The sequence below is a fragment of the Dromiciops gliroides genome, chromosome 6, assembly GCF_019393635.1.
Source record: "Dromiciops gliroides isolate mDroGli1 chromosome 6, mDroGli1.pri, whole genome shotgun sequence".
NCBI lineage: Eukaryota > Metazoa > Chordata > Mammalia > Microbiotheria > Microbiotheriidae > Dromiciops > Dromiciops gliroides.
The window spans coordinates 144,927,661-144,999,749 of NC_057866.1; positions in this window are offsets into that span (position 1 = coordinate 144,927,661).

The window sequence follows — 72,089 nt, forward strand, 5'->3', positions numbered from 1 at the left end:
TTACTGTTCCGTCAAGGAAACATTTTGTTTCTTGAGGAACAACAGGGGGGACTGTAACGATTGGAATGACGCCACCTGCTGGATACTTACTGTAGAAGAGTTCTGCCCGTGAAGCGAAGGTCTTTGAGGGCAAGACCAGGAGTCAGGAAGTGACGCGGGCTAGTGGGAGGAGGAAGGAAGAGACTGGCGCTCAGTCTCGCGGCTCTTTCCTTTGGACTCTGGTGGAGAGCGGAGCTAGAAATGTGCTCTCCCTTTAATAGATAGGAATCTAGGCCTTTCTCTCTCTTTACCAAATTCTTATTCTCCTTAATAAATGCTTAAAAGTCTAACTCTTGCTAAAGCTTATAATTGATTGGCGACCACTCATTAGATATTTTAGACAGTTTAGCTAGAATTTTAGCCCTTAACACCTCAACCTTATCTACATTTCTAATAATCTTATACATTACTTTCTATCACAAGCTCTATCTAACCAAATTGGCCTGCTTGCTGTTCCTCACACATAACAGTGGGGGCCTTTGCACTGATTATCTTAGGATACATGTCTTCCTTCAAGATTTAACTCAAGGATCAGCTTCTCCAAGAAGACAGAAGACCTTTTTCTGTTCTCTTAACTGTTAGTGGGATTTCCTCTAAGGTTAACTTGAATTTATTCTATATTTATCTTATATGTATATATTTATATACATGTTGTCCCCTCCAGAATTGACAACTGTTGAAAGTGCATAGTGCTTTTCTTTATTTTAGCATAAATATGACATCTACTGAATAATTAGAAAGATATAGTCAGTTTGCCTTAATTATACAAGAGAATCTTAATATCCCTCATAAATGGACAGATACAATTATTCATGGTACAAATTGAAATCCCAAAATACTTTTGAGAATCCAATAAATAAACTGTACTACAGTGATGTTATCTTATGAAATTAAAATATGTATAATGAAGAGAAAATATTTTTATAAGTTGCTGACTCCCAATCATTATATTATGCTGTATCTTTCCCCCAAATCTCTTTAGCATAAACTGTCTTTTAACTTTATAATTTAACTATCTGCTTTTATGTTTGATTATTTCATTTGGAATTTTAGCTGCTACTATTTTAGACTCATTTTATTTTAACTTAAATAGCATCTTGTAAAGTATATATGTTTAATTCAAACCATTTTATAGCACCTACCAACCATAGCATCATTCTCTTGATGGTGATGTAAATATTGTACCAAAATTATATAACACAAAAAATAGATTCATTGATTAAGAGGAAAAAAGAAGTATAGTTCACAGTCTCATTTTTATAGATGAAGAAAATGAGATGTTGAGAAGATTAGAGATTTAGCAAAGGTCACACAGATAATGAATGATAAAACTAGGCATCAAATCTTAGTACATAACTCCAAAAGTTGCATGTTTTCCTAGGCATAATGGTTCTTCTCCCTGCTTTCATGGATTTCAAAATGAAGTAGTAAGATATATTACATAGAGAAATCCTGTAAAGAGAATGAAAAGTGTAAAGAATATAAATGAGGGGCAACTAGGTGGTTTTGTGGATAGAGTACCCACCCTGAATTCAGGTTCTCCTGATTTCAAATTCTGCCTCACACACTTGACATTTACTAGCTGTGTGACCCTAGGCAAGTCACTTAACCCCAATTACCTCAGAAAACAAACAAACAAAAAGGACATAAATGAGTTCTGAGGGTATATAGAAATTCAAGTAATAGAATGCATAGGCAATAGTATGAGAAGACATGAAAACAGCTAAGATTAGTATGTGTGTATGTGTATGGGCAAACACATATTTGAGTGCCTATATGCATGCATACTTAAGTATGTGAAGGTAACCTATCTTCAGCACATACCGAGATCACTTAAGATGGAGGCATGTATGTGGGAGACAGCTGGGACCTGCTTCTGATAGAAGACATTCTATTTTCACCTACTAATTGGATGCAAGTGGTCTGTTTCCATTTTCTTTGTAGACAGAACAACTTCGAAACTGACTAAGGCACAGTTGTTGTCTAGAAGGGAAAATCCTATACATATAAGGTATGGGCATCATGCTTTAAGCTGTTGAGGAGAGAAAGTTAATCCTTTGGCATGCAAGAAATGATCCTGGGTTTTTTTGTTTTGTTTTGTTTTGTTTTGGTTTGGTTTGGTTTTGGTTTTGGTTTGTTTTGGTTTTTTGCAGGACAATGGGGGTTAAGTGACTTGCCCAGTGTCATACAAATAGTGTCAAGTGTCTGAGGCTGGATTTGAACTCAGGTCCTCCTGAATCCAAGGCCAGTGCTTTATCCACTGTACCACCTATCATGGGTTATCCACTGCCCCCGGATCATAGGTTTTTAATCTGTTTATTTTGCCTTTTCTGATTCTAGTTGCAAGTGGTAGAATCCTTTGACTTGGATTTTTGAGCCATGGAAACCTTGGAGACAGAATTCTAGACCAAATATTTCTGACAGCCCAGTAGTAGGACCCTGAGAAGCCAGGGAAGATTGGAATTGGAATTTGGTGGGATGATGCTTTATAGGAATATAGTTAAAACAAGGTCCAGGTCACCAACTGTCGATTATATATGTGTGTATATGTATATCTGCATGTGTATGAATATATGTATATATAAAATAGATTATAAATATATAATCTATCTATCTATATATAAAATCAACAGTGTGGATATATATATATATATATATATATACACACACATACATACATATATATTAATTCCTATAAGGAATGCACACATGTATACATACATAAATGTATATATAATAACTAATATAATTTTCAATAATTTATCTATGCAAATCTATTTCAAATATAAATCATCACTAGCAGATATAATACTTATTTCAAAACAAAATATCCATCCTACTATCTCTAGTATGTCTTTCTCATTGTAAACTTAATACCCCTCCAGAAAAACTCTGAGATAGATAGGGATTATCCCCTTCCCTTCAAGTGTTGGAAAGGGTACTTTTTGTGTCTGTTTTTTGCTATATTTTTGAAGTAAATATTCCTTTTGAAAAGCTAATGTGATTTTAAGTGGCAAAATGAAACTGAAATTGGGGAAGCAGAATTTTAGGGTATCTGAGACAATATTAAAGAAGAGACATTCTAAACCATGTTAAAGATAACTTAAGAATACTGCAGGGTGTGTGAAATGTATGATACCTGCTGCCTAAGCAGTGAGGAACAGAGGAGTCACAGTTACATGTCTATATACAGGTTTGCATATATATATATATATATATGTGTGTGTGTGTGTATGTAGGTATATACATGAATAAATATACATATATTTATATATGTATATATGTGTATGTATGTATAGTACAACTCCAACTCATGCAACTTCCGAGCATCTATATGCTACTGAAACAAAGAGGGCTGCACTGGCTCGGTCATGTGCACCACATGCAAGACGGGTGCATTCCTAATGACCTACTCTAATGGCAAGTTAGCCTCAGGCCAAAGACCTGCTGGATGCCCCCAGCTTTGCTACAGAGATGTATGCGAGAGAGACTTCAGGGCTCTGGGAATAGACACCAGCAGCTGGGAGGAGATGGCCAAGGACCGCGCCTGATGGAGTTCAGTACTCTGGAGCAGTTTGCTCACAGCTGAGGTGGGCCTCCAAGCTCTGGAGGAAGAAAAATGAATGAGACGCAGGAACCGACAGGCAACAGAGAGCACAGTTTTCAGAGGTCCTCATTGAGGCAGGAGCTGCGGTTCCCGTATGGGACTGCACAGCCACACTGTGGCCTGTGGCTCTTCAAGGCGCTGATCCATGGTTGTCTGCGACTGGTGGAAGCCTACTACTACTATGTATAGTACACATTGGCCAGTTTCATTAGTTAGGAATGTATGAGATATTATTAAGAGGAATGATATGCAATAGTAAAAAAATGCTGGAGGGTGATGATACCAATTTAATATCAGAGAAGCTTGACTTTTTCTTACCAAATTATAGTTACTACACTGAAAGTATGTGGAACAGTTTAATTCTGAAAGAGGAAGAAATGTACTTAATATTTTTGTATAAAGAAAAATAGTGAGAGCAACTGGTAAAGATTGTTATTGGTGTGTGTGTGTGCACGTATGTGTGTAATGGATAAGCAGTTTGTCACATACAAGGAAAATAAAATAACTTTGGTTTAATAAAAACTGAGAATAATGTATCAAATATATTATTTTCATACAAGAATTAGGAACTTTGAATTAGAAAATGAAGTATGAAATAAATACAAAGACTTAAAACACCTTATAATGGATGCATGGGGATTTCTTATTTCAATATGAACAGTTTGATGGATTAAGGGGGCAAAAACTTTATTATTAATTTTTTATTATATTCATTTAAAATAACTTGTTGAAAGTTATACAATGTGAATATAAAGAAACACAGTTTTAATAACATCAAAAATGATAAAAAGATCATTTTGTAAACATATTAATAGTTTGAATTGCAAGACATAATGGTCTCAGTTCATTAATATATAAGTTTTCAGAATAAAGAAGGCAAAACTCACAAAAAGAAAAATCATATAACTGAAGACTGAAGGATTAGTCACATTGATAATAATTTATTCTTTGCTTTCGATATACCTTGAACTTTGGTAAGCACTGTGCTACAAAGAAAAATAAAACCATGCTTTCTTTCTTTTTTTTTTTTTAGTGAGGCAATTGGGGTTAAGTGACTTGCCCAGGGTCACACAGCTAGTAAGTGTCAAGTGTCTGAGGCCAGATTTGAACTCAGGTACTCTTGAATCCAAGGCCAGTGCTTTATCCACTGCGCCACCTAGCTGCCCCCAAAACCATGCTTTCTTTCAGGACCTGAGCATAGGTTGATGGAGAAGAAAATATGTAAATGATCATATTTTTTAAAATTATATTATATAATGGAAATGCTTGTTTTACTCCATACTTTAAAAACAAAATAAAAATTTTAAATATGACAATTTACAATCATGATTTTATATATGTGTATATTTTTATGCATATAAATGATATATAAATTTAGAGATCATTTCAAAGGAAAGGCACTAGCAATCAAAGGGTACAGGAAAGTTTTCTTGCTGAAAGTGGGATATTGAAACTAGAAAATAGACAAGAGGCAGAGTCAAGGATAAAGAGAACTTTGCAGGCATGAGGAACATCCAGTGAAAAAAGCAGAATATTCAAGGCATGGAGTCTCTTGGATAAGAAACAGTAGGAAAGTCTGTGTTACTGGACTATGGAGTAATGTGGAAGAGAGTAAGATGTAACAAGTTTGGAAAGTTAGGATGTTTCTAGGTCTTTAAAATCCAAATGGGGAGACATTCTATTTCATCATGGAGATAACTAGTAGATAACCACTGGAATCTATCGAATAGCTGAATGGGTTTGACATGTTCAGACCTGATCTTGAATAAGATATTTATGATAGTTTAGTGGTAAAAACTGGAGTTTTTAAACACTGGAGTGGCAAAAGCCACAAGGCAGAAATTAAGCAGAAATTCTTTTATAGAGGATACATGATCATTTGTTCCCTCATAAGGAAAAAGTGAATCACTGAGTACCAGAAGTTTTTTATAGAAATGATTACCTGCATTGGAAAAAGCAATGATTCCAGAATTGAAGAAATTCTATTCAAATCATGTGTCTAATAGTTACTGCCTATGTTATCTTATGTATATTAGTGGGGCTCAATTTCCTTATTTAAGAAGGGGGATTGGCTTAGATGAAGTCCCATCTGTCTTTAGATGTACGAACTTATGATTTTTTTTTAATTGGGGAAGTCTAAGTATATTCACAGTCGTATATATGGGAAGGAACCAATAAAAAGGGAGAGATTGAAAATTAATAAGTGGAAAAGGAGTTTAGATAGTTCCTATTAGATAACCAAAACTTTCTCAGTTTTAGTAGGAGGCCAAGGTATCTCTTATATAATGATTACTACTACTATTTACTATGTAAAAATGGAAGTTGGAATCTTAAAGGAAAGTTGTTTGGGATAGTGATGGAAATTAAGTCAATAAGAATCAAGTTGTCAAAGAAATGAAGTATCAGTAAGGGAGTGCCTAAAGTTAAGCAGAGTAAATGGCAGGTAAAATATGTTTTAGGATAGGTATTTCTCTCATCACAAGTCTTAAACCAGAGAAATCATTTTGTTGGGGGTGTCCTAGGACTGAGGATGAAGAAGGTAGGAACATCAAAATAATAAAGTAATCATTCTAAACTGGTATCTAGTTAATAATTATGACAAAAGATCAGAAGGCCAAATTTGTGTTTCAAGGCAAATGAAGACAGAATAGAATGGATAGGAAGACTATGAGCCTTATACTATAGCTGTGATCATGTTTATCCTGGGCACAATATCTCAAATAATTATTTCCTTATATGTACAGCATTCAGAAATACAAAACAAAGACAGAAACACCCTGAATTAAACTTTGTTTCCTTTACAATCCATAGAAAGCCATGGACTATCTGCTACAAAACAGTCTATAGGCTTCATTGATATCCAAGTCATAGCATCAGAATATGAGAAAGGACTCTAGCCTTATGGATGGATAGTTTTCAGATGGTTTATGGAAATACATGGACAAGAGGGTAGGCAGAATGATTTGCCATTCTGTGCCATGAGAGGAACACCTTCAACAGTGATATTCAACCCCATTGGAATACAAGAGTCTTTGCAGGAGAAAATCTTCTATGCAAAAAGCCTTCCTTGATTTAAGTTAAAGCATAAGGTCAATTAACTGAGAAATTCTGTTCTTGCACTAATTTGCTATTATACTTCAATATGTCACAATCTTTCTGATAGCAAGGCCATTTAGAGTGCTCTGAACAAACTAGCAGCCAGCATGTGAGCATCATAGTGTACCTTCTGGTTTTCATCTTGCCCTGACTGATGCCCTGGGCATCAGGTTTGTCACAAATCTTTGCCTTGAATTAGTGTTGGAAGCAAGTGGGAATGAGACACAGTAATGACCTATCTGGCAGAGATTATAGAAAGAATAAATCCTCATAACACTATTTAACATACACGTTAACAATGTGACAATAATAGCTTTGCTTTACCAATACATAAAATTGGTGCCGGAGGGGAAAGAGAGAAATAAAGGTGTTTCTGAACAACCATCTGTCATTCTCCTTTCTCTGCTTTCCTGAGGCTTGTTGGGGCAGAAGGAACACAGCTTTATCCAAAATCATATTTAGCTAAACAAAAAATCCTCACAAATCTAATGCTGAAATAGGTATCAACAAAATAAAAAATATTATTGCACAGGGAAAAGCATCTCAAATTTGTTTTTCCCCTTTTCATGTTATTTTGTTTATTTTAAGTTAAATCTGTGGCAAACATCAAAGAAAAGAATGCTAAAATTTGAAATGAAATTGTAATTCGGTGTTTCAAACAAGCCTTACTCTTATTAATGTGGAATCTCTTCCAGTGGTGTAGTGCAGACCAGAATCTATCCATATCTCCTTTTCCATGTATGTGAAGCAAGACTTCCTGATTCCAGCTGCTCTCCAGAGGAGGGAGACTTGAAGTCAAATGAGGATTGCTGAAGGAAGTGGCAGATGTTGTTTATGCCTGGTGAAAAGAAAGAACAAGAAGTATGGGATAAATATCTTTAAATACTTGATGTTTTATCAAGTGAAAAGTGGTTTATAATGGTTTTGTTTGGCCCCAAAGGACAGAACTAGAATCAATAGTTGGAATAATTATCTCAGGAGGTGATAGAGTCCCCTCATTGGAGATATTTGATGAAATCATGGAAAAAACAATTGCCAGGTCATTTGTATTGGGGTTCTTTTTTTTAAGGTGTGGTTGCACTAGATGGCTTGAAGCTGCACCCATTACAATCATATGTGATCACAATTAATGCTTTGATTCTTCAATTAAATAAGCATTAACTAAGTATCTCTTTTACCCCAGGCATCTTTCTAGGTATTGTATATACTAAGACAAAATGGAATAGTCACCATCCTCAAGGAACTTTCTTGTTAACAGAGCAGAGAAAAGCAACACATTCACATGTAAGTAATATAGAGAACATAAATAGTTTGAGTTTGAATTACCTACAGTATATTCAAGTCAATATGTAAAATGCTCTGTTGTGATGAAGGAGGAAAGGAGCACTTGAAAGTCCAGTTTCTTAAGATTAAGACTAGATATGGGGGCAGCTAGGTGGTGCAGTGGATAAAGCACCGGCCCTGGATTCAGGAGTTCCTGAATTCAAAAACAGCCTCAGACACTTGACACTTACTAGCTGTGTGACCCTGGGCAAGTCACTTAACCCCATTGCCCCGTAAAAAAATTAAAAAAAAAAAACTAGATATGAAAATCTTGGAGAAATCTGCATACAGAACATAATTAAATACAAAGGAATTAAGGAAGTCACCAAGTTAAAAAAAAATAGAGAGAGAAAGACATGCCAGCCCAGGACAGAGCATTAAGCTATACATATAATTAAGCTACAAAAAAAAATGGATGATAATCATGAGTGAGTGATCATATAGCTAAGAGGAGAGCCAGGATGAAATACTATCATGGAGTCACAGAGAGGAGAAGAAATCTAGGAGGAGAGGTTAGTCAACAAGGTCAAATACTACAGAGTATATCATATGAGATGCAGTCCTCAACTAAGATAGGGTCTGTTATAGGAAGTCAAAGAAGAGAAAGGAATGTTTTGAGCAGCAATGTGGGGAGTGAAATCGAGAATCAATTAGAGAAAAGGAAGATGATGGTCTTTCTGCAATGAGGCCCAGTGAGATTTTATAATATTTATCTGTAGTGGAACCAGTTAACAGTTTAGTTACTTGTTCATTCTATTCATCAGCAAATGAATAAGAGTGGAAGAGACAGATGTTTGGAGTAATCCATGTTCTATGTTTGAGGTTTTTCAAGCAATAATAGGAAAAAGGGGAAGAGATTTATTGTTGCTCAGTTTCAAAAGTTCATTAGGGGTCAATCAAGATTGGGAAGGTGTAAAAATATAGTAAGGGTAATGACATAGTAAAATATTAAGGGGTAGAGGGATTTATTGTAGAATTATAAAAATATGTGTATATTGTATAAGGCTATATATTAATACATATACATCTATAGGTGTGTGTATATGTGTGTTTGTGTATGTATGCACATATGTATACATGTATACATAAATATGTGCATGGGCTTATAAATACACATACATGTATAGGAATATATCAGTTATGATTGTGGATGAAAACAAATTCTTTTTTAGATAATTTTATCTCATTCTTTGGAAATGTTGTCCTTGTCTCTCACCCATCTCTCTCAGTCTAACATTATAACTGCACCTAAACTCACTTAAGGTAATGGCTCTTATTGATAGTGCCATTTTAACTATCACTTCAAAATGCTTGCTATTAATAGTATCACGGGCTGAAAGAAATGATAGTGGTCTTCTAGCCCAACCACCTTCTAGAAATGAGGTGAATAGAAGGAAGTGATTTGCCCAAGGTAATATAAGTTGTATCAAATCTCTGATTTTCAGTTTCTAAATGTACTTATTTATGGTGCTAGAAACAAAAGGGGGAATTGACAGTGTTTATGAATTTTAAATCTTGAGAACACATGTATGCACATGAACTCACACACACAGCCTCCCACTCAAAGTTCTGTTTTTTTGTCATTTCTGAGCATGCCAGCCCATTGGCAGAGCTAGAATGACTGACTCCCCATTGGGTCCAATTAACACTCCATTTGACATCTCTACCCACTTTTCTGTGTTCACAGGTTGCTAACATCCTCCCAAGGATGTTACAATCTAAAACCTCTGCTTTGTAATTTTACCAAAATCCAAAAGTTTGTCATTTTTAAATTTATTGATACATCAGTCACTTTCCAACAACTGCTCAAAAAAGCCCTTATAAGGTATATTTACTAAAAACAGTATAGTAAGTTCTTAAGAGAAAGGTGCATTCTTTTACATTGATCATTAGCTCCTAACATTCCAGCTGATCTTAGTTTATTGCCTTTCCATTTTGACTTTACTTACATTGTTGTTGACATTTTATATATTGTTCTTTTTGGCTCTGCTTTTTTTACTCTGCCTTCAACAAGCATCCATCAAGTACTTACTATTGGATAGGCACTGTATTGACCCCCCCCCCCTCCAAGTTTCTCTGAATTCTTGAAATGATTTATTCCTGGTACTTTAATTATATAGTAATAAAATGGAAGAAAAACAAGACTGAATAATACTCAAATATCACAGAATTTGAGAGTTGAAAGGGAGGTTAGAGGCCATTAGGAAAACTAATACTGCATGACATCCCCAATCTAACATACATAACAAATGACAGTTTATCCAATTCTTGAATATATTCTAGGAGGAAACCAGTTCCCCTGTAGACAGCCCATTCCATATTTTAATAGCTATAATAGATTACAAATTTTCATGATATAAAGTCTAAGTTATCTTCTTTGTAATCTCTATCTATTTCTATTGTTTCTGCCCCTTGGGCCATATAGAATGATTCTAATCCCTCCTACTTATAGCCTCCCTTCAAATAGTTAAAAATAGCTAACATGTTCTGCCTCAAGCTTCTTTCCTCCCGGCTAAAATACCCTTAGTTACTTTAATGGAGCCTCCTATGATATGGACTCTAAGAACTTCATCATCCTGGTTGCCTAATTTAACTGGGGTGACCCACACTGAACATAATGCTCCGAATGAGGCAGAAAACAAAGGCACTACTACCTCCCTACTCTTAGAAGCTTTGACATTGTAATAGATCTGTGTCAGGACCAGCACTTACCTGATACAACTTCTTCCCTCCCATCTACAAAACAAAGATTTACCTAAAAGAAGACAAAGCTACCTCTGTGTCCTGATACACCAACTATCAATTTGATGATTATAATATCTACATGGAAGTCACTTATTAAAAAACAACAACAATAACAACAGTGTAGGGACAAGGACAGATTACTGGGGTATTCCACTGGAGATTTCATGCCCTGTTGTCATGAAAGAATTGGGAACTATGCTTTTAGGGTGGCTGACAATTCTGAATCAGAATACAGGGAGGATGTACATCAGAATTTCACAGGATGAGAAGATATGGATGGGTTATATAACTTGTACAATAGAGGAAGTAATTGTGTCTATATTAAGGTACATTAATTTAAAAGAAATAGCAGAAAGTGAAAAACAATCTTCTATAAAACTAAAAAATCATTTATCTATGGAATTTAATTAATGTAGGCATTTACTTATTGAATAAGAATTCTATATTTTCCTAGATTCTCCTTTCACATACCTTTCTCACCTTGCTTTCTTCGTTTCCTTTTTTTTCCTTTTTTGGCAAGCCAATTGGGATTAAGTGACTTGCCTAGGGTCACACAGCTAGTAAGTGTTTTGTGTCTAAGGCTGGATTTGAACTCAAGTCCTCCTGAATCCAGGGCTGGTGCTTTATCCACTGTGCCACCTAGCTGTCCCTAGTTTCTTCATTTCTACAATTTAGAGATGATGCTAGATAATCTCATATACCTTTTAATATATTCATGAACTATCCTAATTATACTGAAATTTTTAAAATCCTCAAACTTCAAATTCAAATAAAATGTCTAATTATAATAGTAACTAAATTATAAAGTAGAAATATTTTCCTTGTTCCTGTCAATCCTTATAAAAATAGTGCTGGTCCAGATTTCTATTCTTGTGCCTATTCCAATATGACTTCTAAACTGCAGTAAACTGCAGTGTAGTCAGTGCTGGCCTGGGATTCAGGAAGGTCTTAGCTTCAGATTCAACCCCTGGTACTGACTAAATACTGGGACTTTGACAAGTTGTTTGTCTCTTAATGTGTCAGTTTCTCATCTGAATAAACAAATGGACTAATGCCTGTAATACATACCTCTGAAAATCATATTATGCATATGAAACATGTAAAGCACATTGCAAACTTGAAAGGAGTATATAAATATCAGTTGTTATTCTGAGAAATGTTGTTTAGGTCAGAAGAAGAAATAGCAGGGCTAAATTAGAATTGGGTTTCTTCAATACTCAATATAGGTTGCTTTGTACTTTCCTTTCCTTTCTTTTTTTTTACCCTCTTTAACCAGTAGATTTTATGGTTGAGGAAGTTCCGCTGAAAATATTTAAACTTTGGAAATGAATCCTAATTATCATAATTTCACACAGATTTTCCCCTGCAAATGTTGTTCAGTGTTCCCTCTATTTCACTAAAACTGGAAGGAGAATGAAGCCAAATTAATTTGCAAACATTTAACAGCTGTTGGAGATTTTGTCAGTCTTTCTTTAGCTTTCAGTTACACGTTAGTGTTCCTTTGGATTAGGCTTTCTTGTTCTTAATGTGTGTAATCCATGTCTGTATTAAAAGGATACTTGACCATATTTGCTGTAAATAGTATTGCCATCCAGTGACATGAAGACAACTGCAAAATCAGCTTATAATTAGTCGGCTTCCTTTTATCTGAGGGACTTGTACTAAGCCAGACAGTGCTAAGGATAATAACAGCAATGACTTCAATTAAATTGAACACACTAGCTCCAGCATAGTGAAATTGTGGATTCTGATCTATTGTCAGTTAGATTAAAATATGCATAATTATACTTGGTTTTGAATTAACTTTTTTTGGAGGGGAAAGGGAGAGAGAGAGAGAGAGAGAGAGAGATAGATGCTGCTATTATGGGGGGTGGGGGGGGATCTGAATTCTAACATCCAGCAAATGAAATCCATTTAGCAAGTTCTTTAATCCCTTTTTAGAAGAGCTTCCAGATGGACAGGCAAGCATTAACAGCAACTATTGTAGGAAATTAAAACAAGAAAATCCCTCTTCTCCAGGGTGGTTTCTGTTTTGATTTGCTCAGATTTTTATCTCTTCTCTACTGTAGATTCCATATAAAAATGGGAAATATGCTTCAGCACATATGTTGTTTGAACCTAGAAATGACTTAGTATTCCATTTGCATTGACATAATACAGATAAATCTCTTTCCATGGCTAAAGCAAATTCCTCTTATGGGTATTGCATGTAATATCTATTACCTATTTTCAATTTTGTTTTGATTCAGCATGGTATAGTAGAAAGAATATTGAAATTAAAGTTAAAGGACTTGGATTTAAACTGCAACTCTTGGACTTCTTCCCTATATGACCTTCTACAAATTTCTCAAACTTTTGGGGCCTTAATTCCCTTACCTGAAAAGTAAATAACTTGCAGTAGATGACTTCTAGGATGTTTTCAAGTTCTTAATATATAATCTTATGATGCACTTAAACATTATTATAGAATTTAGTGGGCTGAATACCCACCCATATTAATTATATACCTACCACAATTATTGCTCTATAATAGTTGATATGGTTTGATATAAAAGATATAAATTTAAGGATTTGGATGTTTCAAACTAAGAAACACATTTTAACTGTTCTTAGTAACACGGTATAAAGTATAGTGGATAGTGTTATAGTACTGGAATATGGGAGATATAGATTTAAGTCTTCACTTTGACACATAATTAGTTCAATAGCAATTTGGCCAAATTATTTAAACTCTCAGTGCCCCTAGCAGTGCTATAAGGTATTAATGCTTTGTCTCATTGGAGGAAGGTTATCAAATGAGAAAATATCCCAACCCCAATAATGAAGCGACTAGTTGACCCAAACATTAAAATGAAACAATAAATCAAAATAAGAAGAAACAAGGGGGAGCTAAGAATATAACTTGGAGAAACATGTGTGTTTGAGTTTGTGAAATGAGACAAGAGTATGTAAAATGCACATTGATGGTAATATGTCTGGTATTGTTTTCATGAAAGGTTTCATGAAGAAAATAATTTTGAAAAAAGACTGAACTCTGATGGTGGTTATGGACTGAAGGAAAGAAAATTGAGCTTCTCCCTCATACCGTACCCAAGGGGCAGGGAAATGCACAAATGAGAAAAATAAGATACAAGTAACTGAGCTCATTCTCTGTGCTTGAAACATGACAAAGAGAATAAATGAAGAATATAAAACAAAAACACTGGAAAACAAATTTCAGAACTACACAAAGGAATTCTTAGTGGGTTAGAAAGATTCCAGAGTAGGTTGTTTGTTTGTTTATTTAATGATAATCAATGGGTCTGACAGGTTTGGCTTGAGCTAGAAGTCTGAATCAAGCAGTTGGTCAAGACACTGAATAAAAACTATACTAAAAAATAATAGGGATTTTGCAAAAAAAAAATGTGTAAATACACGGAACCATCTTTTAAAATATATGTGCATATAGCAAAATATTTTTAAAAAGATGAATTTGCCATATATTTAGTTTATTTCAGAGTTGATTAACACAATGAAGAAAACTCATTTAATAATATCACCTCAAGTTTTATCATGCGCTAGTATCTCAAACTGGAATTAGACCTAATTATCTGGTGAGATTTTAGTGCTAAACCTCTAAATTTGTCTGTCCCCATGTGAGGCTCTTAGCACTTCATAAGAAGCATTTTGGAATAAGCAGGATACCTAGGCTGGAGGTACCATACATTTGGCCCCCACTGAGCAATTTGCTATTTAATTGTGTTTTCTGGATTTGTTTTTTAATTAGAAGGGAAAATAAACAAAAAAAAAAAACAAAAAAAAAAATGGAAGAAAATGCTCCTGATTAAAGTTCTCTAAAATTGGTGAAACTTTTAGACTGGGCAGAGGTGGGAAATGTCACAGCATTTGTTAATTGTGTATTTCTCTATTTAACTATGACTGTCAATTCAATTCCAGGGATTCTTCCACCCTGAACTGATTTATTCATAAAAAATGGTATAAGTAAATGGGATTTTAGCATATGAAGATATATTTTAAATATCCTCAGAGAGCTCAAGCTTAATGGAACTCTGTAGTGAATTCCTTTGTAATACAAATAATTACTCTCATATTTGTTTGTTTAATTTGAGATTTTGTTACATTGGGCTTTCTTATAGCAAGTTTTACCTCATAAAATAATATGATATGGTAGTCAAAAGTACCTTTGATGTTATTTAGTTTTAGTCCTTCATTTTATAGATGGGAAACTGATCTCAAAGAGCCAGACTGACTTGTTACACTTATATAAATAATAGCATGAGAACTTAGCTATATGAACAAGACATTACTTTGTTGCTCTTGTATTCCAGTTGTTGCCTTCAAAGACTGAGAAGTGTTAATAGCTTGGGATCTTCAGTATTGGAAAAAAGTATCCACATAAAGCTCATAAATGATGTTGAATCACTATGTTCTAGCAAGTGGGTGGGGGTGGTCTGGGGTGTGGTGGAGACATATCAACTACTATTTCTTATTATCCAGGAAGACCAGAGTTGGAAGGGAGTAAAGAGGTCACACAGCCCCATCTGGTTTAGAGATCTCCTCATAGTAGATGGTCTTCCAGGCTCTGTTAAAAAGACTTTTAGCAGTGAATAGCTTACTCTTTCTAAAGGCAGTCCATTTGTTATAACTATCTCTAGTTAATTAACAATAGTTTTTTGGGTATTTTTGTCATAAGAAAGAATGGAGATGGAGACAAGCTGATGATAAAGAGAGCATATCGGTGACAGATGAATAACCTACATAGTATAATGCTAACAAGAAGCAGACTCCAACACTTTGGGCAGAGACTGTCTAAGGAGTAACTATACAATGATGTAAACAAGAAACTCAAAGAGAAGGTATCCATGGTCATGATCTGTGTCATTGAAAAGAGTATCTATGGGGTAGGTAGGTGGCACAGTGCATAAAGCACTGGCCCTGGATTCAGAAGGACCTGAGTTCACATCTGGAATCAGTCACTTGATACTTACTAGCTGTGTGACTTTGAGCAAGTCACTTAACCATCATTGCCCCACCAAAAAAAAAAAAGAGTAATTACATGAAGGATGTAATGGATTCACTAGTGCATTGGAAGTTCCCTTTAAAAATTTTCAAATCATTAGTTGTGTTACTCAATACTACCTACATCTTGTAAAAATTAAAAATATTCACAATGAATATTTCATCACTTTCTACATTTATTTTCCTGGTATATATTAAAACAAAGAATCAATAACATTTTCAAGAATATATTTAAATACATTCACCATTATATTGAAGATAAGTAGCAAATAAATGCTTTTTGAATAGATATTAAACCAATTTAGGATACTTGATAAAAGATTCAAGTTTTAAATTATTCGATTTAATTGATAATTTGTAAATTCATGTTATATATTCTACTGGGTGCCAGGAATGCAAATACAAAATGATGCCCTTGTTAAAATCTAGTAAAAGTGAAAGCATAATGTACAAAGGTAATTATAATATATATTTAAAAGAAAGCCAAATAGAATTCTTAATGAAATTTCAGAATGAAATATCACTTCTTGATGGTGCAATTTGGGAGGGCTTCATATAAGTGGTGTTACCTTATGCAGGCCTTGAAGAAAAAAAGAAAGATTTCAATAGACAGATATATGTGGGGAATCTCTTCTAGGTTTATGTTATCTCCTAATTAAAACACCTGACAGAAAAAGGCAGAGAATAGTCAAAGAATGGGGAACAATGTAGTTTGGCCTGAGTGAAAAGGAATAGTGCAATATAATGCTCTAAAATTGAGTGGGAGGCAGACTGTTAAGTTCTGAAAAAGGCAGGATTTTTTTTCCCTTAAATACCATTGGATATTGCTAAAAGTTTTTGAGAAGGGAGTGGTAAAACTAGAATAGGATAATAAAAGGGTTACTCTCTTAGGGATATAAAGGGAGAAAAGGGAAAACTGTTAGAACAAAAGATAATATTAGAATACTTTCAAAGGCCATAATGGTCTGAACTAGACTTGTGTCAATGGGAGTGTCAAGAAAGAGATGAACAGAGGAATTGAAAGCTTTGTCTACTGATCAGATATGGAAAATATTGAAGATGGAAGATTCAAAAATATCCCTAAAGTTTTGAGGCTGTGGACCTGAGTCCAGTGGCACAAATATATCAAAGTTTGCAAGAGTGACAGGTTTACGAAATAAGAAGATAAATTTAGTTTTAGACATGTTAAGTTTTAGTTGATAGAGTCCAGTTGGAAGATGCCTAGTAGACCTTACAATTTAAGTTCAAAGTTCATAGAAGATTTCAAGGTCAGGTGTACATTATACAGTTCAAAAGAGCAATAACTTAAAACTATGTAAAAATGAATGCAATAAACACAGGGGAACATGCAGAGACAGGTGTAAAAATATTAAGGACAGATAATTGAATGGAACCCATATTATTAGCTGGGAGGCAAGGAAGTAAACATTCAAATGCTTAAGAGAATCAAGGAGGATCAGGATTGAAAAGAGACTTGCATTGACTATAATACAGTCATTTGGATATTGGAGAGAACACTTTCACTAAAGGAATGTACAGAATCTAGAATGTATTGGGAGGGTATGAAAATGTGCTAATTCACTTTTCTTTAAAAATTTGACAGTGAAGGAGAGGAGAGAGAGAAAGATCCTAACAGGAACATAGTGAGTAAGGAATAATCCATCCATCCATCCATCCATCTATCTATCTATCTATCTATCTATCTATCTATCTATCTATCTATCTATCTATCTATCTATCTATCTAGATCAAAGCTTCTTAAACTGTGGGTCATGACCCCATGTGAATTAACATAACTGAATGTGGGGATCATGAAAAACTTGACAACAGTAAAAGTTTATGTATACCTATATTATATAACTATATACCTGGAGTGACACAAAAGATTTATCACGCAAAAAAGGGTCACAAGTGAAAAAGTTTAAGAAGCCCTGATCTTGATAGGTAAATGTCTTGCTATCACTAGCTAGATAGCTAAAGTATCCCCTATATCATTTACCACATACCTACCTATCTACTTATCTATCTACATTTCTATCTATCTATCTATCTATCTATCTATCTATCTATCTATCTATCTATCTATCTATCTATCTATCATCTATCTATCTATCTATCTATCTATCTATCTATCTATCTATCTATCTATCTATCTCATCTGTCTTTTATCTGCTTGAGTAGTAGGATCAAAGAAGATTGTTATTATGTTACCAGTTAGTTTTAGGCTAGACTTTTAGGTATATGTTATCAACAGAACGGAGAAAGTCAACAATTAATGACATTGAAAATAAAAATAAAAGAGAAAGAGGATATGATTGAAGGACTAAGGTTGTAAACAAGAAATTACATCAGAAAATAACAGGATTTGGGAATAGAAAGAAACTTCAGTATAAATCTATTTTGATACATACAGGAAAATAATCCCCACCATAACATATATGTTGTGATTTTCCAAAGTGTGTTTAATCACTTCTAATGAAACCCACCATCTCTACAGATATTCAGATCCACTTTTGGATAGTTCTATCTGTAAGTATTTGGTGACACCATGCTTACATATGTTGTAAATGGGGATCTTTTCAGATATGGGTTCCAAGACAGGGCTTCTGAGGTCCCTTTCCTCTCTAAGATTCTCTAAAATGGAACATCATTGGTAGAAAGTCTACCAAGTACAATGCTATCATTTTAGGGCCCAAAGTAACTGAATAACTTGCTCCCAGTTACACAGTGACTGTGCCAGTTATAGTAATGAAACTTCTGCCTAGTATTGCTTTCAGAGGAGTTTATGTAAGGTCTCATATAAAGGCAAGGATTATCTTATTTTTACTTTGTATTCTCAAATTTTACTTCAGTGCCTAGCATGCAGTAGGCACTTAACAAGTAATTACTGATTAATTGATACAAAAAGTCAATGGTTTCTATGGTTATATATAACAATAATCTAATAGAATTAATTAATATTTATTAAACTCCTGTTATGTGCAAGGCATTGTGTTTTGGCACTGGAGATACAAAAATGAATTTCTACCTGACCTCAATGAATTTACATTCTACTGTAAGTACATACAAAATAATCAAAAGTAATTTCAAGGAGGTCATATTTCTAATAACTAGAGTGATCAGGGAAGGGATTGGGCAGGAGTCACTGACTGAGGTGAACTATGAAGAAAGCTGTCACCATTAAATATAATGTAAGAATAAATCTCATCACTTCCTGAATTGGAAGTGCCAAAAGTGTTGAAAATATTAGGTAAATGAGGATGCTATGTTTAGTATGGTATTAATTAGCTGAGTTTATCTTTTCTAGAGATTGAAAGAAAGAATGAAGAAAGTATATCATGAGACAGAAAGGGAAAGGGAGCTTAAAACATTTTGGGAGTAAATTACAGATTTCTCTAAGTGATAAACCCAACTATGGAAAAGTTGTTTGTATTTGCAGGTGTCCAGGAAATCTGGTATCCAAAGAGTAACCTATTCAGACATGCATGAGTGTCTTAGCTTCAAAAAAGCTTAAAAGAAATTCCAATCTCCTTTTTGGGATACTAAATATATTTTCATTAAATGCTTTCTAAACAAAACACCTGCTCTCTGCCAAAAAGCATCCTCAATCTAAGTACTTTGGCAGGTGAAGAGCCTGAGGCTAGGGACTTTACCTTCCTTTTCAGCTCCACTCCACGTAAAAGGATATCACTCATTAATTAGGAAGAGGAAAAGACTCCCCTTATTTGAGTTCTTTTTAATACAAAATTATTGTAAATTTTAATGTGGAATTAATTCCCCATATTCTCTTTTGGTAGCAACACTGCTCTGCTTCTCTGATTTTCTCTATTTTAACTATAGAATCCTTTGATTAAAGAGATAGTACATCCCTGTTTTCACAGACTTTGATGAATGAGAGCATTAGATATACGCAACAGTATAATGAAATTTGCACACCTTAGTTTGTGATCAAATGTGTTCTAGATTGTTTATTTCCCAGGGCATAATTACTTGAAGAAAAATTTCATCTTTGATAATACTAAACAAAGTAGGTCATCATTAATATTTAATAGAAGACAACTTAAAACAACATAATTGAAGAACATGGATATATGTGTGAATATACATACCCATACATTATATATGTATATAGCTATTTGTAAGCAGCAGATGTTGGGTTTAAGCAACACAGAAATACAAAACTGTATCCTCTACTTGGATTACATCTAGTTTAAAAGGATAAGAAGCCCAGGAGCAGATGGTACTTCAGGCTGTCTTATGACAAAGAAGGAAAAATAGACTGATTGTTTACTCTGATACTGTAAATTAACAGATTGGTAACTATTGCACACATACAGATTAATATGTTTAAAATCTGTTTTGTTTTCCTTGTGGAGGTAAAAGAAAGTAGACAAATACACAAAATGATCCCTATCATACACAAGGTCACTGTGGTAACTAGAGGATATCTCTTTCTAATCCTCAAATTAAATAAACAAGCTGATTTTGTTTGTTTTGACTTATCATGGATTTCAGTGTTTGCCTGTGATTTAAGTATATTTACAATGCAAGTAACCTTTTGGTAGAGAAAGGAATTTTTGTTAATCTTTAAATTTTACCAGCGATCCATTAGAAATAGGTTAACATCCATATCTAACGCATCCTTTTTAATCATTACATTGGTGAAAAAGTTATAATACAGATATTTACCCAGCTTTGATAGGGTTGTATTATATTAGGAATTAAAATTTTAACCCATATCTTTAACTTTAATTTTGTTCTCTCCGAAATTTTTTTTTTAATGTTTTTTTTTTGGTGAGGCAATTGGGGTTAAGTGACTTGCCCAGGGTCACACAGCTAGTAAGTGTTAAGTGTCTGAGGCCGTATTTGAACTCAGGTACTCCTGAATTCAGGGCCAGTGCTTTATCCACTGCACCATCTAGCTGCCCCCTCTCCGAAATTTTGAGTGGGAGATGCACAAGTTTTTTTTTTCTTTTTTTTTTCTCAACAATGGAAGACTCTTGGCTTTCAGTAGCTACTGGAACATAGAAGTCTCAATGTCACAGAATCATGAAAATAAAGAGTTAACCTATCTCCCATCTTCATTTTAAAGATGAGAAGTGATAACTACAAAATTTACTGAGAATTGATTCCCCACCCAGTCCCTTCTTTCCCAGACAAATGAATTGCCTGGGGCTAACCAATCTTTGTCATTTCCAGACTCTTGATGGACTTATGGACCTTCCCCCAAGCAACTTATTCCCTCCCAATGTTTCCCACCTTACTCCCTGGACTTTATGTTATTATGTAAAAGAGTCCATCTACATTAAGTAGTTTCTATTCAGTCAGTTGCCCTTGTACTTAATTTAGGAGCAGTTCTATTGTTTCTTTTGTTAAAGGTTCTTTTACATTAAGTAATTGTACTTCACTCTAGAGCAACCTTTTGGTTCCCTCTTTCTTCTGTTACCACATAAAAGCCCTGTCCTCTGTTCCCATCTTTGGGTATTCCTAGCTTCTGAGCTTTGGGATACCACTGAGCTATAGTTCCTCTGTCCTGATTAAAGACCTTATTTCTCCTATATTGATTGTTTCCTTAATTTCCAGGTTAACAGAAGACAGAAACACAGAGAAGGGGGATGGTTTGCCAAAGGTCACATAGACAATCAGTACCAGAGACAAGATGCCATCTCTTTTGACTTTTTACTGCATGAGGTTTGTAAGAATTCATTCTAAGACATTCTAATGAAAACATGCTTTAACAAGTTTTTGTTTGTTTGTTTGTTTTGTTTTTAATACTTTGCACTGAACTGAGTCTTTGGAGCATGGGATACAGAAGCTCTAGTTCCCCAGGTTTACTTTTTCAATCATGTCCCTGTACATGAAGAGGGTAGGACACATTCCTGGACCTTCACAGAACAGGTTTATGTCCTGAAGGAGCTTAACCCTTAATGTGAAAGGATGAAAATCTTCTAATACTTCTTATTTATTGTATCACATAACCACCATGGATCAGACTCTAGGATAAAGGAGAGAATATCAAACAATAAATATAGCACAATCAGGAACATGGGAAGAAGTTTCAGACAGATTTTAAAACAAAGGTCTGAAGAAACCCTATGGTCATTTGTTATATATTCTGTATAAACTTATTTAGGTACCTGTGCAAGCTTCTTGAGGTCAAAGATAGTTTCTCACTTTTGTGACTTTTTGTCACAGTACCTGGCAACGTAATAGCCTCCAATAAATATTTATAAATTGAACCAAGAAATAGGGGAGTAGGAAGGAGGGATTGAAATAGATGGCTTTGAATATCTGTTCCAGCTCTAAACATATGATTAATAAACCCACAGATGAACCCTGAATAATTGTTTCACAGGGTAGCCTTGGATACAGTTAATATGAATGTATGGATCACCTGGATTTGATGGAGCTGACCTATTATCCAAGTGGATTCTGTGAGACCCTGGATTAATAGGAGCAAAATGCCTTTTGATAAAGACTTCACACTGAAGTCAGGCAGTCCCTATTAAATTTCCCCAAGAATTTACAAATTCACATGCTCCTTTGAAATTCCCATTCACTATTTTCATTCCCCAAAAAAGTAAATAGATTTTATTGTTCTCCTGAACAACTATATAGACATCCTTGTCTTTGATAAAACCCTTCTGGTTTCCATGTAATCTAACCATAGCATCTGCTTCAAGTTAAGCTCTTAAACTGATGTGTATTGTTTAACTGATTTACATTTGCTTCAGGTTGCTTTTTATAATGCTAATGAAACTAACAATGTGTTACCAGTGAGCAAAGAAAACCTTTTATACCCTCAGAAAGAGGGAGTCATTCAGCCCCTTTTGAAAGTGTCTCCTGTATGATCATGTTTATTTCTTTTTGGGACAAAAAAAAAATTGTATTATGTTTTTCCTGTCTGTCGCTGATCTGTTTCTTTCCTGTAGGAGTCATGTTCTCTGATCTGTTTTGTTCATAAAAGGACAGGTATAAAATTGATTTCTCTGATCTGTTTATTAATTTTTTTTGTAGAAGACAGGCAAATAAAAACTGTATTTAATTTTTGACAATACCCATGTACCTACATCCTTATACAAGCTTGGCCCTGGGAGAATCTAATTTGCTTAATTTACCTTCTATCTGGCTCATGATCACTACAACCTTTCTTTAAGATACAAACCACAAGTTTTAGAAGTAAAATATGTATTAGAATCTCAAGTGGAATGGGGGGGGGGGTTATGGAATTGACAGTATTTTAGTATTAATAAAAAGACAAATAGTAAAATATCATCTGTAGAAATATATGTATACGTATATACAAATATACACACACATATATACATATATACTTTTAATTGATGTCACAAACACTGTAGTATTCCCCTTAGTTAATAAGCATTAAAGAATATTAATAGGGTACCAAAAATAAACATAGTAAAATATGAGAGAATTTTATGGTTGATAAATACTCAGCCTTGTTAACTTGTAAATTAAGGAAACAATCAATATAGGAGAAAATAAGGTCTTTAATCAGGACAGAGGAACTATAGCTCCTGGTATCACAAAGCTAGAAGCTAGGAATACCCAAAGATGGGAACCAAGGACGAGGTAAGGGAAGAAAAGGAAACCAAAAGACTCCTCAGGGGGAATCCATTACAGAAATTACTAACTACTTCATGTAAATGAATGTTTAACAAAAGAAACTATAGGAAATTGCTCCTGAGTTAAGTATAGATGCTACTAAACTCTAAATAGAAACTACTTAATGTAGGTGGACCCTTTTTACACCATAATATAACGTCCAGGGACTAAGGCCTGGATCATTTTTCTTGGCAGAAGGTCCATAAGTCAATCAAGAGTCTGTAATTGACAAAGACCAGACAGCCCCAGGTAATTCACCTGCCTGGGTAGGGTAGGTGGGGAATTAGTTCTCAGTAAATTTTGTAGTTATAAGCCTCTATAATAAAGAATGCAAAATAATTCAGAAATGTGGAAACACAGTCATAAAATCTAAGCAAACTGGTTAATGCACCTCTAAGAATATAGATAATTATGGAGAAAAGTCCACATCAAAGAGAATTACAATTTATATAAGAGATAGATCAAAAAGTTATCTATTGCCCTCAAGTCACAGAAAACACTTTGAAGATAGATACTGATAACTACAAAATTTTCTGAGAACTGATTTCCCACCCAGTCCCCCATTCCCAGGCATGTGGGGCTGACCAGTCTTTGTCAATTCCAGCATCTTGATTGACTTATGGATCTCTCCCAAGAAAACTATCGCCTCCCAAAGGGAACCAAGTCATCAGGGAGGTGATGTCATGACTTGCAGTGAATTGGCAGGGCTGGGCAAAGTCACCAACGTCACACTCTCCTCCAGAGACACCTGGGTCGGGGCATGATACACTTCAGAATGACTGCAGATGAACCCAGTTGCAGTAAGAGACCTGGTCTTTTAAGCTAATGTGGCTCCCAGGTCTCAGTTGGCCTGAGGCAAAACCCATTCAGTGATTAAGGTTAGATAAGAATGGCCTCTTTTACCTAGTAAAAGATAAATGTTGATGTCATTGTTCCTTTGAACTTCCTTCTCCCAGAGGACCATGAATGACAACTGAAGGTGATGTTATGACCAAAAGATGTGTTGTAGCCACAAATCAAGCCTGTGCACCTGTATTTATATACTCTTGTCAAAGTGATCTCTCTCTCTCTCTCTCTCTCTCTCTCTCTCTCTCTCTCTCTCTCTCTCTCTCTCTCTTTCTCTCTCTCTCTCTCTCTCTCCATAAGAATCTTTAAAAGTTCTTTTGGGAAGACATGCTTTTTCTTTTTCAACAACCTACTGGTAATTGGCAAAGTTACTGGTACTGTGGAACATGGCCTTTACAGTAGATTATTTTACTTATCAAATATGATTGCTAATTATTTTTAAAGGTTTGTTTCATTTTAAACTGCTATTTAAAAGTATATTTCTCTTATAAGTGAAGAAGAAAAAAAGGTTGAGGAATAAGTTTATATAAATGGAAACTATAACTCAAGTTACAAAATCCAACTTGCACAAAGCCTGGCCAGAACATGTCTATTGAAGAATACCAGCTAAAGTTTTAATATTTGGCTAATATTTCAATCAATACTTTAGGACTGACACCTTAAATATGAACTTTATATACGTACTTCTTAACTAGTGGTGAAAAACATTTTTTTTAAATTTAGAATAATAGAATTAGAGGAGGTTAGACATCATCTGGTATAAGCACTTCATTTTATTGATAAGGAAACTGAGCATCAGATTAGTGAAGTGACATAGCCAGAGTCAAACTAAATATTGGCAGAACCAAGAATAGAAACCAGATCTCAGCAACCAAAAGAATTACTTTCCTTCTTTATCACTTTACTTCCATGGTTTCTTTTCCTGACATTTCAAGTTTCTAAATAATTCAAGTATCTCTATGTGATGCTGCAGGAAAAAAAAATGAAAATATGATTTCTGACTTGTCTTACATGACCATCAAAATAGAAGTTTTAAATGTTCTTTTTCATTCATCAAACCCCACAGACTTCTCAAAAAGAAAAATTGTGCTCAGAAGATATACTGATTACAGGCTGACACCAAGAACCCTAACCAGGTACCAACCTAGTGAATTAGCATCACAGTAGACTAAATCATGAGTGCATGGTGGTTTCTCTTGGTTCTGCTCACTTCACAATACATCATTTCATACTTATCTGTCTAGGCCTTTCTGAAGTTATCCTGCTTGTCATTTCTTATAGCACAATAATATTCCATCACCATCAAATACAACAACTTGTTTAGGCATTCCCCAGTTGATGGGCATTCCTTTGATTTCCAATTTTTAGCCACCACAAAAAGGGCTGCTACAAATATTTTTATATAAATAGGTATTTTTCTCTTTTTTGAGGATGTTTTAGGGATATAAACCTAGCAGTGGTAGTGCTGGATCAAAGGGTATTCACAATTCTATATCCCTTTCAGCGTAGTTCCAAATTGCTCTCCAAAATAGTTGGATCCTTTTATAACTCCACCAACAGTGGATTACCATCCCAGCTTTCCTACATCCCCTCCAATATCCAATATTTTCCATTTTTGTTATATTTGCCACTCTGATAGATGTGAGGTGATACCTCAGAATTGTTTTAATTTGCATTTCCCTGATCAATAGTGATCAAGAGCATTCTTTCATGTGATTATAGATAGCTTTTATTTCTTTATGTGAAAACTGCCTGTTCATATCCTTTGACCATTTATTAATTGGATAATGACTTGTATTTTTATAAATTTGATACAGTTCTCCATATATTTGAGAAATGAGACCTTTATCAGAGATATCTCTTTCAAAAATTCTTTCCCAGTTTTCTACTTCCCTTGTAATCTTGGTTATATTAGTTTTGTTTGTGCAAAAACTTTTTAATTTTATGTAATCAAAATGATCTATTTTCCATTTCATTTTATTCTCTGTATCTTCTTTGGTCCTAAACTCTTCCCCTGTCCATAAATCTGACAGATAAATTATTCCATGCTCTTTTAATTTCCTTATGGTATCATCCTTTATGTGTAAATCATGTACCCATTTTAACCTTATGTTAGTATATGGTATGAGATCTTGGTCTATACCTAGTTTCTGCCATAGTCTTTTCCATTTTTCCCCAGTGATTTTTGTCAAATAATGAGTTTTTGTTACAAAAGCTTGGATCTTTAGGTTTATCATATACTAGTTTACTATAGTCATTTACTATAGTATAATTTCCATCTATTTTATCCCACTGATCTACCTCTCTATTTCTTAGCCAGTACCAACTGTTTTGATAATTACCACTTTATAATACAGTTTGAGATCTGGTGCTGCTGGACCACCTTCTTTTGTATTTTTTTCAATGATTCCCATGATATCCTTAAACTTTCATTTTTCCAGAAGAATTTTGTTATTATTTTTCTAGCTCTATAAAATATTTGTGATAATTTGATTGATATTGTACAAAATAAATAAACCTAGGTAGGATTATCATTTTCATTATATTGGCTCTGCCTACCCATGAGCAATTAATATTTTTCCACTTGTTTAGATGTGACTTTATTTCTGTAAAAAGTGTTCTGTAGTTCTGGTCATATAGTTGCTCCATTTGTCTTGGAAGGTAGATTCCCATGCATTTTATATTGGCCACAATTATTTTAAATGGAACTTCTCTTTCTATCTGTTTTTGCTGGACCTTTTTGGTCATAAATAGAAATTCTGATGATTTATGTGTGTTTATTTTGTATCTTGCAACTTTGCTAAAGTTGTTAATTTCAAGTAGCTTTTTAGTTAATTCTCTGGGATTTTCTAAGTAAAACATCATATCTGCAAAGAGGGAGAGTTTTGTTTCCTCATTACTTATTCTAATTCATTAATTTCTTTTTCTTCTCTGATTGCTATAGCTAACATTTCTAATACAATATTAAATAATAGAGGTGATAATAAGTATTCTTGCTTCACCCCTCATTATCTTGGGAAGGCTTTTAGGTAATCCGCATTACAGATAATGCTTGCTGATGGTTTTAGATAAATAGTACTTATTATTTTAAGGTAAACTCCTTTTATTCCTATCCTCTTTAGTGTTTTAAATAGGAATGGGTGCTGTATTTTGTCAAAGGTGTTTTCTATATCTATTGAGATAATCATATGATTTCTATTGTTTTTCTTATTGATATGGCCAATTATGCTGATAGTTTTCCTAATATTGAACTAGCCCTGAATTCTTGATATGAATCCCACCTGGTCATATTGTATGATCCTTGTGTTATATTTCTCTAATCTTTTTGCTAGTATTTTATTTTAAAATTTTGCATCAATATTAATTAGTGAGATTGGTCTATAATTTTCTTTATCTGTTTTGGCTCTTCCTTGTTTGGGTATCAGCACCATGTTTGTCTCTTAAATGGAATTTGGTAGGACCCCTTCTTCACTTATTTTTTCAAATAATTTATGTAATATTGGGATTAATTGTTCTTTAAATGTTTGGTAGAATTCACTTGGGAATCCATCTGGTGCTGGGAATTTTCCTTAGGAAATAAATTGATAGCTTGTTCAATGATTTTCTTACATTCAATTTTATTAATCTCTCCTTTGATTTCCAATTTGGAGTTTAGTTTGGAATTTTTATTTTGTTAATTTTCTAGGGTTTTTTTTTAGTTGCATGACCAAATCATTGATGTGTTTTTTCACTATTTTATGGATATAAGCAGTTAGGGATATACATTTTCCACTAAGAACAGCTTTGGCTGCATCCCTTAAATTTTGATATGTTGCCTCATCATTGTCATTTTCTTAAATGAAATCATTGATTATTTATATGATTTGTTCTTTGACCCACTTGTTTTTTAGGATGAGATTATTTAATTTCCAATTTTTTTTTTTTTTGCAGGGCAATGAGGGTTAAATGACTTGCCCTTGGTCACACAGCTAGTAAGTGTCAAGTGAACTCAGATCCTCCTGAATCTAGGGCCGGTGCTTTATCCACTGTGCCACCTAGTAGCCCCCCAATTGCTTTTTAATCTCTCTTTCAATTGTCCATTATTGAATGTAATTTTTATTGCATTATGAGTTGAAAAGGATGTGTTTACTATTTCTGCTTTTCTGCATCTGGTTGTAAGGTTTTTATGCCCTAACATATGGACAATTTTCATGTAGTTCCCATGTACTGCTGAGAAGAAGGCATATTCCTTTCTATTCCCATGCAATTTTCTCCACATATCTATCATATCTAACTTTTCAAGAATTTTATTAATTTCCTTAACTTCTTTCTTGTTTATTTTTTGGTTAGATTTATCCAGTTCTGAGAGAGGAAGGTTAAGGTCCCTCACTAGGATAGTTTTATTAACTATTTAGTCATGTAAATCCTTCAACTTCTCCTTCAAAAATTTAGATGCTACACCATTTGTTGCATATATATTAAGTATTGATATTAATTCATTGTCTATTTCACCAAGATATAGTTTCCTTCTTTATCTCTGTTAACTAGATCTATTTTTGTTTTTGCTTTGTCTGAAATCATAATTGCTACCCCTGCTTTCCTTCCTTCAGCTGAAGCACAATAGATTTTGTTCCAGCCCCTTATGTGTACCCTGTGCGTATCTCTCTGCTTTAAATGTATTTCTTGTAAACAACATATTGTAGGATTTTGGTTTTTAATTCATTCTGCTATCTGCTTGTGTTTAATGGATAAGTTCATCCCATTCACATTTATAGTTATGATGACTAACTGTATTTCTCTCCATGTTATTTTTCTCCTGTTTATTCCCCCGCTGTTATCCCCTCACCCTCTCCCTTTTCACAAATGTTTTGCATATTATCACCACCTTCCCCAATATCCCCTCCCTTGTATCCATCTTCCCTCCCCCTTTTATTATCACCATCCCTTTTTAAACTTCTTTATAGGGTAAGATAGATTTCTATATCCAACTGAGTGTGTTTGTTATTCCCTCTTTGAGGCAACTTTGATGAGAGTAAGGTTTGATCTTTGTCCATGCCCCCCACCTTCCCCTCCATTATGATAATTCTTTTATGTTTCTTTTTTGTGTGTGTTTGGGAGGGACAATTCACCCCCATTCAATTTCTCCCCTCCTTCTTCTTCCATGCAATTTCTTTTTAGAAACGGGGGGGGGGGGGGTTCCATCAGTGTCACCTTATAGCCACACCCTCTGCCTACATATACTCCTTCTAATTATTCATATAGTAAAGTTGTTAAAACTTGCAAATATTATCACCCCGTCAACATCACCTTATGACCACATCTTCTTTAAAAATATTCCTAATTGCTTTAATAATTGCTCTTATAATGTAATTATTAAGACTTATATGTATTATCATATAGTACTAGAAATAGCTTAACCTTATTCAATTTCTTACTGTTTTTCTTTCTTGTTTCTTTTTTACCTTTTTATGTTTCTCTTGAGTCTTGTATTTGGAGGTCAAATTTTTAATTCAACTCTGATCTTTTAATCAGAAATGCTTGAAAGTCCTCTATTTCATTAAATATCCATTTTTCCCCTGAAAGAATATATTCAATTTTGCTGGGTAGGTGAGCCTTGGTTGTAAATCTAACTTTATTGCACTAGATCCTTTCATTGCAATGTGGCTACCAGGAACGTCAGTTTCTATTTTTTTCACTTGACAAATGGATAATACTTCTAACAGTACTTAGAACTTAATTTTGATGGCTAATACTAAAATTAATCTATTGAAGTTAATGTTGAAGATCATGCAACAGTTGGCAGAACAATTGATTTAGAATCAGAGTATCTATGTGTAAGGATTGCCTAGGCAAGTCACATAATATCTGATTCTCAGATTCCAATCTAAAAAATAAACATTTTGAAATGAAACCCCACTGAGCTTCAAATCTAAGATATTATAATATGTTTTTGTTTTGTTTTGTGGGACAATGAGAGTTAAGTGACTTGCCCAGTGTCACACAGCTAGTAACTGTCAAGGCTGGATTTCAACTCAGGTCCTCCTGAATCCAGGGCCAGTGTTTTATCCACTGTGCCACGTAGCTGCCCCTAAGATATTTTAATATTAATTGTTTGTTCATTTCCCACTGAGCTGAGTTCCTCTGGAATTCATCTTGATCTGGTAACCTCTTTATCCTGGAAGATCACTTCAGCTCTGAAACTCACACATTATCAGTACTCTCTTCTCCTCCATTTGGAGGGTGGAGAGCTCCTCCTAGAATCTCCATTTAAAGGGAGTGTTGTACCCCATCAATCAATTGATCAATAAACATTTATTAAGGGCCATTGTGTGTTAGGCACTGTGATAAGCTCTGAGGCTAACGAAGAGGCAAAGGACAGTTGAGAAAGATAACATGAAAACAAATACATGTAAAGTAAGATATCTACAGGACAAATAGGAAATAACAGAGGGCCCATGCCAGTCATCTCTTCATTTTCCACCTGGCAGCACTCCTTTGGACTTCTCCATCATACTCCAGTGTTGGGTACCTTTCCTACCCCAACACCCTCACATTTCAGCTTCCTTTTGTATGTTGTCTTCTCCAATTAGAATATAAGCTCCTTAAGAGCAGGGAGTGTTTTGGTTTTTTTTTCCTTTCTTTATGTCACTAGTGCTTAGCACAATGCCTAGCATGTAGTAAAAATTTAATAAATGTTTGTTAACTGCCTTGCTTGCATTTACATAGTACTTTAAAACTTGCAAATCACTTAGAATACTATCTACTTTAATATTCACAAGAACTTGCTAAGGCAGCTACTATTATAATCACCCTTTTACAAAAAAAGGAAACTCCAAATGAGAGAAGCTAAATGATTTGTGCAACTAAAAGGTGTCACCAATGAATATATACATTGATGCATATGCATGAGTGCCTGTTTATGTGTAATCACATGTATGTATCAGCATATGTGTATTACATTGTGTGTATTTACATTTATATGTGTGTATCCATATATACACACATATATGTATATGCATATATATACACTCACAAATAACATGTACTAACATAGTATATATCTATAGATATATAAATATAGAGATATAGAGCCATACCTCTATATTTCTATATATGTGTGTATATATACATGGATAGATATGCATATATGTATGTATATGTGGGGGGAGAGGGAGAGAGAGTTGCAGCTAGAACACCCCTACATGTTTCATGTTTTTTCTACCATTGCAATGGCTGGGAGTTCCATAAGAATAGGGATTATTTTCCTTTTTTTTTGTATTCCCAGTACTTAGCACACTTCTGTGCACATAATAAACATTTAATAAATGGTTGATTCATTCATTTAAAGACGTACTATATCCAAGGCATTGTGCTAGGCACTAGGGATAGGAAGGAAGGAAGGAAGGAAGGAAGGAAGGAAGGAAGGAAGGAAGGAAGGAAGGAAGGAAGGAAGGAAGGAAGGAAAGAAGGAAAGAAGGAAAGAAGGAAAGAAGGAAAGAAGAAAGAAAAAGGAAAGAAGAAATTTCCTGTGCCTGAGAAGCTTAAATTCTAATAGGATACCACAGTAGAAGACCATTTTATATAAGAGGAAATGAAGGCTCTGAGAGGTTAAGTGATTTGCTTAAAGTCACACAGTTAAGTTTCAGAGCAGGATGCTAGCACAGTTCTTCCTGATTCCAGATAATTACCCTTTATTCTCTGCTTACCTTTCCATTTATGCACATCTGTGTCAATATGAAAGTAAGAAATGGTGACTAAAACTTAGAGCATTAAATGATTTAATAATTACAAAGTCCATTTCATTTGAACACATCCCAGACACACAGTGATTGAATCAACAGCTTTATCCCATAAGAGCTTCCCAGTTCTAAAGATATTTCGATGAATGCTCTTGCTGATGTATTTTTCATTTGCTATCTTTCATAAAGGTTACCAGGATCATCTACTGTATGAAAGTTATAATATTACACTATGGTTTGGCAGCTTTTTGGATCATTCAATAACTTATAAAAATAATATTTCCCACCAGAGTGTCAGCTAAATCAGCTATTTTCATCCATCTCCCTACCCCTGTTTTAAAAGTAAGATATTGATTTCAGTTAATCTTATGATTCTGGTATTAGAGAACATTCCACAATTGTTTATATCTAAACCTACTTTTGCAATCATGTTCATTTCATAGAAACTGTGTTATGCATTTGCAGTTTGTATGATTTCTAGAGTTCCAGAAAAGTATAATATCCTTATGCACCCTTTCATGCGAGTGGAAGATAGGAGAGTAGGAAGATGGATAGTGAAAGTGATTGTCCAATTTTTTGCCTTAAAGCATTGAAAGGGTCAAGATGCAGCATATACTCTGTTTCTATCTCTCTGTCTCTGTTTCTGTTTCTGTGTCTGTCTCTATCTCTCTGTCTCTCTGTCTCTCTCTCTCACACACACACATACACACACAATTCTGTTACAGGATAAATCCCTACAAGACTGTATTCCCTCAAAGTAAATAATAAATCCTAAGAGCAGAAACACATTATATCATCTTAATTTCTGTCCCAAGAGCAACCTATAGCACACTCCTGACAAAATGCTATCATTAAATAATAATTTTTGTGCAAAATAATTTTATATAAACATTATATGTACATCTTGTCTCCTATGGAAAGTATGTTCTGCTCTAAGAGGGAATGGACTCTGCATCCTCCTCTTCTCTATTGTGAATGACATATGGTAGGTTCTTAGTAAGTGCTAGCTGATTGAGCAATACAAAATATTTACATACATTTTTCACATTAAGATCAAATTATCAGAGGATGAAGCCAAGATGGTGGAAGAAAGGATGTATCTCTCCCAGCTCCCGAAATCCTGTCTACGTACCTCCAAAAATAATGCCTTAAGACAACTCTTGGAGCATCATAGCCCACATAAGAACAGAGTAAGACTCTTTTTCAGCCAAAAATGGCTTAATTAGGTCACTGGGTTCACCTACTCTTCAGGCTGAGAGAGGAGAGAGGAAGACAGCACAAGGGGGCAGGACCAGCCTCAGGCAGGCAGCACTTCGAAAGCTTCAGAATCTTTAGCTGCTTCTTCTGAAGCTCGGCTGGTGGACCAGTGAGGGTGTCCAGCAGGTGGGTGGAATAGCTGTAGTCTCTGCTAGAACTGGGGTGAGGCACCCATGTTCTGAACCAGCAAGCAAATTTGAGGGACAACCTTAGCTTCTGACCATAGAGAATCAGAGTTCAATCAGACTTCTGTTTCCAGGTCAAAGACAAAGCAGACCATGTTTACTCACAGGCCAGGCAGGCTGAGAACAAGCCCAATAACCCCATGGGCCAAGCTGTAGCTCAGAACAGTGTGTCCTGGAAGCAGTGCTATACTTTAAGAAGGAGTTAAAAGCCAAGAAATAGGCAGTCAAGATGAGTAAGCAGAGAATATAGCAGATCATCAAAAGTTTCTTTGGGGGCAAGGTAGACCAGAATACACCCTTAGAAGAAGATAATAACAAAGTTAAGGCTCCTGCCTCCAAAGCTTCCAAAAAGAAAAAAAAAATTAATTGGTCTCAGACCATGGAAGCTCTCAAAAAGGATTTTGAAGAGAAAATAAGAGAGATAGAGGGAAGATTTAAAGCAGTAGAGGAAAAAATGGAAAGAGAAATGAGAGAGATTCAGGAAAGTCATGAGAAAAAAGTCACCAGCTTGAAAAGCCAAATGGAAAAGGATATACAAAAACTCTCTGAAGAAAATAATTGCCTAAGAATTAGGATTGAACAAATGGAAGCTAGTGACTTTATGAGAAACCAAGACCCAATAAAGCAAATCCAAATGAATAAAAAAAAATAGAGGGAAATATGAAATATCTCCTTGGAAAAACAGCTAAAGGGGAAAATAGATCCAGGAGAAATAATTTGAAAATCATTGGACTACCTGAAAATCATGACCAAAATAAGAGTTTAGACAGTGTCTTCCAAGTAATTGTCAGGGAAAATTACCCTGATATTCTAGAAGCAAAAGGTAAAAAAGAAATTGAAAGAATCCACTGATCACTGCCAGAAAGAGATCCCAAAAGGAAAATTTCCAGGCATATTATAGCCAAATTCCAGAGATCCCAGGTCAAGGAGAAAATGTTGGAAGCAGCTAGAAAAAAGAAATTCAAATACTGTAGAGCCACAGTCAGGATAATGCAAGAACTAGCAGCTTCTACATTAAAAGACTGGAGGGCATGGAATATGATAGACCAGAGGGCAAAGGAATTGGGATTAAAATCAAGAATCACCTATGCAGCAAAACTCTGTATAATCTTTCAAGGGAAAAATGGGACTTCAATGAAAAAGAGGACTTTCATGTACTCATGATGAAAAGACCTGAACTGAATAGAGAATATGACTTTCAAATACAAGACCCTAGAGAAGCGCAAAAAGGTAAACAAGAAAAAGAATTCATGAGGGACATTAAAAGGTTAAACTGTTTACATTCTTACTTGAGAAGATAATACTTCCAACTCATAAGCACTTTCTCAGTATTAAGGCAGCTGAAAGGAATATACTTAGACAGAGGCGACAGATGTGAATTGAATATGAAGGGATGATATCTGTAAAGCATTTATCCTGGTTTTTTTTGTGGGGAAGGCAAGGTGGGATGGTTATGTCTGGGGCTGGATTTGGGCTCAGGGCCTCCTGGGTCCCTGGCTGGTGCTTTGTCCACTGTGTCACCTAGCTGACCCATGATAACATCTTTAAAATAAAGATAAGGCATAAGAAGAACGCACTGGAAGAAAGGGAAAGAGAGATGTGGAAGGGTGTAAGGTAGCTTACATAAAAGAAACAAGAAAAAGCTTGTGGAGTGCAGGGGAAAATGAAGAAGGAGCGGGTGAGTGAGTGAGCCTTATTTTCATCAGAATTTGCTCAAAGAGGGAATAACATAAACACTCAAGTGGGTATAGTAATATATTTTCCTGGGAGGGGAAAGGGAAGAGGGGGGAGAGATGAAAGAAGGGAAGGCAGATTGGGTCAGGGGGCAGTTAAGAGCAAAACACTTCTGAGGAAGGATAGGGTGAAAGAAGATAGAAAATAGAGTAAATATCAAGGGGAGGAAATAGGATGGAGGGTAATAAAATTAGCTATAATAACTGAAAGAAATGATGAGCAGGATGCCATAAGAAGGACATGGGAAAAGTACAAACCATCAACAGAGGAAAAACTGAGGGTGTTTGAATACAGATTGAAGCATAATTTTATTTGTTAGTTCCTCTTTATAAAGTTATTCTATTTTCTTTCACAACTTCACTATTGTGAAGATGCTTCACATAACTGCACATGCATGACATATTGAATTGCTTGATTCCATAGAGAAGGTTGAAGAGGGAGGGAGGAAGAAAATTTGGAACAATTTTTTTTTAAAATTAATATGAAGAAAAAATGAGCAGGCAGATTTCAGAGTAACCTGGAAGGACTTAAATGAACTGATGCTGAGCGAAATGAGAACCAGGAGAACATTGTACATAGTATCAACAACATTGTGTGTTGATCAACTATGATAGACTTGACTCTTCTCAGTAATATAATGGTCCAAGATAGTTCCAAAGGATTCATGATGGAAAATGCTCTCCAAATCCAGAAAAAGAAAAGAACCGTGGTATCAAGATGCAGATTGAGCCATACTATTTCTATGATTTTTGTTTTCCTTTTTTGAGTTTTTTTTCTTTTGCTCTGATTCTTCTTTCACATCAGAAATATGTTTAATGTGATTGCACATATACAACCTATATCAGATTGCTTGCTTTCTTGGGGAGGGCAGAGGGAGGAAGAAAAATTTGAAACTAGAACTCTTATAAAAAGAAATGTTGAAAACTATCTCTACATGTAACTAGAAAATAATAAAATACTTTTATGAAGAAAAAAAGATCAAATTATCAGCACCATTTCCCCTTAAAAAATGTCCCCCTTTGAGAGCAAAGTCTTTTAGGCATGTCCACATCAGTATATGACTGAAATAGTAATTCTGAAATGTTGGGAACATGCCCCAATTCTTAGTTGGTCTTTATTCCTGCTTTTCCACCTACAAATCTAAGTGGTCAAATGAGAAATACTTAATGAATTTGAAAACTAAGGAATTCCAAACCCTAGAGCTGTTTGTTTGCGATTATAATATAACAATAACAACAGCTATCATTTGCATATTGCTTTGATACTTGCAAAGTATCTTAAAATTATTTCATTTGATACTTAGAAAAACTATTAGGTAGTAGTAGTAGTAGTAGTAGGCCTCTACCAGTCGCGGACGACTATGGATCAGCACCTTGAAGAGCCACAGGCCACAGTGTGGCTGTGCAGTCTGATATGGGAGCCGCAGCTCCTGAGTGACTTATATCCGGTAACTGCTGCATCTCATGTTGTATCTACCCCATGAGGAGTAGCTGGAGTGTCCTCTCCAGGGCGCTGGCCTGGGCGGATCAATTGGAAAAAAAGCTGTTGCCCATGCAGCAGGTTTTCCCTCTCCACGACACTGGTGGATCTAAAGGAGAAGCAGAGCCAGTACAGTTTGGCACCAGTGCCGCCGCAGGAGTTGCCAGAGGGATGTGATGTCCAACATCCAACTGCCTAAGGGACTCCGACTCCTGATTTTTCCTTGGGGTTAACTCCCAAAGCCTTTCCCATGTATGGGTATAGCCACAAGGCGGAGGAGGTTTAAAATCAGGGTTTCCTTCCCCTAGGTGGGTTGCCTGCCAAGGCTAAGGAGCCCCACCTGCCTGAAGCGACTGGTTTTAAGGCGCCAGTGACTCGCCTTCACCCCTTCTCCTGTTAGTGGAAACAGTTCCACCAGGAGAAGGCCAAGAGTTGAGCTTCGGTTGTCAGAGACTATTTGAGATGCACGCTATTGGGGCATTTTATAGAGCTTGGGAGCTTATCCCCACTCCCACCCCCACATGATAAACCTTTGGAACCAAACTATTAGGTAACTGCTCTTATTATACCCATTTTATATATGAGAAAACTGAGGCTGAAAAAATAATTTGAATAATGGTAGATGACTTGTCCATGGTCCCACAACGGAGTAAGCTTTTGAGGCAGGATTTAATGTCCTGACTCCATGATCACACTGCAGTTTCACACTGAAGGAACTAAGCATCTCTATGGAAAGAGGAGTCTGAAGAAAGGATTATGATTTTAATTCTCCCTAGAAAGATCCTGTTCTTTTTTCTCAAGAGCTTGATGCCTAGAACTGAAAATTGATTACTGAGGTAATGACAGACTTTAGTAGCTGAGGCTGAGGGAAGAAAATCATGGAGACTTTTTGCTTTTCCTAGGCAAGGATTTCCCAACTTTGCTAAAATAATTTTTTAAATCCTACAGACTTTCAGGTAAGAAACATGAAAGCACAAGGCAGTTAGGTGACACAATGGATTGCATTGGATTGGATTCAGGAAGACCTGAGTTCAAATCCTGCCTTAGATACTTAGCTGCATGACCCTGGTCAAATCACCTAACCCCAATTTCCCCAAGAGGAAAAAAAGAAAATAAATGAGATGACCTTCTCTTCCTTAAGATAGAAATCACCAAAGCTGTTCTAAAAAATAATATGTAGATAGATAGATAGATCCATATGTAGATATACAAATAAGTATATGCATATATATGTGTGTGTATATATGTATGTATGTATGAACAATGCTTCTTTTATGACAATATTTTAATGAGGATAACAAGACAAGTCATATAATAAATGGATTAATTTTTTTCAGGTTCACTGTGATTAATACAAATTTAGCCCAAACTCCTGTACCATTCCATGCCTGAATTTGAGACCAAATACAAGAGATAACCATCTGCTTTGAGTGTTATGTAAGGCCTATGTAGAGGGAGCAGAAGAAGAGGTAATGGAAATATTTTCTAGTGTTTGATAGTATATTCTGCCCATACTCTATGCATACTTTTGCTCACATAGTAATTCTTATTAAGGATCTCTCTCTTTCAATGTAGTATACATACATACATACATACATATATAATATATGTGTGTGTATAAATATACATGTATACACCACACATATATACTACATTTAGTATACTACATACATATACTGCATTTAGTATATGTGGGTATGTGCGTATAGATGTAAAATGTGTGTATACACACACACTAAGGAGTGTGTGATGAAGAGCATATGCCTATTGAGTCTTCTTGTTTTTAATATTCTTTCTTTTCATCAATTTTTCTGATTTAACAAGCAAACAAAGTGAAAGCACTTCTCCCTCTAGAAGCTTACATTTTATATTCAAACTTCATTATCTTCATTTAACAGATGGATAAATATCCATAAGTATGTCTATATCATATTATGGTCAGATTTATAGGGAATGACACAATACTAAACCATCAAAAATAAATTGAATTATATTAGAGATAATTTACCATGTCAGAAAAGTGAGTACTTGTTTATTGAAAATGGAATAATTCATTTTAGGAAGACTAGGCAAGAGATTAAACAAAAGCAAACAAAAAACTTTTCTTAATTATACTTTATAAAATAGAGTTTAATTACTGTAATAATAATAATTTATCTTCTCCAAATTTCTACATGCTAGAATTTTACTGTATATTTTGTCATTTCTACCTGCATATAATGTCTCCTTTTTGATCCATCTCTTCATTCACACTGTCCCTGTCCTGGTGTAGGCCCCCATCACCTCATACATGGACTATTCCAATAGCCGTATGCTTGGTTTTCCTGCTTGAGACTCTCTCCCTTCCAATCTGTTATCCTCTCAGTGACCAAAGTGATTTTTGTAAAGTATACGTCTTTGGTGTCATCATTCACTTGCTTAATAAGTGTGGCTCCCAATTGCACTGGGATCAAACATAACATCCTCTGTTTGGCATTTAAAGCCCTTTAAGATCTGGCCTTGTCCTACTCTGACAGTCTTCTTACACTTTACTTTCCTCCCAATATGTTATGATATAGTAACATTACTTTTCTTCCAATTTTTTAATAGACAAACTCTACTTCTAAGCACAGGATCTTCTCACTGGTTTTTCACCCAACTGAAAGGGCTCTTCAACACTCCACTCAAAATCCACCTTCCACAAGAAACTTTTCCTATTTCCCATCAGAGATTACTTTCCATTTACACTGTATATATCTAAAATATAAATAATTACTTGCACGTATTCTCTCCCATTATAATCTGAGTTTCTTGAGAGCATGGTAGTGTTTCTTTTTTGTTTGCTTTGTTTTTCCTTTCTTTGCACCTCCAGCTCTTAGCACAATGTCTGGCACATAGTAAATACACACATACACACACACACACACACACATAGACAAGTTGTTGTTGACTGGCTATTCTCATCATTATATTCTCCTCAGTAATATGAGAAAAAAAGGAGTCTCCTACAATCCTAAGCTGTCCTATTCTGTTCTTACTGAACTTCTTATTGTCTAGCTTTCAGGAGTTGCCATAATTTGGTTTCAACTTACTTTTCCAGACTAATCTTTAACTGTTCCCCTGGATATATCCTATGCTCCAGAAGAATGGAACTACTTGCTATTTCCTAAATATGCCAAGTATTTATTATTCTATCTCCATGCTTTGCTCATAATATTACCTCCACTTGGAATACCTTCTTCTATTTCTACCTGACATTTCTAGATTCAATACAAATACCATCTACTTCAACATGTTAGAGTTTGAGAATGCAAATGAAACAGCCAACCACTAAGACAAAAAGAAAAAAAATGGAGTATCTGGGTAATGAATAATCAATCTATTAATTAGGCTAGCTGATAATCAATATATTTGTGGTCAGTGGTTTCTCTCAGTAACCAAAGACCCCTAATTCTATCCCTCCCTCCCTCCCTCCCTTCCTCTCTGAAGCCTTAAGGAATCAGATATAGATTATACATGTGCAATTATGTTAAAAAAAAAAAAACTTTTAGAAAAGGGGTGCCCCTGACAAGGAAAATCAACCCAGATTCATGAACAGTGAATGAGGGGATGGGTATATTAATGAAATGTTGTGCTAAAAATCTTTAGCTCCTCTGAGAATGCCCACGGTTTGATCATAAAACTCAGCCATCTACTGCAACCTAGACAGAAGACACAATCTCTACACAGACCACTCTAGTTGATTTTCTCCTTCATGAGCTAGGCTACCCTAAATTCCAATGGGGGAGGGTACAAGGGCATGGCCTTGATGCTTTGGGGCTAAAATTCAGTCATATTAGATTCTATAGACATTCTAAAGAGAAGTAAAGTCTCCTATTTGGGTGAGGTCCTACCCAAGATCTAAGAGCATGTTCACAGAGGATTTAGGCAATCTTATCTATCAGTCTTGTCTTTCAGAGAATAGCTGACATTCTTACAGAAACCAGTCTCTGAATGAAGAAATAAAGAGAAAGCTTAATCCTAATTTAATAATTGGTTAATTAATATGATAGAAAATAATCATTTATCTCACCACTTTGCCTGGAAGCTGAAGGGTATCTTAGTTACCTGCCAGTATTAGTTATGTCCTAGATATTTAGAAAATATCAAATTATATCCTTGATAGTGGTGGGAAAGAAAGTGAGAAGACTGCTGAGAGCCCTGAGTTGGGAGTTGTTAGTGAAGGAATATGAGTGGGTATACAGTCACAGGAGAAACAAAATGAGAATCTAGAATGAATCAAGAGGAATGTATATGAATATATTGGTCTGTGGGATTTGAGCCTTTATGTGGAAGAAATAGGATGCTTTAGGAATGGGCTAGAGGCCTGTGCATATCAAAGAGCAGGGGAGGCTAGATTTAGAGAGGAATTATAAAATTAATCTATTTTTTTCAGGCCCTTTTTTGTTTTGCACTTTGACTTTTGCTCTATTGCTTACAAATTTGGAACTATGGACAGAATTATACTCAGTGTCAGTATGAACAATAAAGTTGCACATTCCCTACCTGGAGTAGGTTGTTGAATTCTATATCTTGATTGAATTAGAAGTGTTCTTGGGAATACTACTGGCCACAAACTGTAGATCAAAGATATCATATAAGGTAGACGGAAATGGATGGAAACATAGTCTAATGTCATATTGGAATCGAATCAACTGATTACCAAGCTAAGGAATTTTGGAATTATTTTGGTAAAAAAATAAAGAGTTTTAAACAAAGGCTTGATCAAATCAAGGTAATATGAAAATTTCTTATAAGAGTGAGAGCCTAGAAGAGGAAGACTAGTTAAGATTGTTAGGAACATGAGGTAATGACTTAATTTACTAGGATTGTGATAGTGGAAATAAAGAAAAGATGATGGATAGATCGGAGAGGAAATACCTGATCACTGTTTAGACCTGTCAGATTAGGGAGAGGGGTAAAACATAACATCAGAATTTCAAACATAATTTGTTGTTATTGTTGTTTGTATGGAAGTAATGTGGACAGAAATAGGAAGTTGGGAGAAGGCAGATAGAGAGTTTGGGGAAAGCAAAAGATGTCATTTTTGCACATCTTTTTTTTTGGTTTTTGTTTAGTGAGGCAATTGGGGTTAAGTGACTTGCCCAGGGTCACACAGCTAGTAAGTATTAAGTGTCTGAGGCTGGATTTGAACTCAGGTCCTCCTGACTCTAGGGCCGGTGCTCTATCCACTGCGCAACCTAGCTGCCCCTGCTCATCTTTAAAAAAAATAATAATAAACATTTTTATTTAAAGTTTTGTGTTTCAGATTCTATCCCTCCTTCTCTCCCTTCCCTACCCCCTTGCTGAGGTGGTAAGCAATAAGATATAGGTTATGCATGTGCAATTGTGTAAAATATTACCATATTAGTTATTAGTCATTTTGTATAAGAAAACTTGAATAAAAGAAAGAAATGAAAGAAATAAAGTGAAATATAGCATGTTTCAGTCTATTGTGGGGACCAATTTTTAATTGGGGAGTGTTAGCTAAGTGGCGCACCACAATATTGGGGCAAGGAATGAGACCAGCAGCCCCCCTCAAAGCAGAGCAGGATTTATTTTAACAAGAATGAAATTTAAAAAAACACCCACAAACAGGATCAGTAGGATCAAGGGAAAGGAAATAAACTGGGGAAAGGGAAATTATACAACCTGAAAAACACCACCGCCCAGTAATCAGCTGAGAATACATAGCAGCACTCCTGTCCCATTCCAGCTTCCAGCTAGATTGGCGAATTCTCCTCCCCCTTCCCAGAAAACCCCAGGTAGCCCCTAGCCAAATGGCTGGCTGCTCTGACAGTCATATGACTGCCCTCACTAAGCTTCCAATCATAATTTTTCTAGGCCCATGTAGGCGTTGGCGAGTGATGGTGATGACATGAGGTGCCAGCACCATGGTGATGGCTACAACCAGTGGGTGGGGCACTGTGCCGTTTGCGGAGCCCCAGAGGCCAGTGTGTGCACCAAGGTTTTTTTGTTTTGTTTTAATTCTAGCCAAAAGATGGGGTCATAAAAACCTAAAATAACAATTAATTCTTTACACTATGTTCAATTAATATCAGTGCTTTCTTTGAAGGTGGATAGGTGTTTCAGTATTAGTCCTTTGGGATTTTGTTGGATCATTGTACTGCTAAGTAGTTAAGTTATTCATAGTTCTTCATCAAACAATATTGCTGTCACTGTGCACAATGTTCTCCTGGTTCTGCTTACTTCATTAAACATCAGTTCATATAAGGCTTTCCAGGATTTCTAAAATTGTCCTGTTTGTCATTTCTTGTAGCACAATAATATTCCATCACAATCATATGCCACAGTTTGTTTAGCTATTCCCCAATTTATTGGCATTCCTTTGATTTCTAATTTTTAGCCACCACAAAAAGAGCTGCTATAAATATTTTTGTACAAATAGTCTTTTTTTTTCCTCTTTTTGGGGATGTCTTCGTGATATAAACAGAGATCAAAGGGTATACAAAGTTCTATAGCCTTTTGGGCATAGTTCCAAATTGCTCTCAGGAATGGTTGGATCAGTTCACAACTCCACCACCAACAGTGGATTAGCATCCCAGTTTAGCCATACCCTGTCCAACATCCAATATTTTCTTTTTGTGTTATTTGTCACTCTGTTAGGTATGAGGTGATACCTCAGAGTTGTTTTAATTTGCATTTCTCTGATCAGTAATGATTTAGAACATTCTTTTTTCATATGATTGTACATGGTTTTGATTTCTTTGTCTGAAAACTGCCTTTTAATATCCTTTATGATTTATCAATTGGAGAATTTCTTGTATTTTTATAAATTTGGCTCAGTTCTCTTTATATTTGAGAAAGGGGGCCTTTATCAGAGATACTTGTTTCAAAATTTCTTTGCCGTTTTCTGCTTTCCTTCAGATCTTGTTTACATTAATTTGTTGGTGGTGTCATCTCTTAAAGAAAGCATAAACAGCTGTCTTTGGGAGAGTCCCTGCCTCACTGATTAGAAAGGCAGAGTGAAATCCCTAAGGATAGAGGTAAGAAGGTTGCCATACAGTTAGGAAGAACTGGATTTAAGTCTTACTTACCTTTGTCACATCTATGAGATTGAAAATAGGTCACAAGCTGAGAACACTTCTCATTGATGAAGGAAACTCCCAAATTCCAAGTTACAGAAAAGCTGTTGACCTTCATAGGGGGAAGGAGTTCTCTAAATCAATAAAATCACCCACCCCTAAAATTAGGGCAGATGGGTGGTGCAGTGAATAGAGTACTGGGCTTGGAACTGGGAAGACTCATCTTCGTGAGATCAAATCCAACTTCAGATACTTACTAAGTGTGTGAACCTGGCTGTCACTTAACCCTGTTTGCCTAAGTTTCCTCATATGTAAAATGATCTGGAGAAGGAAATGTCCAGAATCTTTGCCAAGAAAACCCCCAAAAGGGCTCACAGAGAGTTGAATGGAACTGAAACAATGCAACACCACCACCAGTATGCCTAAAACTATTGTTTGTTATTCTTGAACAGGGACAGCTAGGTGGTGTATATATAGGATAGAGTGCCAGGCCAAGTCAGAAAGACATCAATTCATCTGATCTCAAAAATGTACTAGGCATGTGACCCTGGGCAAGTTTTTAACCCTGTTTTCTTTAGTTTCCTCATCTGTAAAATGAATTGGAGGAGGAAATGACAAATCACTTCAGTATGCTTGCCAAGAAAACCCCAAAATGGGTTCATGAGGAGTTAGACATGACTTTAATGACTGAACAACAACAACATTCCTGAAAAAAATCTGATATCCCAAGTTACATTTCAATCTATCTTAGGTATAGGAAAAACTAGAGTGTTTGGGACAAAGATGGTTATCTCCCTTAGAGTGAGGAAAAAACCCAGGCAAACATTTAAATCTGACAACTCATGAATATATGGGAGAGATAGCTTGTCTGGAGAGAGAAGAATTGATTTTTATAGGGTAGTGAGGGAAAAGATTTTCCACAACTTGTTTCTCACCAAAGTGAGAGACTGGCTAATACAATTTAAAAAATATATATATTTCATTTGTGATATATAATTATATTTTATACATATATCAGATATAATATATACAAAGACACATATATGACATATATAATGTGAATTTTCTACATTATTACATTTATATATACCTGGATGTATTCTAATACATTTAACTTAGTTTAATTCCTTAAATAACTATTTTATAAATAACAAATACATATCAATTTATATAAATGTTTTATATGACAAATTTGTTTAAATATAATTACTATATAAATAATACCTAAAAAACTCATAAATGTGCTATATGTGTGTGTGTGTATAAATACATATAGACCTCCTGTACCCTTCCCAGCACATACAATTAGGTTGACAACCCCGTGTTTCTTTTAGATGTATTGACCATATCTAGTGTCTATCTCACAATGTAAGCAACACTCTTTGCTTGAGACCCTCATCTAGTTAGGCCCTTTTCCCTTTTGTTTCTGAGATGTGATTGTATCACACATCAAATATTAAGGGACCTCAAAATACAGATATTTTTAATATTCCCATACCCTGGATAATTTATATTACTTTAGTATGCAAATACCATGTTTGAAATAAGACTCCCAGAATTTAAAAAAAGCAAATTTTATAAAATATATTTATATCAAGACACCCCCTAATAAAATTCTGAATGCATAATGGCTGCATACAAATCTGCTAAAAGAAATGTTAAATTTGTATTCGAAATGTTATTTGCAAGCACTTAGTTACTAAAGAGGCAATTTATTCGTATAATTAATCAGCAGAACTGTCCCTGAGGATTTTTTTTCCCCTTACTGAAAGATACCTTTTGTTTTTTGCAAGTAGTAAAAACATTTCATCAAAGCTTGGTTGAGTGATTGTTTTTGTTGGTGATTTATTATTATTATTAATTTGCCTGAATAGTGCCTTGAGTTCTTTTATTCATTTTTGCGGTATCTGGAACATACCTTTAATTCTTTACTATTAACAGGTGTTTCCTCTATAGGAAACCATTAGCACTACATTTTTAAACAGTGGAAATCTTTATTTTGATTTCAGGCTCAGATGTTTTTGCTTTTGTGTTTTCTACAGATAGATAAAATACTAAATAATTTACTTGCAAAATATCAAATGCTTTTAAAAAGTAATTATCATACACTAAAAGGCTTTATTTTTTAATCCAAAAAAGTATTAACAATGAATCCAAGAATTGTAAAGCATTGTGGTTGTTGTATTGAAAGAAAAAAAGGACTTGGCACTGGAGGGGAAAAAGAAAGAGCTATGCTATTTTCATTTTTATAAGAAATCTTACATACTAGTCTTTCTTTATCACTCTCAGAAGAGAAGTCAAGAACCAGGTTGTGAGAGATCTAAGTCTCTTTGCTAAAACAAAGAAGTTCCTCTAAAAATATACTTTGAAGAGAAACAGTATAATAGTATTTTCTTTAGTTAATGTGTATAGGGATTGATCATATAATGACAAGTGCATGACTTTTACTAAATGGCTGGGTTGGATTTGATATTACTAGAATGTCATTAACAGCAAAGTTTACTGTTTCAATGCAATAAGCTGATAAAATATAATCACCCTAGAATTCTTTAAATATAACTTAATTATGACATAAACAATAACAACCCTATTTTTTTCTTTTAAAAATATTCATCTTTATATCTCAATAGCTCCCTATCCCTATTGAACCCTTCTCCATAACAAACACAGTCAACTAAACAAAATGATCCATCGATTGCATTTGAGCATATGCATTCCATATTGCCTCCATAGCTCCCAGTCTCTCTACAAAGAGTAAGGTGATATATCCCATTAACTGCTTAACTAGACCAAGGTAAAGAGTTATTTGACATGACAATTCATCAGAGTTTGTAGGTCTGGCTGAAAATAAGCTCTTTGAGAGCAAGAGATGTTTAGATGTTGTATGTATATACCCAGGACTCTGTACAATGTTTGGCATCTAATATGTACTTGACAGACATTTATTGAATGTAATTTAATTTTAATGAGGGGAGATAGGACACAGTTTCTTGTTATATTTGTGTATGTGTGTATGTGCATGTGCATATACACATACATACATACAGTTTTCCTGGCTTTGCTTACTCTTTTCTTTTTTTTCAGTTCAGATGAGTTATGATTCCCATTATTCTCTGAATTATTTCTATATTTCTTTTTCTGGTAGCACAAGAGTATTTCAAATGTTCACTTAACACATTTTGTTTATCTATGATCCAACTGATAGATATCACTTTTTGCTTCAAATTTGTAGTTTCTACAACAGTGTTATAAAAATGTTGGTATATATGTGATTCCCCCACCCCCCCAATTGTGACCTCTTTGGGCTATATGAAGGCTGTGGGACTATTCAATCAAATTATATTAACAACATAATTGTATTCCTGTATCATGGGACCAATTCATAGCTCCACCAACAAGTAATCAGCATAAGGTTGATCTTTTGAGAAGTATAGCTCAGTCAAGATTCTGAAAGACCTTATAATTCATTAATTTCAAATGTTGACTGTATGAGAGAAGTTTAATATCATACAATGGAAGTGTGTGTGGTTATTCCAGAAATGTAACATTAGAGAGGATTGCCGGAAGATTATATCATTGCCATTTACAGCAATTCTGGCCTTTGGAATCTTTAACTGTAGAGCGAAAGAAAACTTTCAAGATTTCAAGAAGAGAATGCATGTCAAGAATCCAACAAATGATATGATATATATCTATTTTTTAAATTATTAAAACAAAAGTTTATAATAATTATTGTAAGCAAGCTAATAATGCATTTCCACGTAAATACCTCCCCAAAAGATTTTTGAATTTAACGTATGCTATTTTATATATGTAAACACCTATTTATTAGCTAGGAGGCAGACAGGTGTTATAATGGATAGAGTGCTGGCCTTGGAGTCAGGACAACCCGAGTTCAAATACTGCCTCACACACTTACCAAAAGTATGACATTGGGGAAGTCACTGAACACCACTGGACTTCAGTTTTCTCATCAATAAAATAGAGATAATAATTTTAACTCACAGAACTGTCATGTGGATCAAATGAGGTAATGCATGCATGCAAACCTTATAGTGCTATATAAATACTAGCTATTATTAGCATTATTATATTATCATCATCATTATAATGCTGCACTTAAATACTTTTTCAGTTTAATTTTGAAATCTATGGAAATCACAAGAAATATAAGTATGAAAATGAGAAGTTTCTGATTTTGAGACAAATATTTTCAAAATGCCTTTTCTAGAGGTTACACTAGGGTCAAACAGAGATTAGAAGAAAATGTCAGTAGTTTCTACAAAAGATAATGAATATTTAAATAAACAACACTGTAGAATTGAAAACAGTGCTATCAAAGAAAGTAGTTTTGTATATACTGTACCTCATATTTTCTAAATATTGTTTTAGGCCCCTGTGGCAGACAACTCTTTATAGATAGTGTCTAAGTAAAAGATGACCAATGCCTAATGTCAGCTAAGAGAAAATTTAAATTAAATAATTTTTCATCAGACATTAGCAACTATTACTAAATGATGTTTCTTAATTTCAAAAAGTGCCTCAAATTGTGTACTTCTTTGAATTTTAAACAGGAATACAGAATCTGTAAATATTTTTGGCTTTTCATGAAAGGCACTCAATTAAATGAAAATAATTGGGCAAGATGAAAAGGTCCTATTTATCTGGATATTTTTTGGTCCTAATGTTTGAAAAGTCCAAGGGATAGGTTCTCATGTAGTTAACAAATAGTTTTCTGCAAAATCAAACTACAAAAAGAACTCTGATTTGTACATTTATGGAAATTATATGTGGTTTTCCCCATCCTTGATTTAATCACCAAGTCTTGTATACTTTGGGATGATATGAAAAACCTATGAAAGATTTTCCTCCTACTGAAATATACCCTAATAATTACTATTTCACTGATTCATTGTACATTACTAAAAGATATTAATTGGAAATTATTTCTCAGCTAGCGCATAAGGTATATTTCAGATGTGTTATCATTATAAACCTTTCATCAATGGATCAAGTATGATTAGAATTACTTTTCCCCTTTGCAAAGTAATCTTGCCTTAAACAAATAAATACAAAACGTAGAGAAGTCACATCAAATACAATGTTTTATTCCATTGAATTAGGTGTAAAAATTATAAAATTCTATCTTTAAAATTTATTGATTCAAAATATGACCTCTCTTCATAATGCCAGGCTACCATAGATTGTTTTCTATTCCTTACTGAAGTTTTCTTTACCACATATACATTTGATCAAAAATGTGTATATGAAAGATTTAAAATTACATAAGCACAGAGATTTCTAATATGAGAACTACTTTCATAATGGTATATCACAACCTTTTTATAACTTAGTAAATTAATCATAGGTAGTTACCTAATATTAATAGAGAATAAATGACTTTGCTTAGCATCAAATAGTATCAAAGGTGGGGTTTCAATTTAGATCTTCTCAACTTTGACTAATGTTCCTTATTTATTATGCCTGACTCTATGATGTATATATGTGGAACCTTCCCTAAAATCCTAATGCCATATGGAGGTCATCCTAGATTCATTAAAGTTAAATCAACAGGAGGGCAGCTAGGTGGTACAGTGGATAAAGCACTGTGTCTGGATTCAGGAGGACCTGAGTTCAACTCTGGCCTCAGACACTTGACACTTACTAGCTGTGTGACCCTGGGCAAGTCACTTAACCCCCAATGCCCCACAAATAAACAAAAAAACAAAAACAACAACAACCCTAAATCAGCAGAGCAAAAACCCTGACAGGTCCCACAATGGGGAAAGTATTTTCCAGTTTTTAAGTAAAGGCCTAAGAAGATTATGTATGCTTGCTGTCCAAGGATTAGTCCAGCTAATTTCTGAGAGCCTCCTTTCCAGACTGACTACATGATGATGCCCCAGGGGTGGTGGCCTCTCTGTTAGCATACCATGGAGGGGTAATTTTTTTGCAGATTTTCTTAGGCTTGGAGCCCCATGGTACTAGTTTGTCCCAGAAAGAGTCTCTCTATTGGTAGATCCCAGGGGCAGGAACTTGTTATTTACCAGTCTTGGGTGGGGCTTCACTACTGCTCAGCAGTGGGGTCAAGGTCTTCCTGGTGGTCTGTGCTAGCTGTGGGGTACCTGGTGAGAGTCCCTACTATGCTGCCTAGACTGCTCACCTGCCCAGGGGATACTGGTTTGTATGAGGGCAGTGTGATGCCCAAATTTAATATGTGGAGAGTTAATTGGGTGACTAGCCGAAATATTGGGGTCCCAGAAATAATGAGGGACCTCTAGGTTCAAAGCACCTTCCCCTCCAAATTGCCTTTTTTTAGATATTTCTCCCAGGCCAATTAGAAAGGAGCCTTACAGCTTCTTTTCCACAAAAGGATCAGATTATATTACTTGGGAATTAATTAAATAACAAAGCTGAAATGAATAAAAATCAAAGATAAGGAAATAGGGAAAAAGAAATACAGATAAATTCTCCTAGCTCTAACCTAAGTCTATACAATCACCAGCTCATTTCCAATTAAGCTAATTCAAAGGAATGCAGGGCTTTTGTGTTTATTCACCACACCTGGGATGTCTGCTAGTTGCTAGAGCCACCAGAAAGGGCAGAGGTGAGAGAAGAAAAAAGCCAGCGTTCTGGAAGCACTCAGACTCCCCTCAGGGAGAGTTCAATCTTCACCCCCCCAAAAGGGGAGGTCCTTCAAAAACTGCCTATGGAGAGGTTTCTCCTTCTGACCTCAGTAGCTTATGCAACTTCAGGGTGGGCCAGGTGTGGCCCCTACCAAATGAGTCAGCTAAATTCCAATAATATTTACCACAGAAGAGCCTCACTGGTGATTTGCCCCAGGCTCAGAGCCCTGCTTCAGGCCTCCAAGTACTGCTGCTGCTGCTCTTGGACCTCACTTCCATATCATCCAGGTAAGTCAGACCTTTCCTGCTGGGCTGGTAAGTAGCTTCCCTGCTCTTGGAATGATTCAGAGGCAGTTTTCTGTTTGTTTGGAGGGGAAACTTGGGAGAGCTCCAGAGAATTCTTGGCACCGGAAGTCCTTTTAGATCTGTTAAGCATTTCCTATGTGCCAGGTTCTGTGCTAAGTGTGACATATAAAAAAAAACAAAAACAAAAACAAAAAGGACAGTTCACATTCTCAAAGCACTACCATTCTAATGGAAAATGGCAACATATAATAATAGGAAGTGGAACAAGAGAGGAGGAGAAGGAAGAAAGAAGTATCAAGGCTCATTGGGAGAAGGTTAAAAGATCTGTAGAATGTGAAGTGGAGTCAGAAGAGAAGAATGAAAGATACTTAACATATTATAAATAGGCAGTCTGAGTCAAACAAATGAGGGGACTAGAGGCTGGAGGAAAAATTTTTTTAAAGGGCAGAGGGGTTGGCAATGTTGACAAGGATTATCCTGATAATTTCAGTTCTCCAAGGCTACTTGGTGAAACTATAGATAATTATATATATGAATTGAAACTCGCTAACCCTGAGCTCATGCTGCACCCCTCCTCTACTTCCCTTGCTACCAGTAATAAGGCTGCACTAGCAAGCCCAAGATCGCAACACAACCTAGCCCTACTCTCTGGTCTCCCTCACTCTCTTCAATGCCACAGAAATCCTGGCACTATTCCCAAGTTTGCTCAGGCCACAATAGCTATCATGGCTCTAGCCTTTCAGAACCAAAAGTGTACTAGTGGTGGTAATCCCATGGCATCAGTACTATAAAGCTCTGAACTTGAGGGAATGGGGCAGGTCATGAGGCGAGAACCCTATTAATGGAGGTGGCACATGCAGGGAGCTATACTGAACTCCACCAAGTCCAGGGGAAAAAACACAATATCAAGCTGGGGTCAGTTCTGAGCAACCAAAAGTCATTTGGGGTAAAGACCACAGCTGGTGAAGTATGAATTGCTGATGCTGAGATCCAACTCCCAAAGGAAACTACCATCACAGGAACATAGACAGAAAGTGAAGAGGGGAAATCAGAAAAGAAAAAAAAAAAAGAGTGAAATGAGCAAAGATATCCAGAAGATGAAAACTAAAAGATCTTGAATATAAGCAGAGAAATCAATAAGTAAAATAGTAACAACAGAAGAAAATAAGGTTTCTGGATATTCTAAATGAATAGACAGAGAGAGATAGACAGGGAGACACACAGAGAGACAAAGAGAAACAGAGAGAGACAGAGACAGAGTGCAGACTTCAAGACACATGGTAGTTGAAGTTTACAATGCAATTCAGAAACAACAAGTTCTAACCGTGATCAGGAGAAAGACCTTCAAATACCAAGGAAAGGACATTTGATTAATGCAAGACTAGAAAATGTAGGAGGTCATGGAATAATGTGTTGTGAAGAGCAATGCAGCTCAGGATGCAACTTAGTGTGACATAAACTGAAAATATGAACTTAACCACACATAACAGTAGATGGATTTTAATAATAAAGTGAAAATATAGCATTTTTAAAAGAAAATAATAACTGAAGAGATTATGTGTTTCTTAAACACTCCAAACAAGAGAAATGCTGGAGGATTGAATAAATGTAGCTGCCAAGGGAAACGATATCAGAAGACCAGTAAGAAACTTTATATATGTGTACACAGAGATAAAAGTTTTTTAGTTTACTTTTCTACAATGAATACCTTGGGAGCCATGATTACATGAGAAATATAGGGAAAAGAGTGAGATGGGACAATTATAACAGCCAAGAATCAGAGAGTAAAGGTCTAGTAAGAACATAATAAAGAGAGCATGAATAATGAAGAGTGAAAAAAATACTTTTTGAAAAGATCCCTCCCCCAAATTAAAATATTTATGAATACTATTAGTTGAATGAGATGAGAGGAAGGAGAGATTCTTCTTGACTAAATGAGAGGGATAAAAGGAGAGAAGAATTATATAATAGAAAAAAAAAAGGTGAGAAGAAGAAACTAATAAGCAAAACCCCAAAGGGAAAAGGGTAAAAATGAAAAGAGCTGTTCAGGAGTGTGGGTAAGAAAGACAATGGGAACAAGGCCACCTTATAAAAAGATTAAGGAAAAGTGACTGAAAGAACATAATATCATGTTTAGAAAAGAAGACATTAAATAAATATTGACCTGAAAATAATAAGAGATATAGAAAATATAAACCCAACTCATAACTTTTAATTGTTAATGGATTAAACAATTTAATAAAATGAAAAAAGAGTGATAGATTGGAGAAGAAAGCAAAAACAGTCTTTTGCTAACAAGAAACAAATTTAGAAAATAAAGATATACATAAAATTGAGAGGATAGAAAAATAACTCTTATGCATCAAGTGAATCCAAATGGATTCATGCTGACAAGGCAAAAATAAACATTCAAATAATAAAAAGGGACAAAGAACTATATTATACTGAAAGAAATCATAGACAACAAACCAACCAGTAGTAAATTTACGTATTCCAAATTCCTTAGCATCAAATTCGTAAGGAAACATTATCTGAGCTATAACATAACAGAATAGATTGATGAATTGAATATGCATTAATAATTAGAAAGCCCCAAAATAAGTAATCCTAAAATAATTACTGAAGAGGAGGTATTAAAAAGGAGAGGGAAAATAAGTAAATTGGAAAAATATATAGAAATGATAAACCTAAAATCTGGTTCTTTGAAAAAAACAAACAAAATCAATAAACTTTTAGCTGTTTTGATTCAAAGAAGGAAGAAATCAAATCAATAGAATAGCAAATGAGAAAGGTGAAATCATGGCAAAATCAGAAAAGAGTAAATAACATTATGTACAGATATATGCCGATAGAACTGAGAATACAAAAGTAACAGGGATATCTTAAAAATATAAAATAATCAAATGATCAGAATGCCTCATAGAGATCTTAAATATCCCCATTTTAGAAAGAAATAGATCTAACTAAAGGGGTTATATAAAAAAAAAAAATCCCTGGTCTTGATGGATTTGTTAGTACCTTTACCTTACAAATAGTTTCTAAAAATTAAGAAATGCCCTACTATAATCATTTTATAAGACAAGTATAGTCCTAATACCTGTTACTAATAATAAGGAAAAAAAGTGGAAAAAATGGTAACAGTCAATGTGGGAGGGGTGGTGGAATTTTAATCACATTAATTATTTAGTAAAGCTGTGAAATGGTATAACCATTTTGAAAAGCAATTTAGAATTGTGCAGATAAAAGTATTAAAAAGGTAATATTATTTTCCCTATTATATAAGTGGTCTTGTAAAACACATTTCTGCTTTAGCTATATTCCAGGGGTAGAAAAGAAGAAAAATGAAAGAAGGAAAAAATATGCTTCAAAATTTGCTCTCTGAATCAACCTCTATTTGGATGAAGAGTATTTTTCATCACAAGTCCTTTGTATTGTATTGATCAGAGTGCCTAAGAATTTGTTATCTTTACAATATTGTTATTACTGAATATAATATCTTCCTGGATAAGTTCATCCCAGTATTCAGTTATGATTGCTAATTGTAGTTCTTTCTTTTCCATTCTCTTGTATTTATCCTTCTCTTTTCTTTACCTTGCACCTCTTTAAATGTTTTGATGTCAACTACTGCCTATTTTGTTTTGTTGTTATTTTTTTGAGGGGCAGGGCAATGAGGGTTAAGTGATTTTCCCAGGGTCACACAGCTAGTAAGTGTCAAGGGTCTGAGGTCGAATTTGAACTCAGGTCCTCTTGAATCCAGGGCTGATGCTTTATCCATTGCACCACCTAGCTGCCCCCAACTACTGCCTTTCTTAATCTACCCTCCTTTATTCTCTTAGTCCCTTTCCTGCCTTTGTTCACCAAGATAAATTTCTATTCCCAATTTGTGCATATTTTTGTATGTGTGAAGCAGTTTATATGACAGTGAGATTAAAGCATTCCCTGCTCCAACCATTTTCCCCTGCATTGTAAAAAGTCATTCTTGGAAGTCTTTTATGAGATTATTTTTTCCCATTCTTCTCCTTTCCACCTTTTCTCAGTGCAATCCTTTCTCAACTGTCCATTTTTCTTTTGAGATCATCCATCCTGACACAATAGACTCATACTAAGTAGACTCTTAATTGTCCTAAGGATAAAAGAGTTCTTATGGGTTTTATGTAACACCTTGCTATTTAGAAATTAAAAAAAAAAACCATTAATTCCTTTATGATTTCTCACTCATGGTATCTTTTTTATGCTTTTTTGAGATTTCTATTAAAGTGCTACATTTTCTATTCACTTGTGCTCTTTTCATCAGGAATGCTTACAAAAACTTCTATTTCATTAAATATCCATTTATCTCTGTAACTTTATACTCAGTTTTGCTGAGTTCTGAGTTCAGGTGGAAAACTTTTTCAAATACATTACATTTATACATTTTCTTTCCAGTAAGGATTCTTTGACACTAAATAATTTCTGAGTTGTAGTAGAAGGCATTCTCACACAATTTACATTCATAAGGAATCCCTCCACTAGAAACTAGCTGATGTACAGTAAGTTGGGTCTTACTCTTGAAGGCCTCTACACATTGATTATATTCTTAAGTTTTCCTCTCATATAAATCTTTTGAAATAGGGTAACTCTGAACTCATGCATAAGGTATTTCAACACACATTATATTGAAAAGATTTTTATCCGGGACGAATTCTCTAATGCTGAGTAAACTGTGCTTTCAATCTAAAGGCCTTCCCACATTCATTACATTCATAAGGTTTCTCTCTAGTATGAATACTCTGTTATCATATGAAATATGAAGCCCCAAAGAAGTCTTTCACACGTTCATTATATACAAATAGTATACATGTGTGTATGTATGTATGTGCATGTTACCCACATATTTTTCCTGAGAGAATTGATAGACAAAATTCAATTGTGGTGGATCTCACTAAGTAGGTCCTAAATTGTTTTCTTGCTTGTTTCAATCAGCTTATCAAATACTAACTGGATCATTTGGAGGAGCTTATCTTCTTTAGTGAAACCCACTACCATTTTCATTTTGTACATTATATTTGAGTATTATTGATAAATTGTGTGTGTGTGTGTGTGTATAGATATCCGTGTATGTGTTTTATATATATATATATGTATATGTATGTATGTATGTATGTGTATATATATGTATATATATGTATATATATGTATATATATGTATATATATGTATATGTATGTATAAGGTTAAAAAACTGGTGATCTTTATCCTGGAAAAAAAAAACACTTTGCTTAGACATGATATCTATCTTCAGGTAAATGAAGGTCTGTCACAGGGATGAGAATAAATTTTGATCTGTTTGACCCTAGGAAAAAGAACCAGAAGCAAGGAATGGATGCTACAGATAAATATAATGAATCCTTATTTAGATTAAATTAAATCTCAATTTAAAAAAAATTTTCAACACAATTTTCATAGAAAAAATTCCTAAGAATTAGAACTATCTAAAAGTGGAATGGGTTCCAATAATAATTAATGAATTCCTAATCACTCTTAAGGATTTCAAGTACTATCTAGATGTCATTTTGTCAGTAAGGTTGTAGAAGAAATCTCGGTTCCGGTATATATTGGACATCGAATTCTGAAATTCAATGGAAAAATGTGGCAAGGAGAAAGCAGCATTCATAATAGTGAGTATGTGAAGACTAATGTAGGTATTTATGATGGACTTTTTATACTGTCTTAACATTAAACTCTTATTTTTAAATGATGTCAGATAAGAAGGAAGTAACCTTTCTCGGAGTGATATTTGTATGTTATTAAAGTTATGAAATTAAAGTCAATGCTCCCTAAGGATTTACTTTGGATGCTATAAGGGGACTAAAATTCTAGCTAGTCTGTCTAAAATATCTAATGAGTGGTCACCAATAAATTATAAGCCTTAGGAAGAGTTTAGACTTTTAAGCATTTATTAAGGAGAATAAGAATTTGGTGAAGAGAGAAAGAGGCCTAGATCCGTTTTAGCTCCACTCTCCACAAGAGTCCAGACAAAAAAGAGCAAGAGCACCAGCCTCACCCCCTCTTCCTCCCACAAGCAAACGTCACTTCCTGATGCCAAAGAAAAGCTGCATGGCCTTCCCTCAGAGGCCTTCTCTTCATGGTGGAGCTTTCCTACAGTAAGTCTCCAGCAGGTGGCATCATTTCAATCGTTACAGTGCCATAAGAAAGTTATTATTTTACATTAAATGCTCTCTTTAAGAAAATATAAAGGTATATACTGCTTTTATGTAAAGATACAAATATTTTATTGGAAAAAGTCGTACAATGATCCTGTTCAATGGGTTTGTTTTCTGAAAATAGAGTTCAAATCACCTAATTTTCATTGTAAGTGACATAATCTCTATTACTTTCAGAAAAAAAACTAATTTTGTTTCTTTGTTTTCTCACTGAAGAACAGATATCTATGTATGGGCTGCCATCACCTGCCTAGAGTGAATGAAATAATTTGAAAAAGGCTAAATATAGTCATTTTCTGCCAAGCTAAATACATATGTACTATTTCCCCACTACTTTGATACAGTTACTGAGCATGGAAGAAATAAAATAGACACATTATGGGGAAAATCAATAAATGAATATATATTAAATACTTACTATGTACCAGGAACTCTGCTAAGCACTGAGAATATGGACGATTAAAAAAATGTTCTTTCCCTCAAGTAATTAACATTTTAATTAAAAAAATAGATGGACATATTTATGAAATAAAGAAAGAGTAGATGACAAAAAAAAAAAAAACCAAACCCTTCAGGGAACAACAAAGTCCTATTTCAGGAAATAGTGCTTAGACTATGATTAGGATGGGGCCCTTTCCAGAAATGGAAATGCACTTTCTGAAGTGAGAGATGGGTAGTGTGTGTGTGTGTGTGTGTGTGTGTGTGTGTGTGTGTATGTATGTGTAACATCAAGTTGTCCATGATGGCTTAATAATAAATCATGTGCAGGTAAATTATATGTTAAAAACCTGAACAAATAACAAAGTGACAGGTTATACAAAGTTCCAAATTTCAAAGAGGCATTTGTATTTGATACCAGTGGGAATAGGGGACCAACATAACTACTTAAGTAAGGGGTGGTAACATAACATGCTTTAGGAAGATCAATTTGCAGCAACATGGAAGGTGGATAAAAATGAAAAGATATTTGAAGCACAGAGGCCATTTAAAAGGCTGTTCTGAAGTGAGAGGTGATGAAGGAATGAACTAGGGTTTTGATTGAGTACAAAGAAGAGGCATATGTGTGGTAGGTTAACAAGAAAAAAATTACAAGATTTGGCAATTGATTGTATGATTGTATATGTGGCATGAAAGGGTGAACACAATCCAAGATGACAATTAGTATGAAAACCTGTAGGACTAGAAGGATGGTGGTGCTCCTAAAAGTAATAAGGAAGTATAGAAGAGAGGTAGGGTTAAGGGGAAAATAATGGGTTCTATTTTTGACTTGTTGAATTTTTAGTTTTCCATAGTATATTAGTTCAAAATGGCTAAAAAGCAGCAGTTAATGTAGGAATATAGCATTGTAGAAAATTTAAGACTAGCTGAATGAGATCTTGGAATCATCTGAAAACTGACAAAATCAGCAAATGGAAGTACAGTGAGAAAAGACTAGCATAAAACTTTGGTGATACCCATAGTGATTGTATTTATCATAGAAGAAGATTTAGCACAGAGACTGAGGAATGGTCAGACAGCTAGGAGGATTACCAAAAGAGAGCACAATCCACCTCCTCTTCTCACCCCTCTCCAAAAAAAAAAAAAAAAGGAAGAAGATAGAGTATGAGAAATACAATGTGGAAAAATATCCTTCAGAGAGATCAAGAAGTATGATAACAGGAAATGTCATTAGATTTGAACATTAACTGAAGAACCATAAATTTCAAAAGAGAAATTTCAGTGAAATGATGAAATTCAAATCAAATTGCAGATAATTTGAAGAGAGTGAGAGGAGAAAAGAGAAAATGAAGGTACCAAACTAAATGGGTGTGGAGAGTAGCTTTTGTAGGAGGATGGAAGATGGAAATTATTTCAGGTGGTCACAGTGATGAGTGGAATAAGGAATTCATCAATGAGTGCTGCATTTCCTGGTTGTGTTTTATGGCTCAGTTGAAATTAAATAACAAAAGCTTATTGTGGATTTAGTCAACCCAGTTTTATTATCAACTCTTTTTTCTATTTAGAAATCCCTGTGGAGGAGTAAAGGAAATAGATGTTAAGAGTAACTCACGGTTAGAATTTGGCATGGGGTGATCAGCAATAATGCAAGGAAATGAGGTACTAGAAAGAAGATAGGGTCCAGTTGAGTTGATAGGATTCGTAATGCAAAAGAGTGTAGCCCAAGTATGAATGAGAGCTTACTTCATACTAAAGAAAAGTGATTGGAGTTTACAATGAGAACAAAGAATAAATTTAGGGACCTAAGACTAAGGGAGAGATGAAAAGATTATGATTTCATGAAAGATATTCTGAGATCTTGAACATTGCAGGGGAAAAAGTGGTGAATGTTGTCAAGATAAATTTTCTGACTGTCCTGAAATGTACTGGATGTAGAAGGGAGGGATAGATTATGAAAGATGAATAATTGCATGCATTGGTAGTTTGGGGATTCAAGAAAACAACAATATGTATATTGGAATGTCATAGAATAAAAGAAAAAACTGGATTGAAGGCAAAGAGTTCATTGAGAAAGGAGGGAAGATGTTCTAGGGATTGCTAGATGATGGCAACTGGAATTTGGATTGGATGATATGTTTGGAGTACCACAGGGTAGTTACTGATGGAAGAAGCAGGGGACTATGAAGTGGCAGTTGAGAATATTCCACTACAACTACAATCACCTCCCCCACAATGACTGGTAAGTCAAGGGATATGGGTAAAAGGGTAACCAATAACAGAAATCACGTCCAGGGACCCAGCATTATCTAGGGTGAGTGGGGTCTAAGATTCCAAAAGATGGGATGAGCAAGACAGATAGCAGTGTAAAATAAAAGGAAGCTTGTTAATTATGGATCAAATATCACAAGGGGGACAGTGGAAGAAGAATGCAGAAATGAAATATGAACTGTAATGGATAGGCTTGGAATGATCAAATGGATAGCTAGGCTTGGGGAGAGAGTTTGTTCTTTACCATTTGGTGATTTGGTGACCCAGGGATGAAGAGAATAAGATGGTAGGAATATGCTAAACATTGGGAATGAATCCAGAATCAAATTTCATATTAAATCATCTCTGCCACTCTTAGGATATCATGCTTGATTGAGCTTATCCTGGCCTTGGCCATGCTGTGGGACATTTATATAACCTCTCAGGGCCTCCCTCTCTGTGGAAAAACTAAGTAGGTGGACTAGAGTATTTTTAATTTTTGCCTCTAAAACTCTACAAAAATCAAATGATTGTCTATCATATGAGGAATGGCTAAACAAATTGCTTCATGAGGGATTGCATATGAGCATAAGTACACTGAGACATTGTTTTTATTAGTTGGATTTTGGATAAATTTTATTTGTTAGGAGGGAAGTTTTAATAACTTGTACATTTGAAAGTGACTATAATATCAATAACCACATTAATAAAACAAATAAATTAAATTATGGTTAACTGGTAATCACAGAATTCAAAAGCAGGCAAAAGTAATTAGGAAAAAACATGTATTAAATAGTTTAAATAGTACATAGTAATTAACTTTCATGTGTCATTTAATGACTACCATTTGTCAAGTAGGAACTAAAGAGATCCATGAAAGACTTAGATGTGTTTTTTCCCTCAATCTCAGAAAATCTGTCTGTTACTGAAATATACAGTAGCTTTCTTGTATTTTTTGAAATCTATGATCTTTCTAAAAACAAGTACTTAGTCTTTTCAGAGCTAAAAAAAATAAGGATTTCAGGGAAAACTTTAAGGTATTTTTATTATCAAAGATATGTGCATGTGTGTGTGTATATATATATATATATATATGTTGATAGTATTTTTTAGTCACAATATGTATTAAAATAAATGGGAAACTAAAAATTATATATATATGAATATATACATATATATGTATATGTGTATCTGTGTGTGTATGAAAATTGTTTGTTTTGTAAACACAACTGAGTGTGAAATCAGAAATCTGGATTTGCATTTTCAACAATGCCAATTACTAGTCAAATTACCTTTAGAAATTTTCAAACTAGGGGCAGCCAGGTGGCACAGTGGATAAAAGCAACAGTCCTGGATTAAGGAGGACCTGAGTGCAAATCCTGCCTCGGACACTAGATACTTACTAGCTGTATGACCCTGGGCAAGTCACTTAACACTCATTGCCCCACCAAAAAAAAAAAAGAAAGAAAGAAAGAGAAAATAAAAGAGAAAGAAATTCTCAAACCGTTCAAGCTTTTTTCCATGTTAAAATATACCTTATATTATTAATTTTGTATTCCCCTGACCATTTTTTCTTTTTCCTCCCCATACCCTTCTCTAGAAATAAGCAGAAGGTAGAAAAAGAGTTCAGTTATATTGTGACTGATTATATAATTAAATATTGAAAATTAAATTGATACATTTGAATTTCAAATTTGAATTGATTGAATTGATAATAATCTCTTTTGTTGACTTTTTTTTTTCCTCTGGTCCCATACTGATTGCAGTTTAAAATTTTAAAAATGTCTTTTTAATTACATCTTCACACTCCACCCATTTTACTCATTCCTTCACTTGACAACCCTCTTAAAGAATTCTCCACTCAATTCCTTGTTTAATTTAATATATTTTTCTACCAAATGGCATGCGTTTGTTTTTGTTTGCATATGTATTTTTTTTTAGTTGTGATGATAGAGAACTTAATAGGATGCCAATCTTTCATTCCTTCATGTTTCTATACTATTCATCTTTGGCACCCCTATTATGTTAGATGCTAAGTTTTTCTCTTTTCTCTTCCTTTTCCCTTCCTGTTTCTTTCTCCTCCTAAGACAATCGAAATAGTACAAAACCATTCACAGGCCCTTTTCAATCCTCTGATATTTTAACATTTCTTATTCTCTTATGGAGTTATTTTATGTTTGGTCCATTCTAATTTTAAGGGTTTTTGCACCATATCTTCTAAGGTATTTATTCTCCTTGATATTCTTTTCTTCCTGTTTGTCATTTTATTTAATATAATATTTCATTTTAAAATTCTTGCTTCCTTTTTCCCAAGTACTCTTATTGTCTTTTTGGATTGACAGTATTTTCTCTTGAAACTCTATTTGGATTTGTTAAGGAGTTATTCGCCTATTTTGGGTTTATGTGAAACACAGAAATTGCAACAAGAACAGAAAAAACATAAACTATCATATATATATATATGTATATAACATTAAAGTTTGGAAAGTGCTTTATATTTATAAAGTAATTTGACCTTCACAACAACTATATAAAGTAGATGTTATTATTATCAACATTTTATAAATAAGGAACCTGAGGAAGGTAGTGGTTACTGAACTTGGTCAGGGATACATAGCTAGCAAGTGTTTGAGGTGGGATTAGAATTTGAAAATTACTCAGGTTTCTTTCCATCCTTATTATTTCTTCATTGTATTTGACCTTTTTATGCTTATTCATATTTCTAACCTATTTTCTTTACTGTGACTTTGTTCTTGGGTTCAATTCTGCTCCCTTTCTGATATTTTTGGATAATGTATGCAGGCCCCTCTTGGTCCCTAATAAAGTAGCTTGCTTGTTCCTCACATTCCGTGGGGATTCCTGAGTTTGGGCTCATCCTCTGCATAGGTTTTGATCTCTTCTTATCTCTTCAGGTATTTAATGTAGTAGATGGGTATATTCCTTTTTGTCAGCCTGACGGGTACCAACAAAGTATAAATGTTTGTGCTTGGATCAGGATTTCTATAATACAGCAGATATTTTACATTTCATGTGCTGCCCTGAACTTTTCTTCTTCCATAGTTCAGTCTATATGTTGCCTCTGTGCTGGCCTCTCCCTGTCTCCTAATTTTGTGAAGTTATGGGCTTCTTGGACTACACACTGGCTGCTAGTTTGTCCCTTCCTCCTCTACTTGGTCCATGCTACTTGCTGGCATTGGCTGCATCTTTTCTGGCCATCTCTTCATTTGTCAGTAGATGCTTTGCTTGATTTCAACTCCAACATCATCTTTGATATGCCCTGCCAAGGATAAACTCATCACCAGATAATCTCATCATCAGAAATTCATCATTGTGGTGAATGCGTCAGCTTTGCTACTCACACCTTGGTGAGTAATTAAATGAAAGTGGCCAGTTTTTTATTTCAAGAACCAATATCTACTTCCTCCCTGCAATAACCTGAGAATCATTGTCCCCATCTTCCATATACGTGAGCCCAGGGTAAAGGAGCAAGTTTTTGGGTAAGAAAAAGGTGGGGCAGGAAGAACAAAGGGAAGGGAAGGGACAAAGTATTCCCCCTCTAATAAATACTAGTACCTGTAGTTGAACAATTTCTCCTAAAATGTATCTGTGCTGTCTTCCCACATTTTTCCCCACTCAAGAAAATGTACCTTGGAAGTCAGGATTGCAAATTAGGACTTTGTATATTTGATTTGACTACAATTCAGTTGACATATCACCTGACAGTAAGAGTGGGAGGAGAGAAAGAGACAGAAAGACAGAATCACAGACAGAGACCTAGAGAGACAGACAGAGACAGAGAGAGAGAGAGACAGAGGGACAACAGAAACAGAAAGAGAGGTGAAATCCATTGGGTTTGGGAATAAAGTTATTCATAGCAAGCACCACCTTGAAGTGAAATAAGATGAGGAAAAGCATTCATGATTTAGAAATTTGGGGGGGGGTGCTATGGGGGGAAGGATTAGGCCAGAAAGAACTGGAACTTATGTTAGGCAAAGCAACCCAAACCTCTCTTGACAGATGTTTTCTGGGAAGCAAGTCCAAAATATTCTTATATTGTACTTCCAATCAAGCCTTAAAAATTCCCCACCATTGCTTTCAGATGGAATATCATCAATAAGCAGACCTTCTGACTCTGAATGTGATATCCTTGGAAGGAAGATTTGCCTAACTAATGGACTTGTATCAAGGCTAATAGCCAAGTTTGCAGAACAAAATTTGCATGACAATATATCAGGTTCAAGGTAATCAGAAAAAAAAGAGTTAATTTACTGAAATTTTAAAATTAATGACACTATTATCCTTCTTTTTTGAAGGAATCACAACGGACATAACTAAATAATTTTTCATCATGCATACTAAGTTTTGTTTAAAATATTATTTTTTCTTTAAGAATTTGAAGGGTTGCCATGTATAAAAGGCATTAGACCAGCTTAGCCCCAGTGGGCAGAATCACATCTGGAGTAATGAGGGGAAGTTGAATTGGCCTTCCTGTAATAGGAAGTAAAAAGCAAACAAAGCACCTATAATTAGAGTTATCCAAAAAGTAAAATGAACTGCTTTGGGAAGTAATAGTCTCAATTCTTAAAGGTCTTCAATCTTAGGTGATCACTTATAGGTATATTGTACAGGTATGTTATAGCAGGGATGGGGGGAGGGGCATGGCTTAGACTAGATGGCCACCAGGTTCTTTGCCACTCTACCATTTAGTGATAAAAGATAGGAATAGATAATAAGTTCATTGACAATTGAGAGGGAGCATCATCCCTTATGGTTGAATACAAATCTTTTGGTCCACAATGGTACCAAAACCTGATATATTGTCCTAGTAGCCTCTGGGAAACTAATTATATGGAGAACCAATTTGTCAAATGCCTTTATAACACCACTTTACCCAAGGACTTATTGATTGATCTGATGAACTAGACAAACAAAAAGACACTTTATGCCATTATTCCCCATATAATAAAATCATTTTTAAATTGTTGGTACAAACCCTCCCTTTATCCCTACAGCTAAGAGTTCCAGGAAAAAACAAAACAAAACCCCATAAGGTCCTGTTTACAGGGACTCTGAGAATTAAATTTTCTAAATGTAATAAGAGCTGCAATCAATCTTTTGCATTTAAAAGAGTTTAGAAGAAGAAGACAAAACCACATAATTCTTGAATATTACTGTTATGTGAACTACTGTCTCTTAGTCCAATTGATTTACAAAAGCTATTGAAATATGAACATGAATCATATTGTCAGAATAAAAAACAACAAAATTCAGAGTAGAAAACAACTCATTTGAAATGTTAATATGATTTTTGAAACTTCTATCCCAAGTACACTTTTGCAAGTTGAAAAACAGCAAGCCTGGCTGATGGGAAAATAATCCTTTCTGTTTGGGAAAGGCCTGTCTGTACTAGAGATTCAACTTTTGGTTGGATAGCTGGCCTAGAACCAACATGTATAATAGTCATTAACTGTACAACCCCATATTCACTCATACCCAGGCATGTGTGCAATTCACTATTTCATGCAGTATAAACATATAGATATAGATATAGATGTAGATTAGATATAGATATGTAGTGTGTATGTATATTTATATGTATGTGTATATGTAGTATATATACACACATGTACATATGTATGTGAAAACATGCATTTGAACATCTATACATATATAAGTATGCATCTTGAAATGTATGTATCAAGCAAAATTGAGCCAGGTCCATTTTAATAATGAGAAGAGCTCCAAATGATCAGATCCACTTGAAATATCAGCTTAGGGAAACTTCTTTTCTTGAATATCTGGATTTTCAGTGTTTCCTCAGTTAGCTCCAAAATTGATATATAGCCTTTAAACCTAGTCCTTATATTTAGTAACTATAAAGGCCAGTCACTGATATGCCAGGGAATGAGGAACCTCAATACCTGTGACTCAAGAAAGAAGAATGTTCTTTTCAAACTTGTGGAAGTCAACAAGGGGAAGTGGATGCTCCCTGGAGTTTAGTCTAGTTTGATATATTGCAGGAGACCTCACATTCATTCCCACAAAGTCAGCCTTTGAGATCAAGATCTTTGAAGCAGGAATACAATTCAGGGAACAGAAAAGCCTCCATAGGAAACTTCACAAAGCCAAAAAACCTAGTTTTAGGGCATTCTTCTTCTTATTAACTAAACCCTCCTTGTACTTGATCTTTTTTTTTTTTTTTTAGTAAGGCAATTGGGGTTAAGTGACTTGCCCAGGGTCACACAGCTAGTAAGTGTTAAGTGTCTGAGGCCGGATCTGAACTCAGGTACTCCTGAATCCAGGACCAGTGCTCTATCCACTGCACCATCTAGCTGCCCCCCTTGTATTTGATCTTGATTCTACATTGCTTGCCTCCAAGGTTATGGACAGATAATGCACATACTGTTTCCTCACATTGCTCAGGAAACATACATTTGAAGCATAAACATATTGAATATCATCTCAAACCTAGGAAGACTGCAGCAAGTCAAAGAGAAGTTACACAGAAGATTAAGAACTAAAGCCAACCATAGCCACATGGGTTCACAAGATCCTTATTCTAGTTCTTTCTCTCTCTCTTACTATCATTTTGTATTTAATCTTGTTGTGGCATAGTGATGCAAACAGATCTAGAGAGAACTCATTATTTACTACTGACCCCTGTTGGTAAATATTCTATGATTAATTTCTTGTGCTTTCCTTCTCTTTTCCATACCTTTAGCATAAGATTGGGAACTGATGTTTCCTAAAGTCTTCCCTGAAGAGTAATTTATTTTTCTGGTGTACAGAAGGCTTTATTTCTTCCTCTTTTTTCCTGATATACAGCAGTTCCTAGGATAAGTAACACAAGCTGTGTCAAGGAAAAATGGCGTGGTGTGCCTTTAGTAGTGAGTTTGGGAAGGTTAATCAGTATATCAATAATATTTATTAAGTACTTACATTTTCTGGGCCTTATGTTGGCTTTGAGGATACAAGTACAAACTATATTTAAAGACTAACTAATTATGCTATCACAGACAATTAGCAATTGGGAAAAACAGCAAATGAGTTCAGAGTATCAAGTTCAACATGTAAATAAGACTGCTCCCTCCAAAATATCAATTTAACAGGGTTTGAAATGATGTGATAAGATGCAACAAAAATAAATTGGAACTATTCCTAAATTTGAAGAGATAGAAAATGTAATCATTATTTTCAACAAAAATAGTTCTGAACTTGTGCAGTTGTCATTTTAATGAATTTAAACTAATCATTTCAGTCAATAGTTTGCTCCAAGCTTGGTTTGCATACCATCTCTCATACTAAATCTTTCCTAATTCTCCTCTACAAGTTAGTGCTCCACCTCTGTAGTCACTTTGTATATGTATGAAGGTATGTATGTATGTGTGTGTGTATATATAGCAGCATGTATATATGTATGTATCTATACATAGATATGTGTATATACATAAATAACCATAACTGTTACCCTGCCCAATATTCCATTTACTTGGATCTATTTTGCAACAACTTACTTGTGCACATGTTATTAGAAAGTTAGCTTCCTGACAGAAGGAAATAGTTCATTTACTTATATATCAGTGTATTAATAAATTTATTTATTGTTTGTCTATTTAACCACTCTAGTATTTATATTACTAGTATAGTGCTTGACAGTAGTAGCTACTTAAGAAATTTCACTACCTTGAATTGAATATATGAATTAACTGTCTATATGCTATATTTCTCCCTTTCTAATAGATTGTAAACTTCCTACTGGCAGGAACTGATATGATTTAATCTTTGTATCTCAGGACTTAGAACAGTTCCTTACACCAAGACACTTAAGTAGTAAAGAATAAAATGCATTTTGAACTAAAAATATTTATAATAAATTAATGAAATAATAATTTTAATACTATAAAATAGTAACTATAATTCTTCATCATTCATGTAACTGATTTAAGTAGGTATAAGAGGTATCAGGTTGTAATAATATTATCTTGCCTTTGTATATATTTTAGAATGAAGGATGAACAACATCAATATTTTAAAAAATTTTTAACCTGCGAAGTAAATGCGACAGATGGTATTATCGTGTAAGTTGTTCCTTCAGATTTTGTTCTAGCCTCCCAGTTACACTGTCTGACCCTTTTAGTGCACCTGCTCGCCTAACTAAATGCCATGAGTCCCATCTTTAGAAAGTGCTACAAAGGCAGGGCCTCGGGGAGAAAATGTTAGCAAGCTGCACTTGTCCTGTGATGCTAGCAAAATGCCATATCATTTAATCAACTGGGGTTGAAAGCATAACAGCTGTAGCCTGCTACAGACAGCTTTTGAAACAGGGGCTTTCAGAACTTCACATCACCCTGACAATTCCTAGTAGATGACAATGAAGCCATTAGTGATGTTTGCTAAACATTTCCACGACAAATAAAAGCTACTGGGGGATTGTGGTTATGACCAGGATCATACTAGGGTGAAGTTATAATGTAGATAACTTTGTCCTCTCTCTTATCAGTTTCCCCCTTTCTCTGTTTTAGATTCATGCTTCCTCTCTCAGCTGTTCAGTGAATTTAGTGTCGCTCTCTGGAGGCTCAGGGACCTCCCTCCAGTGGGGTACCAAACCTGGGTCTGTCCCTTCTGAGCCCCCTCCAGAAATCCTTTCTCTGTATGTCAAAGCTTCCTCATCCTTTGTTCCATTCCCTCAGAACTTTGTTAGTTACCTAAATAGATGATCCAATAAATTAATTTAGGACAGTGTTAATAGGTTAGTGCACTTGCCATAAAATATAATCACGTTTTAATAAGGCCTTCATTATTTTGACCTGAAGAAATGATGAATAATATAAATTTCAGGGATCAGTTTCCAATCCCACACCTATTTGATCATAACTGTGAGAGGATACAAGAGTAGAACAGTGTTGCTGGAGAAATACCTTGTGTCTGCATGATTTCTGGCATGAAGAGATAGATGGGTGGGTGGGTGGGTGAGTGAGTAGGGAGACAGAGACAGACTGACAGACAGACAGTTAGGCAGGCAGGCAGAGTCACCTCAGTGGCTCAATGAATAGATTGCTGGGCTTGAGACTTACTAGTTGTGTGACTCTGGACAAGTTACTTAAACTCTGTTTACTTCACTTTCCTCATCTGTAAAATGGAGACAATAATAGCACCTACACCCCATGGTTCTTATGAGAATCAAATGAAATAATAATTGCAAAGTGATTAGCACAGTGCCTGGAACATTATTAGCACTATACTAAAAGTTAGCTATTATCATTATTACATAGATATAGAAAAATAGAGGATATATGTATACTTTTGCATTTTTATTATTCATTTTCAATATATCACTCCCTTGTTTGTTACTCTGCAGCTCTCTTTTGTAATAAAAACATAAAATGAAAGACAAAAAGGTTAATAAAGCAAACCTAACCAATTATTATTAGACATTCATTTATTCTTCCCTCAATTCCCACACCCACTTAAAATACAGGAAAGAAGGAAGGAAGGAACAAAGGAAGGAAGACAGAAAGGAGGGAGGGAGGGAAGGAGTGAAGGAAGGAGGGAGGAAAGGAAGGAAGGAAAGAGGGAGGTAGGGAAGGAGTGAAGGAAGGAGTGAAGGAAGGGGAGAAGGAAGGAAGGAAGGCCATATCACATCAGCCCAATTAAACAATTTCCCACATTGGTCACATTCAAAAATGTGCTTCTGATTCTTCCTATCCTCCCTTAATCATATTTATCAGTCCTTGGAAAGCTTGGGTGATTACTCTGTGGTTTTAACTTTTCAGAATTGTTTGTTTTAAAAATTCTAATACTAAAGTATTAATTGTTAGCTTGGTTCTGATTCTGCCACCTACTTCCACAATTTTTAAAGCATATTTCTTGTTAAAACGTTGATCCCTGAAGTCATGCCTTACTACTGCCTGGTAGTCTGGACTATTTGCCTTTGCAAACCACTGGCTTTGACTTCAGCCCAGTTTCTGTTTCAGTTCTTTTGTCTTTGTTTGCATGTACAATCCTCTGTACCAAGTCATCATTAAATCTGGTAATATACGCCCTATTCTCTTATCCTATTACCAGTGGAGTTATGGGCATGTGTAGTTTATGGAGAGGGGATGGGAGCACCATAAAAATCATATCTCATTACAAAGCCATCTGATTAGCTATGACATTTGACTCATACTTGTATCTTCCACTGGTGTTGACAGGAAATGAATATATGACTTCAGAGATATATTCAAGGATAGAACCAGAAAAGCAATTTGTCACTAGAATTTGTTCATTTCTCCACCCTTTAAAATATTCCCTTCAAGTTTTAAGCCAATGTTGTAGCAAAATACTCTTCCTTGAATATATTTATCATTTGAGTTTAAATCTAAATGTTTTAGAACATGATTAGATCTTCATATTCTGTCATCAACAATATTGTCTTCAATACATACATTCAACACAATATTCCAGATAGTGTTGCTTGCTTGTCTGTAGTCATCTTTTTCCTTCCTTATCTTGGTAGCTACTTCTCTATGCTTCAGGATTAGCTAATAATGAACCCATCCAGATCCATCCAGATAAGTCCTCTTATTTGTCTCTTCTCTAGTCCCATAATCCAGAAATCTGCACATAAGCAATATAGTTAAATTACTTCTCTCAGTATAAGGACTGAACTGTTATACTTTATTCTCATTCATTCTTTTAATTTTAATTTTATTTTAGCTAATATCATATCACCAGTTTGAAAATGTATTCTTAATCCTTAAATTTCCAAGACTTTGTTTCTATCTAATACAAATTATTTCCCTTCATTGTGTTAAAAAAGTTTGTTTCCTTATATCCAAGGGTTAAGGTAGGAAGCAAAAAAAATTTTTAAAAATGAAGCCAAAACATGTAAATGTAGGACTTTACGATTTTTGAATCCAGTCTCAGTAATTTACTATATATTTGACCATAGAAAAGTCAGTTAGCATCTATCTTCCTTTATTTCCTTATCTCTAATATAGTGGATAAGGTTAGCTCTAAATCCCAGTCTTGATATGAAGATAAAATGAGAGGCAGCTAGGTAGTATGGTAGATAGAGCACTGGGCCTGGAATCAGGAAGACCTGAGTTTAAATTTGGGTTCAAATACTTAGCATGTCACTGGGCAAATCACTTAACCTCTTTGCCTCAGTTTCATCACAGGTAAAATTGGATTAATAATCCCTCCCAGGTATGTTGTGAGCACAATGTCTGACCCATACCAAGAGCTATATAAATACTAGCTTTTATTATTATTAGTGTTAAATATGATGCATCCTAAAAGTCTTAGGGCAGTTTTAAGTTTAAATATCTAATAAATAAAATTAAATAAATGAGAGCCTAAATCATTAATAGCTTAAAACTACCCTAAGACTTTTGTAAAGAGCTTTGTGAGCAGTAAATCACTATATAGATTCTGGCTATTGTTACCATTGCCAATATCATTATTCATGTGTATATATACATACAAACGCATATACATATGTTTAAATACAGATAGATTAGATCAATAGATCAATAGACAAGAGACAGAGATAGATAGATATTCAACATATTTTAGGGTGTATGGGGTGTTGAGGGAAGACTAGCACCTGTGGTGTAAAGGCTTAGAGAGCACTTTTCAGGGCCTTTCACTTTGGGTTTCTGCCTTTCACTCTACCCTCATGTGGCTCCAAGAAGCTGTACCATGCAAAAGAGCCACACCCTGGTAAAACCATTTCAGCAGACTACCTAAATCAGGCTGAAGGTAACCAAAGGGATCAAACCCATCACTGAATTAGGGGAATGTGTACCCTAATTATGTAAAGATGTCCCCTCACAGAAAGGGTGAATAAGAAAAATTTGTTTCAGTGGCCATGAAATCAGGTCAATCTGGCATTCTGTAGATCTTAGAGCCTGGTCAGACATTAAAGACACTAAGGTCATACACTGCATCCTGGGCCATAGCCAGTTGTCCTGATTTTTGTTTTAGGACTGGGTTTTATGACTCTGGAAGAGAAAATAAGGCTGATAACTTTTTATGCAACTCTGTATTGCTTAAATTCAATTTATACACAAGTCATCACCCCATAGTGTTATTAGACCTCTTCAAAAAGCAAGGATGAACAACATTGTTTTTTAATTTTTTTTGGATTTGAATAGACATTTTTTAAAGAAAAGAGTTTATTAGAGTAGAGAAGCTGGTCTTATAATAAGAAAGCCTGTTGAATGGGTACTTCTTATGAAGGGCCTGGCTTTAAAGGGAATATCACTGTTGGGTCCAGTGATGGCTACAGCAAGTAATCAAAGATTATCATATGTTGGGGAGTAAACTTGGTATCTTTCTGGGGAATTTGAACATGAAGAGGGGGTAGGAATGACAGTAGAACCTTTCATAAACAGTGTCACATCTCTTCCCAAGAAGATATGTTTCTTTGTTGTTGTTGTTGAGTTGTTTCAGTCATCTTCAAAACTTTATGACTCCATTTAAGGTTTTTTTGGAATAGATACTGGAGTGGTTTTCCATTTCCTTCTCCAGCTCATTTTATAGATGA